Genomic DNA, 68,138 nt, shown 5'->3' with positions numbered 1-68,138 from the left:
CACATAGTGCTTATCTTTTCCCATACTCTATCTTTCTTCCGGTTAACACCTGTATAATCATGACAAACTGAAAGATATACATGACACAGGAGTTCATCTTCTTTGATAAAAAAAATTACGTCTTCGACCATTAGAATTGATTTCAATATCATTTTCTATTAAAGCGTTGGTTTGCCTAACAATTGTCTTTGAGGTGTATACAGAGATAATGGATATGGTGATTTATTGGTCTGAGTAACTAATACAACAAGATGATGTATATAAATCATCATATGGATAAGGTAAATATTTGTGATAATATTTCAATGGTTCAAGATTGAGTAATAATTTGAAATCCTACGGTCGGTGTAAGATGATATCTTCTTGAAATATAGAACAAAAAATGAATAGGTAGATTTGTTGTTTTCATCTAGTATTGTTACAAAAACCCATGAATACCATGCCGATTCCACAAATGCTCAATTAACGCGTCTGAAATGCAATTAGCTGTTTTGTCTTTAAATTTTCTATGTCAAGCAAGGAAATTTTGAAACCGTGTAGACTCATCAGTTGCCAACTCAACACGCAATAGAGGGGCCCGATTGGATTCTCTAATCGGAGCACTTGGATCACGGTCATCTTCGATTATATCGTGTAAAACATGTTTATCCTAAAAATGTGCTAGTCCCTTCACAATCGCCCAACATACTTGAAAAACTCTGAATACTCGTTCAACATCCTTCCGACATGACTCTTGTTTTTGTGCAAACAATACTTTTTTGGACCTTGAGGAACATGTATAGCTTGCACCAATGTAGAACACTTTAGATATATGTCATCAGTCATATAATAACCGGTGTCATACTCTTTATCTAGAATTGTATAGTTAACGGGCGGAAAATTACCTTCTACAAGATTTGAAAATAGGTGAGATGCCTCGAGCACATTGATATCATTGTTAGAGCCTGGTAAAGCAAAATGTGTATGCCAAATCCAAAGATCGTAATTAGCAACTGCCTCGAGAATACTAGTTGGTGATCTGCTACGCCTTGAATACATTCTTGCCCAAGAGGTTGGACAATTTTTCCAACGCCACTGCATGCGATCTAAGCTCTCTAACATTCCTGGGAACCCATGTTCTTCACCTACATACAGAAGCTTTGCAACATCCTCTGGCTTAGGTGTTCTCAAATAGCGAGATCCGAAAACCTCTATAAGAGCTCGACAAAACCTTTTCAAACATCAATTGCAATAGACTCACCAATTTTTAAATACTTATTAAGAGAATCAGCTAGTACACCATATGCAAGCATTCGAAAAACATCTATAATTTTTTACAAGGTAGATAATACGAGTTTACCAAGACCATCGCGGTGTTGCATAAAGCAAATATGGTGATCTTTGACGGCATCTGCAATCCGATAAAACAAGCTTCTGCACATTCGAAATCTTATGCGAAATTTGGCTTCAGGATATTGCGGCACCTCATCTAAGTAATCCATGTAAAATTGTATCCAACTTATTCTCGATTACGATTGATAACTATATGGCCAGGAACCGCTCATTTGTGTCTTGATTCAGTCTCGTCGCCCTCCTCCAACTCTACTAATAGTTGATTATTATTTGCATATATGTGAAACAATAAATCTTGCTCTTGATCAAATGATGCCATGATTCGATAAAAATAAACATCGGTTTCATTTGAAGAAAATGAGGAAGAGGATATATCAGAATTACTCATGAAAATGGATAGAAGATAGAAATTGAAATGTTAGAGGAATGAAAAATGATGTGATGAATATGAGTTTATGTAGAATTTTCAAAAATGTCCGTTAACTACCCGTTGTGAGTGTTGATAAAAAATTATAGCCATTTTTTTATCAGGGTTCAAATAATAGTCGTTGTCATCCCAAAACCTTATAAATATCTTACCATTTATACCTTATGGGAACATATAAACAAAAAGCAAAAAAGACGTCAAGAAATATGTCAAAGTGGTAAGCCATAAATGTCATATGCCTCACTATTACACCCTGGCTAATGCTATAGGCAGGGGCACGCAGGGCATGGTTTCACCTTGCACCTTGTCCATGTGTGGGAAGTTTAAAGCAGGGAGTAGGAGCGTATGAACAAGACAGAGAACAAGTGCAGACCCGTGCGGTGTTATTAGCCTCGCTAGTAGTGACCCTAGCCTTGGTGGCAGGCAGGCAGATGTGCCTCGCTAGCAAGTAGGCATATTAGCCTCAACAGTAACAGCGCAGGCAGACTGAGACTCGAAGGCAACACAGACCCAGGCAAGGATGACCCGAAGGCAACGCAGATCCGTGCATGGATATTAGCCTCGCCAGCAGCAGCAATGGCGGAGGACAGTGCAGGCAGATTAGCCTCACCAGGCAGTTGCAGACTGTGCAGGCAGTTAGCCTCGTCAGTAGGCGGTTGCGGGGATATTAGCCTCGTCAACAGGGGCAGTTTCAGAGCAAGGATAATGACAGTTACCTAGGCAGTTACAAGGGCTTTATGGGAGGTTTCTTGGCTGCTTAGTGTGCGGTTATTTAGGGGCAGTTGGCACATAGTCACAGGGAAAGAGCAATAGTTGGGGTTGTCCACTACACCTATAGTTAAGGCATGTATGACATGTGTCATAGGGAAGTTGGGGATGTCAACTTCCATGCTGGTTAGTAGGTTTAAATAGTTGGTAGGTGAAAGCATGAGACTTTGGGAAAATAAAGACTTGTAAAGATCCATGCTAGATTTGTAGGTTGTACTTTGAATTCCATAAATAAGAAAAGAAGCAATAGTTCCACAAATCCGAGTGTGTGTGTTTGCATGATCTTAACCCCCGCACAATTGGGAAACACTTGTGTGTAGAGCGACTTATGAGTTGGGAGTTAATCACTCATAAGGGTAAACAAACAAAGATATTCAGCTGCGTAGAAGGAAGGCTGACTGGGATTGATCACCCTAGCGCTATCATAGGTAGAAGGCAAGGCGAGAAAAATTAGCTTGCACACGGTTGACATATATTGCACGTGATACCTGTGACAATTTGGTATCAGAGCTGTCGTTAAGGGGCTGATACTTGTGTACGGTGACCGGCAAGGATGTGCACCCACACGGAACTGATGTAGGCGTGTGGAGGGGTTGGCTTAGTGGAAACCGAGAAACAGTAAGGCCCCAAAAGGAGTTGGCTTAGTGGAAACCGAGAAACACTAAGGCTCCTTAGTTTTGGAGCTAGTGGCAACCAACAACACTAGACTCAGCATAGTAAGGTGAAAACGGCGGCACATCAAGACTATTGCATACTGCTCGGAGGCAAAGAAAGCTCGCGGATGGATTGGCTTAGTGGAAACTGAGACACACTAAGGTCCCATAATTTGGTGCAAGACGACATCAACAATTAGTAACAGCAGTTAGTGGAAACCAAGACACACTAAAGGCAGTGAAGCAGCGCACGAGGCCAACAATGGCGTGTGGAAGAGCTTAGTGGAAACCGAGAAACACTAGGACTCAAGAAGACAAGTGGTGGAAACTGAGACACACCACAAATCAGTAAAGAGTTGCAGAATCAGTGTCGGATCGCGATTGTTTGAAATAGGAGCAATGACCGGTAGCACTTTGAAGGATCACATTGCAAGGGTCGAGGACTTCCTCTGCGCGCCACAAGGAGACGAAGCTGTTAGTCTTGCAATACAAGTTGAACATTTGAGGACTGAGATGATACAAATGCAGGAAGCTTTCACACAACATGTAGCAGATTCAGAAGCAAAGTCTAAGGACATGTATTCTGATCTCATAACTTTGTCGGACGCGATAAAGGCTAAATTGGCAGATTTAGATGAGAACATGGCCTTGGTGAAAAGCGTTACAGCCAATGGCGGGCTCAACATTGACGGAGGTATCAAGGAAAAGATCAAAGTACATGAGCCAAAGATGTTCAAGGGAGAAAGAAATGCCAAGGATTTAGAGAATTTCATGTGGGACTTGGAGCAATACTTTAGAAGTGCTCGCATTCCAGAAGAGGAGAAGGCTACAATGGCTTCAATGTATCTAGAAGGAGACGCAAAGCTTTGGTGGCGTACAAGGATGCAAGATGCGGAGCAAAGTGAGGAAGTGCAAACCATTGAGACATGGGATGCAGTGAAAAGGGAACTACGAAGTCAATTCATGCCATGCAACTCGGCATGGATGGCTCGTGAATCTTTAAGGAACTTGAATATGGGTTCTTCATTTCGGGCATATGTCAAGGAGTTTTTCTCGATAATGCTTGATATTAACAACATGGGTGAAGAGGATAAGTTGCTTAGTTTCATGGCCGGATTACAACCTTGGGCAAAGGATGAATTGCAAAGGGAAAATGTGGCAGATCTACAGTTGGCGTTAGTCGCAGCTGAACGCATGCTTGACTTTCAGATAAGCGACATGTTTTCAGACAAAGGGACTGAGAAAAACAAGAAGAAAGAGGGCAGTTACAAACCCCACAATTAGTTCACTCAACAAGGAGGCAGTTCAAAGGCAACTTCTACCCACAACTTCCACCGAAGTGGGGAGAATTTCGATTGTTTCCTATGTCAAGGGCCACATAAAGCCATGGATTTCTCAAAGAAAGCAAACTTATCGGCTTTTCTTGCATTGGAAAAGGGTTCCAATAAATATGGAATTGTTGGAGAACAAGAAGCAAACATAAGTCCATGGTTTTGTTAAATGCATTGTGCATAGAAGAAGGAGCAATTGATCTCATGGAAGACCCCAAGATCAACGAGTACACCTTTATCAAGCATGTAGAAGCAAAGAATGCCAAGAATACACAAGGAGTTGATGCAATGGCTACGAAGGACCGGGTTGCACAACAAGAGACTGATGCAATGGCTGCAAAGGAACAAGTTGCACAATGAAATGAAGCAATGGCTGCAAAGGAACAAGTTGTTCATATAGAAGAGACAATGGCTACAACGGACCAGGTTGTTCTCGAAGAAGGCTTGGAGATGGATGCTGCACCCAAGCACATTGAAATGAAGCTTGAAACCGAAGGCAATACATGGCCTAGGTCGGGAGAAGCTGAAGAAAAGAAAAAGGAGTCACGGAATGACATCCTTGGAGAAAAAATTCAAAACTCGTCGGAGAGGCTAACCGAGGAGGAACAAGAGACATGGGTGAACTTCACCAACACTTTAGCAGGATGAGACAGCAAGGAAGCTGCAGCTAAGGAGTTCGAGGGTGAAGACAAGTCAGTGCCTATGGAGATTGACAACCCCTTGGCAACGAGGGAGTTGCAAACTCTAGTGGGGGTGGTTTGTTACACTCTCGCTAATGCTATAGGCACGGGCACGCAGGGCATGGTTTCACTTTGCACCTTGTCCATGCATGGGAAGCTTAAAGCAGGGAGTAGGAGTATAGGAACAAGAGAGAACAAGTGCAGACCCGTGCGGAGCTATTAGCCTCGCTAGTAGTGAGGCTAGCCTCGATTCCAGGCAGGCAGATTAGCCTCGCTAGCAGGCAGGCATATTAGCATCACCAGTAACAGCGCAGGCAAACTAAGACCTGAAGGCAAGGATGACCCAAAGGCAACGCAGATCCGTGCAGGGATATTAGTCTCGCTAGCAGCAGTAGTGGCGGAGGGCAGTGCCTGCAGATTAGCCTCACCAGGCAGTTGCAGACCGTGCATGCAGTTAGCCTCATCAGCAGACGGTTGCGGAGATATTAGCCTCGTCAACAAGGGCAGTTGCAGAGCAAGGATAATGACAGTTATCTAGGCAGTTACAAGGGGTTTATGGTAGGTTACTTGGCTGCATAGCGGGCGGTTATTCAAGGGCAATTGGCATATGGTGAGAGGGAAGTTATGCAAGGGCAGTTGGTGCACGAATTCAAGGGGCAGTTACTTGGGCAGTTGCATGTCTTAGTAAAGCATGCAAGCATGCCACATCATCTTGGTATTTAATAAACCTAGTAGTGGGGGTTGTCCACTACACCTATAGTTAAGGCATGTATGACATGTGTCCTAGGGAAGTTAGGGATGTCAACTTCCATACTGGTTAGTAGGTTTAAATAGTTGGTAGGTGAAAACATGAGACTTTGGGAAAAGAGCGAGTTATGAGTTGGGAGCTAATCACTCATAAGGGTAAACAAACGAAGATATTCCACTAGCGTAGAAGGAAGGCTGGCTGGGATTGATCACCCTAGCGCCATTATAGGTAGAAGGCAAGGCGAAAAAAATTAGCTTCCGCACAGTTGGCATATATTACACGTGAGACATGTGACACTCACCAAATAAAACTTATGGTGCAGATGCTCTTAGAGAGCGGGTTACTAAGAAGCATATCGAAGGAATACAAAATCTTATGGATGATCCGAAAGAAACGACACCTCTCATCACGTACTTACTCTCTTCCCGGCGTTTCGCTACCGGCATTTTGGACGGCATTGCCGCGAAAGACGACGACCACGTACAAAAGACGTCCTCGTCGAAATCCTCGGAAAACTCCCAGTCTGCATGGCCTAGCGTTTCATTCCCTCAAGAAGCAAAGCAAGTATGGGGATTTCCGTCTGTTGTCCTCTATGGAACCTCCCAGCTCCCTGGGCGTGGTGGATTTTAAGGGCTGGAAGGATGCTGAGCTGGCCAACAGGTTGATGATCGACTAACCGTGTTAATGCTAGGTGAACCGCCACCTAAGATGGATTCTGAGTGGTTCACCAAAATATGGCTCATGAGTTAGGTTATGCGAAGTTGATTAGTTGAGTACCATTGCTTTTCCATTAATACAATCCTTTGGTTTTTACTCATTCACAGTCACACTTATTTTTTCCGATGTTTTAACAGTATGCTTTTCCCTTTGTCATGGTAGTAAAAGGAAAATGATTTAGGGCCTCATTGAGTAGAAATTATGCTCGGAAGAATTTTTCATCTCTCTTTCGCCCGAAGATTAGTTCAGTTAACAAAAATTTGAGGCATGAAGTGCAAATAGAATATTAGATCCATTTTTTTTAGATAGGGTATAATATTATCAAATTAGATTTTAGAATGGTTGGGTTGGTCAGACCAATTAACTACTCCCCGTTTAGAAAAAAAAGGGACAAAATACTTATTGCTCTTTAAATTTTATCCCTAAAAGCAGTTTTTTTTTAAAATGAGATCCCTAATCTCATTTAAAATTAAACTAGTTAGTCCCTAATCTTAGGGTTGTAAATAGGCTCGGGCAGCTCGTGTTCAACTCGTGTTCGGCTCGAGCTTGTAAAGTTAAATGAACCGAGTTTGAGTTCAATATTAAGCCTGATCTTGAAAATGAGCCGAGCTTAAACAATAAGTATTCGGCTCGTAAAACTCGTTTAGCTCGGACTTGTTAAAATCTCGGCTCGTTTATTAATTAAGGTTAACTTATTAACTTTTATAGTATATATAAAATATAATTTTTATATAAGAAATAATATTAAAAATATAATATTAGTTCGAAAGAACTAAAATGTTTCTTTATAGAATAATTAGTTAAAGACTTTAAGTTCAATAACGAGTTTGATTTGTTACTTTTAGTTTATTACAAATAAAATGGATTTTGTGTGATGCTAAGACATTAGATTTAAAATATTTCTTTTAAATTTTCAAATTTTAAAATTTTAATTTCATAAAATTTAAGGCGGCTCAATTCGAGTTTGACCTCATCTTATCAAATGAGCCAGCCCGAGCCCAGCTCGGCTTGAAGAGCTTGAACATGAAGTACAAAAATTAAATTTTAGCCCGGCTTGAGTTCGATTGAATGAAAATGAGCCAAACATGAACAACCTAGTATTCAGTTTGGCTCGGCTCATTTACACCCCTACCTAATCTCTTAATTCTCAATAATAAGATTTCGCTCAAGTGGTAAATGTAAGTACATTAAAATAACTAAAACACCATTATTTTAAATCATGTTTTCTTTTCTCTTTTCTTTTGTTTTTTCTCTTCTTTATCTCTCTCACACACAGTCACAAATGAGCAATGAGTCTTAAAAAACATGTAGCTAGCTCTTTGTCTTCCTTCTTATGTTTTATTATACATTCTCTCACCTCTTGCTCTCCAAATTCCTCTTGTTTCCCCGTTTACTTTTAATGTCGTAGATGTGCTGATTTTTCATGAGTTAAACGATATCGAGAATTGAGTTTCATTTAGAGTGGCGAAGGCGTGGTTGATCTAGTGCGATACTTGTAGATGCATGTTCGTTTATGACGACTCCTGAAATGATAAAAACATAGAAAAAGAAAAAGAAATTGAGAAAAATAGAAAATAAAAAGAAAATCAATTGGGGCCTTTTAGTTATTTTATTAATTTAATTGACTATTATTTATAATCGATGCAGCTAATAAAGTTTAACAAGCGATTTTCAACAAACCTTGCAGAGGGGGCTCTAGAAACTCTGTAATCGCTTGAAATTACGTACATTTCTGTGTTCAGTGATTGAATAATGTACTATACATGAATACATGATTCATGCTAAATAAATTTTCATGAGTTAGTCGTTTAACAATGCTGGTTTCAGTTTTGAGACTATCAACTAACTATACTCCAACATCTCTCAGCATGCATAATTAAGCCAAACCAAATTGGGGACCAAATTCCAACTGCATGGCATCGAATTTATTTCGATTGTAGATGAATAGTTGACAATTGGAATGTGATTTGGTGGCATCATTAATTTGGCATTCATCTGTAGCTCAGCCCAACTTCTACGTACTTGGCAGGACCAATAAGTGCAAGGATAGTCGACTAGTTACTAATACATACTTCCATGCATGTCGAAAATGCAAACAAGTAATTATTCAGTCGCATGATTCGGTGGTTATAATTATGAAGTAAATCTATTAAAAACAATTACTGCATTGTTATCTAGCAATAGGTTTTAGCTGAGTAGGTTGATTATTGATAGATACACTATAACAGTCAGTACTTACTAGGGAAAAAAAAAGAAAACAGAGAGCAGTGATAGCTACCTTAACTTCATCATGTTTCAAATTTATAAAACTTGATACTAAAATATCGATCGAGTGTAAGTGAGGGAACTCAACAAGAAGCAACTTCATATGTGTCCATATTTAGATATCCTTTCACCAGTCATTCTGCTTGTATTGTTTTCTGATCAACCATAGTAGAGGTGGCAAATTAGTCCAAAAACCCGAATTCGGTCTGGGTTCGGCTCGTTAAAAATCGGTCTGGCACGGCCCAAACTTGTTAGCGGCCCGGCTCGGCACGAGTCCGTTATTGTAATGGACCGGGTTGAGATATTTTGACACATGGATCCGGTAAAGCTCGAGCCTGTTTTTAACCCGGCACGGTCCGGGCACGATAAATTCATGAGTTGGCTCGTTAAACACATAATTTTATATTATTTATATAAATGTTTAAACAATTATCATTATTATACTTGAATATTAGATTTTTTAAAATTAAAATAGCTTGATTATTTTATTATTTTAACTATAATATTTCACAAATATTATCAAAGTAGTGAAGAAAACGTCATTTTTTTAATACATAACGTTTTACAAATAAGATTATGAAATGTATTGTAATATTTTATTTATTTTACTATTCTAAATAGTTATATAAAATAAATATTCTAAATACATAATATTTTTTATGACAATGGGCTGGGTCGGCCCGTTTCATGGCCCGACACGGATCCGGTTCGACATGGAGTTGGACCGAGCCGGGTTTAATATTTAAGCAAATAGGCCGGCTGGAGCCGAGAATGATAAATACATAGATTGATCCGAACACGGCACGAACACGGTTTTGACTCGTTTAAAATAGGCCGGACCGGATTTGACAGCTCTAAATCATAATAAGATTATTTATACTCATAATAATCTCTTTTAACAAAATTAATTAATTTAAGTAGCAAGCGAATTGAGAAAACAGGAATATATAATTTACGATCATTGCACTTTCTTTGATTCCAGCTGCATGCACGTTGAAATACTGTAGGGCACAAGGGCAGCTCTCTTAGTGGCCTCCAATTCCACCACCACCTCCACTGCCTCCCCCAGCTCCTCCACCTACTCCACCACCAAAACCACCGCCAAATCCGCCACCTCCGCCAGAGCCTCCTCCCACTCCCCTACCAATGCCACCACCTTTGCCAAATCCCCCTCCTATTCCACCACCGGAGCCGCCTCCACCTCCACTGCCGCCACCAAATCCTCCACCTCCTCCAATACCACCGCCTTTACCGAAACCACCACCACCACCAATTCCACCGCCTTTGCCGATTCCACCACCTACTCCGCCACCCTTACCAAAGCCTCCTCCTGCTCCGCCTCCAATGCCACTACCTTTTCCAAATCCACCACCAACACCATGACCTCCACCTTTGCCAAAACCACCACCTCCTCCGATTCCGCTACCCTTTCCAATTCCACCACCAACACCATGGCCTCCACCCTTGCCAAAGCCGCCTCCACCTCCGATTCCACCACCTTTTCCAAAGCCACCCCCAACACCATGGCCTCCACCCTTGCCAAAACCACCACCTCCTCCGATTCCGCCACCCTTTCCAATTCCACCACCAACACCATGGCCTCCACCCTTGCCAAAGCCGCCTCCACCTCCGATTCCACCACCTTTTCCAAAGCCACCCCCAACACCATGGCCTCCACCCTTGCCAAAACCACCACCTCCTCCGATTCCGCCACCCTTTCCAATTCCACCACCAACACCATGGCCTCCACCCTTGCCAAAGCCGCCTCCACCTCCGATTCCACCACCTTTACCAAATCCACCACCAACACCACGTCCTCCACCCTTGCCAAAACCGCCTCCTCCTCCTATTCCGCCACCTTTTCCAATTCCACCACCTTTACCAAATCCGCCCCCAACACCATGGCCTCCACCCTTGCCAAAACCTCCACCTCCTCCTATTCCACTACCTTTTCCAAATCCACCACCAACACCATGACCTCCACCTTTGCCAAAACCACCACCTCCTCCGATTCCGCCACCCTTTCCAATTCCACCACCAACACCATGGCCTCCACCCTTGCCAAAGCCGCCTCCACCTCCGATTCCACCACCTTTTCCAAAGCCACCCCCAACACCATGGCCTCCACCCTTGCCAAAACCACCACCTCCTCCGATTCCGCCACCCTTTCCAATTCCACCACCAACACCATGGCCTCCACCCTTGCCAAAGCCGCCTCCACCTCCGATTCCACCACCTTTTCCAAAGCCACCCCCAACACCATGGCCTCCACCCTTGCCAAAACCACCACCTCCTCCGATTCCGCCACCCTTTCCAATTCCACCACCAACACCATGGCCTCCACCCTTGCCAAAGCCGCCTCCACCTCCGATTCCACCACCTTTACCAAATCCACCACCAACACCACGTCCTCCACCCTTGCCAAAACCGCCTCCTCCTCCTATTCCGCCACCTTTTCCAATTCCACCACCTTTACCAAATCCGCCCCCAACACCATGGCCTCCACCCTTGCCAAAACCTCCACCTCCTCCTATTCCACCACCTTTTCCACTTCCACCACCAATACCGCCACCTTTGCCAAAACCTCCCCCAGCACCACCACCTTTACCAATTCCACCGCCAATTCCTCCACCTTTGCCAATCCCACCACCAACGCCATGGCCACCACCTCCAACCCCATGACCACCACCTAACCCTCCACCGCCGCTAGACCCACCACCAAAGCCACCACCCCCTCCGGCTCCACCGCCTCCTCCAGCTCCACCACCAAAGCCACCACCACTACCTCCTCCGAAGCCTCCCCCTACCCCACCACCAGAACCACCACCACTACCTCCTCCGAAGCCTCCCCCTGCCCCACCACCAGAACCACCACCAAAGCCTCCTCCAAAACCACCACCACCACCTGCTCCACCTCCAGCTCCGCTGCCAAATCCAGCCCCCAAGTTCTTTTCCTCCTCGTCGTTCCTCACACTCACTACATTCCTTGCAGCAACACTCACTGCAAGAACCTGAATGCAAAGCAAAGCGAACAAAGCAAGATCTATCCTACTACGCACCATGTTTGAACTCTTCAGTCAAGCTAGTTAAGCTCGTTTGTTACCTCTTGAGTTTCATATAAGAGTTCATGCCCCTCTTTTTATAGTAGAGGTTGCATATCAATAAGGGTCTTTTGCTTTCGCATTAAATCGGGTCTCAAATCTCAACAACCAACTGCTCGCCATATTTACACCCACCCCACCATTATATATCTGCAAAATTTCTATTGGCTACATTTCTGGTTTTATCACCGAAATGAAACCCTAAACAGGAAAGGAGTACAGTCAGCTGCTCCAAATGCAATCACTTATTGTACCCACATGGTTAAGCTCGTGGTTCGCTTCACTGCTGCTCAATTCTTATCCCTAATATAAATGAAACTTGTACATCAAACTACTGCAGACTAGATCTAAGTCGACTATTGTTTCTGACCTAATTAAACAAAAAGTCTCAGATCGACCAGAACTGCAGTCCTCGGCTGCTTTACGAACATTCTAGTGCATGGGGAAGACAAGAGTGTCTGTATACATTTACAAATTACCCAATAGTCGATACTCGATACTGATCGATCTTATCAGGATTTTTTTTATCTCATGTAATATAACTTAATTGGGTCACAAGATTTCGAGTAATTAATAAAGATATAAAGATCTATGGTTTTAAACATGTACGTACTTCAAGGTATTACTGTCAAACTATTTTATTTGAACTACCGGCTTGGTTAGTTTTGTATATATGAAACTTGGAAATATTCGGCTAATTTTCGTACGATAATCTTTGCATGAATGAATGAAAGAAAATAAATGACTGATGCCCGATAATCTGTGACCTGCAAAAACTGCAAGGGGTCCATATATAAACAATCAGTACGTTTAAGAGTTTGAGGGACAATATCTTCAAATAGCGGGATATATATTGTATGGTGCATTGTGTGTATACATAATATTGCGACTCCAAGAGTCCATGTAGTGGATATAAATAGCTCTCTCGATGTACACAATATATATGTAGTCACAGTCTTATACAGATATTTTGTTCACACCGTGCATGGAATTCCAGACCAGTGGCTGGGGATGGTCGACCTAAGAAAGAAGAATGTGGACATGCAATTTCAGGCTTTCAACTACAGACCGATGCCGCGTCTGATCCAGTTATGAGTGTTACTTAATGATATGCATGTGCCAGCTGAGGTGGGTATAGAAGAACTTAATGCTAATTGTTGAAAAACTTGTTAGTATGATTAGCTTTAGCTTTTAAATTCATTAAACGAAAAATATAATTGACCATACTTAACTGCTATAGTAGTATATATGAAGGTAGTACCAGTGTCGGATCTAGGATGAAATGGTTACTCGGGCTTCAAAAAATGTCTATTATATAAAGAAGAATGTAATGTATTTTTGAGTCTATATGACCTTACGGTATGATTTTTTAAGTTGATGAAATTTTCATTTAGCCAATAAGCAATGGAAAAAACCGGCATTCAAATCTTATTAGCATGTGACAATGTTTTTTAGTCAAGCGAAACTTCATTTTGTTATCAAAGTACTACAACACCACAAGAAACAAGATAAACTCCATTACATGCCCAAGTTCTAATCGGTAAGACTAAAAAGGACTGAACAAGAACAAAATAAAATGTTTTTAGGGGGGGTTGAACCTAGCACCGCTGAATTAACATAATCAAGCCTAACCAATGAATGCAAGTAGGTATGGTAGGTTAACTATGTTTTACAAATATCCCACCAGGGCTTAAGCCCTTGCAAGACTAGCCTAAATCCGCCACTGGGTAGTACTCATATGGAAAATGTTTTAGTGTCATATTATGGCACCAGATCCGGCGCCGCAATCTCACGTGGTATGTCACGTCATTTTGCTATGTCAGCAATTATAATAATCACAAAATGTCATTTTTAAATAAAAAGACAATCTTATCCTTATTAATCTAACGGCTCTAGATTATTATAAACAAAATTGTAGTTCTTTTTTATATCATTTATTTTTCAAAATGTAATAAAAAGATACAATATATATAAAAAGTATGCTTGAATATATAGATATATATATATATATATATATATATGTGTGTGTGTGTGTGTGCGCGGGCGATATATATATATATATATATATGTTCTCTGTGTGTGTGCGCGTGGGATATATATATATGTGTGTGTGTGTGCGCGTGGGATATATATATATCTGTGTGTGTGTGCGCGTGCGCGCGGGCGATATATATATATATATATATATATATATATATATATATATATATATGTATGTGTGCGTGTGTGCGCGCGCGATATATATATATATATATATACACGTATGTGTGGAGTGCATATATGGTAATTGTATTAATTATTTATAATCATTAATTAATCATAAATGTAAATTAATTAATTAAGAAAGTCATGAATCTTTACCATCGACATATTTGTGTTAAATATGGTATTAATTAAAATATGTATATTCTAGGAAAAATAACATTTGTTACCTTACATATCCCCCTTAATCGATTATACCATAACAAAAGAATATTTCATTTTCAGAAGAAAAAAAACCAAAAAAGGAATATTACCAAAAGTTTTCATCTAAATATAAATGTTGTAATTACCTTACATTGTCTGAAATTTAAAAATAAATATATTTTGGGCATAAATTTGTTTTTTTGTTAATATATTTTGTGCATATATATATATATATCACACGTGCACATACATATTTCAAGCATATTTTCGTAAATTTCAATTTTTAAAATTGTATTTTAGAAGTATTATTGTGATGAAAAAAATGATAAAAAGAACAAGAAAAAATATTTTTATAATAATTTGGAACCGTTAGATTAACAAGAATATGATTGTCTTCTCATTCAAAATGATATTTATATATATTTTGTGGCATGCCACTTAGGATTCCGGCGCCGGATTTGACGCCATATTATGGCGCCCTAACACTCATTTACTCATATATGTGTTTAATTAATTCATACGTCCAATCTCGGGCGGAACTAGGAATAAAGAATGGATAAGGCTGGTTTTAGGCATAATTTTTTTATTATAGAAAATTAAATATATATAGAATTTGTAAAGTATGTTGTAATTAAAGAAAAATAGTGAAAAAAATGGGGAGAGTAGAAATAAATATAGATTTATTGATAGAAAATTAAAGAGTTGCACTACAAGATATTAAACTTGAGGGGACATATATTATGTGTGCTTATTGCTAGCTATGGGGACATATATATGTCTTTATTGACCAAAAAAGACAATTAGTGCAAATGTGTCTTTTGACGGTGTTCATATTGCTAACTTAGACACTTAATTCATGTGTCCTCAAATAAAAGAGTGGGTCCCATAATATCTCTAACACAAACTAAAGTACAAATATCATGCATGTGTATAGATACACTACACCAATTAGGGACACTTATATATGCCCATTCACATAACTATACGTTTTGCTCTTAATCCCTATAATGGGAAATAATTGCAAACTAGTCCCAAAAATATATATATAATATCATAACAGTAAACAATTAATCACACAATCTTTATATATTTGCCATTGAAATATTATATTCACCAATATATCAACAAAATTTGAAATCCAGTATTCCTATGCAATTGAAAAATTACTGCTATAATACGCTCATAATCCAGTACTAATATTGTATTGTAAGCTAAACTAGAAATTAATACAAGTAAATTAGACAAAAATATAATGAAACTATTTGAATAAAGCAGTCATAGATGAAGAAGCCACAAAATAACATAGACATTTACCCTTAAGGAGTAGACATGCGTACTCTTAGTTGGTAAAGTCTTTAATGATCTCAATCTGCTAGCACTTCCGTTTTTGCTGAACCAAGAGCTAATATTTTAAGTTAAATACGTTTTTCTTTTAAGAAGTATCAAATAAAATGAAGAATACCACCAACTCATTTTTCTTCCACCTTTGACAACTTTGTACTTGCAGTTATGTCCCATAATTTAACCGTTCAATTAGCAGACCCAGAAGCAAGGAGTGAACCTTCACCACTATAATTTACAAGTGGAGAATATTTTAGAGATAAAAATACATGTACAGTTTGTTGTACACCAACCAAGATATCGCCACCCATAGCAAATTAAAAAAAAAAAGATTTCTACCTAAAAGCCAATGTCCATAAGCATGATGTATGACCCATCAAAGGTGAAACCCATAGATTATGAGACATTAGAACAAGGCGCCTAAAAGGAAATGTATTTCTCTGAGCAGCAAATGTGCACCAAACAACCAAGTTTCTCAGAAATACACATGGATTCAATGAGTTCAGATATGAAATTTCCGTAAATTTCAGTTCATAGATTCTTACCTTGGGTCTCTATAATCACTTGGCAATATATCATCTTATTGACTGCATATTTTTAGTTCCAATCTCTGTTAAATGAAGGGAGAAAAATCCATTACCCACATCAGAATCAGATTAATGAGCAGTTATTCTGAAACACAGAGCACAAAGGCCTAAGCAAGAAAGAGAGCATAAATCCTCACAAAACTGACCCAATAAGTAAATCAACTACATACCACAACCGGATTTCCCCTGCTTGACTCAGCTATGACATTCATTTGAGAGATAACGTCGGTTCTATCCTCTGCATGCAAAATAACATAAACATTATTAGTACAAAAATGATCAAAAAAGCTACCAAAAACTGAATAATTGTGCTCGGAACTTAGTCAGCTTTTATATGGTCTTTTAGTTACCATGGTTATCTATACCAAAGAGAACTGTGAATATATCTCTCAAGGCTACAAAAACTTATCTATACCAGTCATAAGAGTCATGGTTACTCACTCACCATTACACTCCCACCACCAAGCCATGCATACAATAAATTCTCATCCCTTTCATTGCTATAGTTGTAGAATGTACCAACACAGCAGTAGCTGCACCGGTGCCGAAATGGAAACTCTGTGTGGATGGCTTAGTCAACAAGCAGCGGTGCATGTGTAATCTGTTATAAAGAATAGTGTTATATTGGATATATAATTTAATAGGCTGAATTATAAATAATTATAAATCAGAAACGAAGAACACGAAAAGAAATTCAACCCAAATACCGAACGATTGATGATGGAAGAACTAGTCGAGACGTGTGTGATACCACACTGTCCTTAAGACGTTTACGCCTCCTCTACCGGTGCAAGGATGTTTAGCGCTTGTCTCCCAGAATATAACGACTAAACGATTCTAGGAAGTTGCACTACTAACTTGAACCTTCAACGAACTCGAAAGGTACCTCTTTCTATCACCAGAGAAAAGCTAAGAATTTTGAGAGTTGGGAGAGGATTGTGTTTCGAATGGAATGATTTTACAATGAAATGATGGTGGTTATTTATACTGTGAGGATTTGAAATCAGCAATTAATAAGATGACTGTTATAGAAATCAAAAGATCATAACATATATGAGTTACATATGTTACAAATATTGATTTCAATTCTGTTATAATTCTCCATAACACACAATAACTCAGTTGTTACACAAAGGAAGAATTTGAACAGTCAAGAGAATTTGAAAAGTCAAAACCGAATTTTCGGAAATGCAAAAAGAATCTGCGTTCCGACCCTCAATTCGGTGTTGCATTCGTGTCCGCAGGTCGCACGGGCATACACGAGTTTCTCTTGTGACCTAGGATTTGCAAACCCCCCCTGCGCGTGCGCGAGAGGGTATAAGGGGGCTTACACAGTTTACAATCCATACACAATGGATTCTATATATTCTATATAAAGTCTTTTCAACACTTCTCTTTTCCAATGTGGGAAAATACATTTCCCTCATTCTAAGTAGCCATCTTTGAGTGACAATTTCTTATTCACCCACAAACCAAATTACACAAACAAACATATGATCTTGTAGCCCTCATTATGGAGAACTCAAATCTATTTTCATCTTTGATTAATTATAAGTTTAACTTAATTTAATTAATCAATTAAAATTTGGTTTTAAATGGTTTTTCCAACCATTTTTCAACAATTCCCCACATGAATGAAATTGGCCACCAAAGACTCGATAGAATTTGGTGATAGATTTCTACGGTTGAAACCTGCATAGGATAGGTAGGTTTGACCCTTTGAACCTTCCCTTATAAAAGTATGCTTACTTTACTAACTAAATAGTAGACGCGATGTCTTTGAATTATTCGTCATTTGTGTAAATGATGACATACTTTACACAGGAGTCTCCCTGGTACACTTCGGTTCTCATTTTTGTGCTCATTTTGGCCATGGAACACACGCCTGGTTCTGCAAGTAGTTTGATAAGAGTTATGCCCTCAATAACTCCCCTAGAAGCGGCCCTACTTCTCTCTTGCATAGGTGATCTCTTAATTAAGAGTAACCCGCATTACTCTGCTCGATTTCTCGACGCATAGGAATCATTAAAAGTTTTTAGCTTAACCTCATCCATACGGGTATCACTGTTTTTTATCATAGGAATGGACTTGGGGAACTCCCCACAGTGATCCGAACTAATCTCTACAGTTTGGTTTTCCCTTTTGAACCTAGATCTTGGGATCTCCAGTCAGCTAGGTTGGGTATCCACTGTAGTGATTTATAATTTCCAATGGACTTTAGTCCCATTCCCTTCGATGATTTTTCAACTAACTCTCTGTTTAACCCTTTGGTTAAAGGATCAGCAATATTATCCTTAGACTTTACATAGTCTATAGAGATAACTCCAGTTGAAAGTAGTTTTCTAATGGTATTATGTCTTCGACGAATGTGTCTAGACTTACCATTATACATCTTGCTCTGTGCCCTGCTAATTGCATATTGACTATCACAATGTATACCAATCGCAGGCACAGGTTTTGTCCATCTAGAAATGTTCTCTATGAACTGGCGTAACCATTCTGCTTCCTCCCCACATTTGTCTAGTGCTACAAACTCAGACTCCATTGTGGATCTAGTTATAACTGTTTGTTTTGAGGACTTCCAGGACACGGCTGCACCCCCTAGCGTAAATACATATCCGCTAGTAGACTTTGAGTCTTTCATGTCAGATATCCAGTTCGCATCAGTGAACCCTTCTATAACAGCTGGGTATGATGTGTAGTGCAACCCATAGGTACGAGTATACCATAGGTATTTGAGTACTCTTACAATAGCTTGCCAATGCTTAGCTCCAGGATTACTCGTGTACCTACTTAGCTTATGAACCGCATAAGCTAGATCTGGTCTTGTACAACTTGTTAAGTACATTAGACTCCCAATTATTCTTGAATATTTTAATTGAGAAACACTTTCACCTTTATTCTTGGACAAATGTAAATTCATATCTACAGGAGTTCTGACAATTCCAGAACCTTCCTTGTCAAATTTCCCAAGAATATTGTCCACATAGTGTGTTTGACTTAACACTAGCCCTTCTGATGTTCTCGTAATTTTAATTCCTAAAATGACATCAGCAAGTCCCAAGTCTTTCATGTCAAACTTAGAATTCAACATGTCTTTAGTAGACTCAATCATCTTATCGTTGCTCTCAACGATAAGTATATCATCCACATACAGACATAGAATGATATATCAATTTTCAGTGTCTTTGACATATACACACTTATCACCTTCATTTATTCTAAATCCACTGGTGATCATCGCATTATCAAATTTCTCATGTCATTGTTTTGGTGCTTGTTTTAAGCCATATAATGACTTAACCAATCTGCACACCTTCTTACTCTGAGAAGGAGCAGAAAGACCTTCTGGCCGTTCCATGTAGATTTCTTCTTCTACATCTCCATTTAGGAAAGCCGTCTTTACATCCATTTGGTGTACTTCAAGTTTGCGCAACGCTGCAATTGCAAGTACCATCCGTATGGAGGTTATTCTCGTCACAGGAGAATAAGTGTCAAAATAATCCAAACCCTCCTTTTGCCTATAGCCTTTAATAACAAGTCTAGCCTTGTGCTTGTCTATTGACCCATCAGCTTTTAATTTCTTTTTGAAAATCCACTTGGAAGTCAAAGGCTTACACCCATGTGGCAAATCCACTAATTCCCAAGTGTGATTTTGCATGATGGAGTCAACCTCACTTTTGATTGCTTCTTTCCACATAGGACCATCAGTAGAGCTAACTGCCTCTTTGAAGGTACGGGGATCACCTTCAACCATATTTGACAGGAAGTCAGGTCCATAGGACTTTGCGGTCCTTGCCCTTTTACTCCGTCTAGGTTCAACCTCAGACTCAGATTTGGACTCCGACTCAGATTCTTGATTCTGAGCATCATCAGTTTCGGCTCGGTTGTCTTCACGTGCCCGTTTAGAAGAATTAAATTCCTCTCTAGACTTCTGTGGAAATACATTTTCAAAGAAAGATGCATTTCTCGATTCCATTATCGTATCCTCATGGATTTCAAGAATATTCGAATCGTGGACTAGAAATCGATAAGCCGAACTGTTATGTGCATATCCAATAAAGATGCAATCAACCGTTTTAGGCCCATTCTTCACCTTTTTAGGTTTAGAAATTTCCACTTGTGCCAAACATCCCCAAACTTTTAAGTATTTGTAGGATGGTTTTCTCCATTTCCATAATTCATATGGAGTTTTCTCTTCTTTCTTTTTGGGCACCTTATTTAAAAGGTAATTTGCCATTAGAATCGCGTCTCCCCACATGTTGGGTGGCATCCCAGAACTGAGTAGCATAGCATTCATCATATCCTTTAGAGTACGATTTTTGCGTTCTGCTACACCATTGGATTGTGGTGAGTATGGAGCAGTCTTTTGATGTATAATCTCATTCTGAGCACAAATCTTAGCAAATGACAATTCATACTCACCCCCTCGGTCACTTCTTAGTGCCTTAATTTTCTTGTTGAGTTGGTTCTCAACCTCATTTTTATAGAGAATGAACTTCTCTACGGCCTCACTTTTGCATTTTAGCAAATACACATAGCAATATTTCGTGATATCATCTATGAAGGTAATAAAATATTTATTATTCCCTCTAGATACCGTTGTTTTTAAATCACACACATATGTATGAATCAAATCAAGAGGTTCACTGTTTCTTTCAACACTTTGGAAGATGATCTAGTCAGTTTTGTCTCTACACAAGTTCATACTTGTGCATGTTAATTGACATATTATATTCTTCACTACCATAAATTAGGAAGACTCATATAGGTGTAATAACTAGTTTTTGACAATAAACAATCCACCACCCATGGCTCTATGTCAATTTCAGACAAAACACATTTGTCAACACTGAGTCTTATACTCATAAAACCCTTAAGAACATACATAAATTTATTCGATAATTTCAGTTATGTTCTACAGATCAATCCAAAAACTTGGCTTGGTTATACCATAGCTCTAAGTCATTTAGTCCCGAGTCATAATCACTGACTTTTTCCATGCTATCATCCGATATCATACAACAGAGGTTCATGTCAGAAACCTCCTGAGTGACGGCTTCAATCAGGTTTGCCTCCTTCGTTTTGTTCCTCTTCGGTTTGTTGCAGTCGACAGACTTGTGACCAGTCTTGTCACAGTTGTAACACTTGCCTTCAAACCTTGGCTTCTTGGAGATGCCTCCTTTCGGCCCCAGCTTGGACCCATGATACTTGCCTTTCTTGTTTTTGGAACCTTTACCATGTTCCATCATGTTTGCCTTGGCAGAGATATCATTGATCCATGCTTTCTTTTCGAATCCTCGGTTGTCTTCCTCAATGCGAAGTCTAACCTCTAGATCCTCTATGGTCATTTCCTTTCGCTTATGCTTTAAATAATTCTTGAAGTCCTTCTAAGCAGGTGGTAACTTTTCAATCGCACATGCCACTTGAAAATTTTCACCTAGTTGCATTCCTTCAGCGTGAATCTCATGCATGATTAGCTGAATCTCAGAGAATTGACTCATCACAGTTTTGAATCCACCATTTTATAATCAAGGAAGCGGCCCACGATAAACTTCATGGCGCCGGCATCCTCGGTCTTATATTTTTTCTCCAAGGATTCCCATAGCTCATTTGTCGTTCCCATGCTAATGTACACATTGTACAATGAGTCGGCTAGACCATTCATGATATAATTCCTACATAAGTAGTCGGAATTATTCCATGCATTCACAACAGCAATCTTTGCTTGATCGCCATGGTCATCTTCCTTGAACTCAGGAGCATTCTCTGTCAAAAATCTTGCCAGATTCAGAGTGGTCAGATAAAACATCATCTTTTGTTGCCACCTCTTGAAATGCAAACCGTTAAACTTCTCATGTTTTTCCCCATGGGATACTGAGACCGGTACAACGGGAGCAGTAGGCACAGTTGGCACCAAAGGTCCCTTGCCATTTCCAGAATTTTCTCCGTTAGTCATTTTTAGAAACAAAACACACACACAAGGTGTAAGTTTACTTGAAAAATTGTAGATAAATATCAAATACAAATTATATAAGCAATATCAAAATTAAACGTCTTAAGATTGTTATAAAGAACAGTGTTATATTGCATATATAATTTAATAGGCTGAATTATAAATAATTATAAATCAGAAACGAAGAACAAGAAAATAAATTCAACCAAAATACCGAACGATTGATGATGGAAGAACTAGTCGAGACGTGTGTGATACCACACTGTCCTTAAGACGTTTACGCCTCCTCTACCGGTGCAAGGATGTTTGGCGCTTGTCTCCCAGAATATAACGACTAAATGATTCTAGGAAGTTGCACTACTAACTAGAACCTTCAACGAACTCGAAATGTAGCTCTTTCTATCACCAGAGAAAAGCTAAGAATTTTGAGAGTTGCGAGAGGATTGTGTTTCGAATGGAATGATTTTACAATGAAAGGATTGTGGCTATTTATACTGTAAGGATTTGAAATCAGCAATTAATAAGATGGCTGTTATAGAAATCAAAAGATCATAACATATATGAGTTACATATGTTACAAATATTGATTTCAATTCTGTTATAATTCTCCATAACACACAATAACTCAGTTGTTACACAAAGGAAGAATTTGAACAGTCAAGAGAATTTGAAAAGTCAAAACCGAATTTTCGGAAATGCAAAAAGAATCTGCGTTCCGACCCTCAATTCAGTGTTGCATTCGTGTCCGCAGGTCGCACGGGCATACACGAGTTTCCCTTGTGACCTAGGATTTGCACCCCCCTTACGCGTGCGCGAGAGGGTAAAGGGGGCTTATACACTTTACAATCCATACACAATGGATTCTATATATTCTATATAAAGTCTTTTCAACACTTCTGTTTTCCAATGTGAGACAAATACATTTCTCTCATTCTAAGTAGCCATCTTTGAGTGACAATTTCTTATTCACCCACAAACCGAATTACACAAACAAACATATGATCTTGTAGCCCTCATTATGGAGAACTCAAATATATGTTCATCTTTGATTAATTATAAGTTTAACTTAATTTAATTAATCAATTAAACTTTAGTTTTAAATGGTTTTTCCAACCATTTTCCAACATAATCATCATTGACCGGGAAAGGAATGAATAACCACAGGGTTGCCACACACCCCACCATGTAATTCGTTTAAAACCTGTCAACCTGGCTCCGAGGCCAAATATTTGAGCTGGGGAAAATATTGACCGCACCAGTAAAGTTTACCATCTCAGACTATGTAAAGGGCGGCCTTACGTCGTAGATACTTCGTTTCGGTTTCGTCAATCAACAACTCTCCGGTTGTCAAGAATGTGATAAAGGGGTCCATCCACGATGGTGGGGGAGCTTACTCGATGGCGAAAATATCTGAATAGGGTCGGGAGATGCTTGACTATTCCAAAGTTTCCACATGAACGCCGAGCATCGCCACCTCCAGCTCAGAGGTAGCTAGTCGGGCAAGCGCGTCCGCTCTAGTATTCTTAGTTCGGGCGATCTGTTAAATTTAAAGTGGTTTAGTGACCCATCCGAATGTTGGTATGAGGTGAGCCGAGGCAGATTGGATTAATAGTTTTCATCAACCTGGTTGACCACCAATTCGGAGTCGCCCGGACGTTGGTGGCCTCCAACTCTCGACACAACTACATCTCGGCGATCAACGCCTCATAATCGATTGTATTGTTGGAGGCCTCGAACAAGAACCAGAGAGCATATGATATTCATTTCCCTCTAGGTCAATGATGATTACATCTGCACCGCTGCAGTTCTTGTTGACTAAGTCATCCACATAGAGTTCCCATACCGGCGCCGGAATGAACTCGGCAATGAAAACGGTTGCGACTAGCCCTTTCAGTGTTGGCAGGGGCCTGAACAGAATATCAAATACCCCAAGTTCAACCGCCCACTTTACTAATCGCTCGGACGTCTCCGGCTTCTGAAGTACCTGGCGGAGTGGTTGGTTAGTCAATACGTGGATAGTATGGGCCTAGAAGTATTGTCGAAGTCTTCGGGTGATGGTGATCAGTGCCAAGGCAAGTTTCCCGATCTGGGGTACCTGGTCTCGGGGCCGTTCAGACCTTTACCGATGTAATATACTGGGAGTTCCTTGCTCTCCTCCCCTTGACTAGGGCGGAACTTACCGTTGTCTGAGAAACCGCCAAGTATATGAGTAAAATTTCCCCAGGCATCGGGGTCGACAATGCCGGGACCGATCCTAAATATACCTTTATTCGGAGAAAAGTCGCTTCTTGTTCCGGACCCCATATGATATCGTTCTTATACTGGGTCCAGAGTAATAGGAAAACAATGTGCACCTGTCCGTCAGGCAGGAGATAAAACTGGTGAGGGCCACCACTCGGCTGGTGAGGCACGAGACCACGTTCCTAGCCGATGGCGATTTCATGTCCATTATTGCTTGGACCTTTTCGGGTTGGCCTCAATGCCTCTTTCGCTTACCATGAAACCTAAAAACTTTCCTCTAGCTACGCCCATCACACACTTGGCTGTATTCAACCGCATGCCGTAGTGGATAAGAATGGAGAAGATCTTGGCAAGGTTGACGACATGTCCCTTCAGCATTTTGCTCTTGATGACCATGTCATCCACATACACCTCCATTGTCTCGCCTATTTCTTTCTCAAACATCCGAGTGACCGCCCTCTAATAAGTTGCCCCAGCTTTTTTCAAGGAAAGGCAGATAGCAATACAAACCCTTATCAGTCAGGAAGGCAGTGTTCTCTTGATGGTCCGGGTGCATCTTGATTTGGTTGTAGCCTGAGTAGGCATCTAGGAAACTTAAGAGCCCAAAGCCGCCATCACGTCCTCCAGCTGGTCTATCCGAGTGAGTGGAAATCTATCGATCGGGCAAACCTGATTCAAGTTGGTGTAATCGACACACATCCGCCATGAGCTATTTGGCTTCTTAACCATCACCACATTAGAGACCCACCTGCGGTAGTCGACCTCACGAATGAATTTGATGTCTTGGAGTCACCTGACCTTGGCCTGGATTGCTTGATATTTCTCTTGATCAAAGGCCTGACGTTTCTAGCGCACCGGCCTTGACCCTTCTAAGACATTTAACTTATGGGAGATGAAGTCGGTGGAAATTCTGGGCATGTCCGCATTTGACCAGGTGAAGACGTGCTTATATTCCCAGAGGTACATCACCAGTTGGTTCCAAAGATTTGGTCCTAAACCCGTTCCGATACGAATCCTCTGGTCCAGATGCGCGTCCGACAAGCTTATCCATTCAGTCTCTTCGACTGTTGTTGGATGCTCCTGCAGGGGGTGCTTGGCAGCCTTATTCTTCTATACTTTCGAGAGCGCTCGCTCCACTATGGCCTCATCACGCGGGTCATCAATGGTCTCTAATGGAATTACCGGTAACATCTCATATGGTCCTTGTCCCGGTGAGATGAGGTCGAGATGGTTCTGAAGCGTATCGATCTCATCTCCTTTAATTGTCAGGATTCTGCCTGGGGTTGGCACCTTTAGCATAAGCATGTGCCCGACGATTATCCACTAGAGGCCCAACAGCACATCCCGACCCAGGATGACATTGTAGGAGGATGGACAGTCTACTATGAGAAACTGAGTGGTGATCCTCGTTTACTTCAACCCCGAACCAAGCGACATAGTCACACGGTTAGAGCAAAGGGACTGCACAACCTCTCCGGAAAAGCTGACCAACTGGTCATGATTATTGTAGAGTTTTGCCCAGTCTCGCTTGAGCTTGCGATAACAGTTGACGAACATAACACTAATCCACTAATGTCAACAACAAATCGATCTGGGAGGTCCGGATGGGTGCCTCCCCCATGGAGAATTGGATCATGTCCCAGGTACCCGTTGTAGCTTTAACACCTTGGCTAAGCTCGTAGAGCTTCCAAATTCTGCTGTCTTTTTGCCGATTTGTAGGGCGGAGGCCGTATCACCCCGCCGCGCAGGGTTGTTATTTTCCATGGATTTGTATGGCGTTGGCATTTGTCGCCAGAGACTTGTATCGATCTAGCCAACCGGTTCAGACCAGTTCCTCGATGACGGATTTTTGTGGCGCTCATTTATGTTGGCGTAAGACATGGTGAGCCTTGTGAAGACCTTTATCTAGGGAACCCACTGCTGTTCATACCCTGCTGCATCGCGACCTCGGGCGGGATACGGGTCAGCTCGATCTTGTCTCCCCTGGCAGTCTCAGTGTCTATCGCCTCTACTCCTATCCCAGGTGTCTTGCATGTTAGCTCCCTGGGGTTTGTCTAACATGTCCCACACGGACTAGCGACCACCATCCCAGGCATTGATTTGCGTGGATGAACCTGCTCCATTGGGATTTCCATAAGTGCGATACTCGGACTCCGTTCCCCGTGTCGCCATCTCTATCAACTATTCATAAGTTTTGGGATGATTCTCATTGATCTTGTTGAGGAAATCTCCCGGCCTGAGTGATTACTGGAACGCCGCCACGACAAGAACGTAATCCAGGTTATAGCACCGTGCCGTGGCGGTCTGCCACCGGGAAACAAAATCCCAGAGTTTCTCATCATTCATATACTTCATCTGAAACATAGAGCTGGTGTCGTGGTGAGCGTTGGCCTCCAAGATGAAACGGTTGAGAAATTTGCCCGTAGTTTACCACCGAGTTTGAGGGGAGATTGATGTCTCATCGGTAAGCGTTTCCTGAAGGCGTGGCACGACTGAGCGTTTATACACCGTGTGCTAGCTAAAGCAGACTGGAAGTTTTCCAATTGGGTCTACAATTCAAAACGCCCATTGTACTTAGTAACCTTTAGTGGTTTGTCCCCTGACGGTCGTCGCTCCGTTTGCACCACCTGGGTGAATAGGCTGGCTCGACTGCCATATCCCTCGTGCAACGGGCGAGGCGTGCCCTTTGCCTCAATCCGATCGACCATGTTGGTCAGCCGTTCCAAAGTATCACTCATACACAGTATGAGTTGAGTTTAAAGATATTGTGTGGGCGGACCCACCAGGACCTCTGGGTCGTTTTGGTCCATACCTGGATCCACCGCTTCCAGGTCTATGTATTGTGGTGCCAGGGGGCCTTTCCAACATAGCATTGATCAGAGGTTCGGTGACTAGCAATGTCTTGGGATGTGGCCCCGTACGTTGTGGGGTCGCAGGTGTTTCTGTCGCGACCAGTGTCCGTGTATCCGGGGTGTGCAACCGTTGTCGCACCGCTTCTAGGGCTTTATCTGCATTTATGCGACCTTCAAGAGCAGTTCAGAAGAGTTGTTGTTCTTTCTCTATTGCAGCTGAGTATGCCAGGGCGGCACACGTGGCAAGACACTCCAACTCCATCTCGGCTTGGAACCTCTTGTAATCTTGGAGTGCCAATTCTAGTGCGGCTTGGGGGTCCGTGAAGGGTACCCGAGACGACCCCTAGCCATGGTCTGAGAGTCAAGGAATGACCCCTGGCCCCGTGCCACGGGTCAGGGAACAATTTTAGGGAAAGCGTTGTGTCCGCCTCCCAGGGAAGGGACTGGCGAGGCGATAATGGATTTTCTTGCTCATTCGGAATCACCATTGAGTAATGCCGGAAAATTCTTGCTGACGAGGACCCACCTTCTAGCACCAAATGTTATGGGAGTCAAATGTCGGAGATCAATATTCTCGTAGCCTTGTATTCCTATGTGTCAGCTCAATGAGACCTGCACACAACACAAGTCAAATCACTGGCGGTGCGCCGGCCTTTGACCATCCGAAGCTTCAGTTAGTATCCGGTACGGAATAAGATCGAGAGTTAAGGACTTAGGAATATGTTACCTCTTTTAGGTGATTTAGGCAGCCTATTTATAGGTACATTGGGAAATGTGTCTAACTCTTCCTTCGGTGTGAGAATGTGCGCCAGTACATAGCGCCTATCATTTAAGCGAGCTACCGTGAGTGGCGTTAATGGTGATACCCAAGCAAGCAGAGGGGCTACCGGATCGGCTTGCCTACTTACTGGGTCTTCCAGGTCTCTGGCCACCGGTCCAGTAGCCGGAGTAGGGAGGGGATTAAGTTGGAGATCACCTCGTTCAAGGGGTGGTGTTAACAATATCCATATACCGTAATTCTATACATGATATCAGAAAAAAGGAGAGTTAGATTTAGAGATTTTTCAGATAGGCAAAGTTCTTATAACGATGATTGTGAAGAAACCAATTAGAGATCGATTGAATTGATCAATTAAACAGGAGGTGATGTTGCTGAGGGGGGATTGGTGTCAGAGGAGAGAACACTCATGAAAAAACGTATGTTGAAGATGTTGTTCCTTCATTCGAAAAGAAAGGAAAAATTTTAGTGTTTGAAAAGATAAAAACCAAGAAAGAAAATAAAAAAGAATTTTGATAATAATAAATTAAGTTTTGATGATAAAACTTGCCACATATTACAGGTTTTAAGTGGTTCCCCAAAATATGGGCTATCTAGCATTGCTCATATGAGTAGGTTGTCAATCATGCTGCAACTTAAGGTAGGTACTAGGTGGTTTCCCAAAATATGAGCTATCTAGCATTGCTCATATGAATAGGTTGTCAACTATAATCAAATTTGAGAAAAACACCAAGTTAATTTTTTTTAACTCAGATATAAGCCTGAGATCGGTTCCAAAATACTGATTATTTCTCAAAACCAGAACCGGAATCGAAAAAAAAATGGTTTGTATTTGGCACCATTTGCTTCCAGAACCGGAATCAAATCGAATCGCAAATATCGGGTTAGTTTCCAGGTTGTTACGGTTCCAAAAGTTTACTGTGATATATATTTATCTCCAAACCTTAAATAATAACCATATAAAATATCAACTTCAAAATGCAAATACATAACGTCAACAACCTCTTTAGTAAAATTACCCAATGATCAACAATTAACATACTCAATTATTTTCAAAAAAAAATTGAGAGAGAGAGAGAGAGAGATATTGCAAACCTAGAATAATTTGGATTATACGGAGTAAAAAAATAATAGAGGTAGTCATGGCGTAAGGCAAAGCGTACGGGGCTTTTCATTTGTGTAGGCCTTAATTTGGCTGTTGACCTTCAGCTCTCAGTGTTCACTTTTGAGTTGGATTTGCAATCGCTCATTCATGCTATCTCTGGGTCATCTTCATATCAATGATTGGTTTTAGTTTATATAGTGATTAGTAGAACTAAGAAGTAAAGAAAAGAAAGTGATGTAGCGACGAAAAATGTTTATTTTAGGGGTTTTTCTTATATAGTTGTAAAGACTCGGTTCTAACGGTTCTAAAATCATTTTCAAAAATAGGAACCGGAATCGAATCGAATCAGTTGTTTCGGTGCGGTTCCTCTAGGGTTAGTTTTTTTTTTTGAATCGAATCGAATCGACCATTTCGGTGCAGTTCTGACGGTTCGAAACAGTTCTCGGGTCTAAATTCTTAGACTTACTCAGATATCTGCATATTAAATACCTCAATAGATGTACATCAAAAGGCCTAGAGGATCAATGGGTATGAAAGCGCTAGAGGGTAAGAAGATATGCAAAGAAGAGCTGAACCTAACAAGAAAAAAAAACAAATTAAAGGGCAAAACCTTAGTTAACTACAAATCCTCTTCATGTTATATAATCATATATAACTTGTGTCTCCTGAACTGCAATGACAAATAAACAAAGAAGTCTTACAAAGTAGCTTGCATTATTCTGAAATCATTCCATTGAGAGTCATGAGAGTTGGCTTGTGTAATTTCTCCCTTTAAGGTTTAATTGTGGTAACTACCTCCCTTTTTTTATCATATGTAAAATCAAAACTCACTCCAAGTAGTAATCGAGTTAAAGAAGTTAATTAGATCTCTCAAATACTGACGACTATCCTTTAAAGTTGTTAAGGCAATTTTGATTTTCTTTTCACTCCACTTGTTACATCAACAACAGTTGTGCAACTATTTAAAATATAACACCGAACTTTTGTCAGGTCTTGGAAAACTCAATGCGGTAGAATAGTAGTGTTGAAACACTCTCCAAACATCCAAAAATTGAACTTGTAAGTAATGTTCTTGTGATTTTGGTCGATTAAGAATAATTTTTTGGGTTAAATGAGCAACCCCTTGAGCCTTAAGTATTCCATAGAAGTGTATCCTTCTCATGTATTCGCGGCGAGCATTCATCATACTTTGGTTGGGGATGAGCATAGTTGGCCATTGGTCTTCTTTCAATTCCCAACAATTAAAGCTTTCAAACTTGTCTCATTATAGTGAATTTCGTTATTTTCCCAACAACAACATAACACTTTACACTCATGAGTAGAGGAATTAAACACAAAATTCATGTTGTTAGTATACTCGGGTCCATCAGGGAGGTATAGCACTTGTTGGGCTGTAGTGTTTCTGATACAAAAAAACCCTATAATTACTCAGACTTCCCTCCAAAATCAACCCTCCATCAGTAGATATAATGTAATAGTCTATTCCACATAATTGATGATATTATTTACTTTGGGTCCACTAACATGCATAGTTTTATTATTGAGTTAGCACATCAAAACACGTCCTCACTATGGGAAACTGACCCTGCTCATATAAGCACAACTTCCATTCTCCCGCGGGTAATGTGACCTACCTGTCTGCTAGCTTCCTAGCCAGGCGTTACAATCTGCCCCCGTTAGGGAGCCGATGTCCTCGTCGCACACTTCCAGTCACAGATAGGCTCTAATATCATATGTAACAGCCCAAGTCACATAACTGAGGATATTATTAACTTTGGACCTACTAGCCCGCACAGTTTTGTTCTTGAGGTAGCACCCTAAAACGCGTCCTCACTATGAGAAGTTGACCCTACTCATATAAATACAGCTTCCACTCTCCGGCGGGCGATGTGGAATCCATGACCCATCTGCCTGCTAGCTTCTTAACCAGGCATCACATATAAACTCAAAGTTATGATGATACAAGTGATCCGTGAGATTACTTTGATTCAAATGTTATACAATGAACTCGTCATCTTGAATCAATGAACATCGTCGCTTGCACACACACTTGTATCGAGCAACAACTCGACTGGCAACCAGCTCAAAATCTCAATGATGGTAATCATGGTATCCCAAGGAAGTTTTGGGAGTTTTATGGCTCTCGACCTAGATCTTTGTTTCTTTTGTTCAATGTTGAGTTAGGAGTTAGGACTCGATCAGATGTGTTTTTCTCAGTCTCAAAATTTGCAAACGAACATCCACTTTATCGCCCAAATGATTCAAGTCATGTCTGATCCAACAATTCACGACATATATATTTATAGAATTTAACAAACCCTAATATGACTTTTATATAAGTTCTTGTATGTGCTTTCAATATGTTTTCTATAAATGGAGAAATTTTTAGATTGCTGACAGACAGGGCGAGTCCTAGGAATTTTGATGCCCAGTGTGGTAAACAATTTGGTGCCCATATACGACGTGCAATTAATATATAGATATTAAGTTATGAGACTTTTTATCAAATAAAATATAAAGTTATCTAATTAGGGTTGCGATGCAGTATACGTGTAATCCGCATCAAGATATCTACTTACATTTTCCAATTGCCTCGTACATCTAAAACTACCATAAAATGTTAGAATCAAATCACTTATAGAGATTATATAAGGATAAAATAAACATAAAATGTTTGAGAGATGAAAAATGATTAGAATGAATTGTCTATTTCTTTTGTAATTAGAATGATTAGAATGATGAAAAATAGATTGGCTAAATAACCATTAAAACCTAAGTTAAAAAGAAATTGTTGAATTTTAAAATTTTAAAGAATTGTCTCTTCAGTAAGATTTTTTGACATACACATCAAGAATGAAAATTACAAGATATTGATTTTTACTATAATACATAATTGTGGATTGAAGTGAAAGAGATCGTGTGTAATTATGGCCTTATGGGACCTAGCACTTGGATATTAATACACTACGTCTCTACTCGACTACTCCCCATTTTTTCCGATTACATATACATTTCTCTATATATATACATTTAACCATTGCAACCTCTTACCTGTGTGCCCCAATCTTAGTGATGCCCCGTGCGATCGCCCTGGGATAGGGCCGGGCACATATTCAAACTCCAACATCAACAGACTATATTATTGGATAATATTCTCAATGGCGGATCCACGTGTAGGCGAGTCTAGCCAGTCGACTAGGCTAAGTTTAGAGTTTAAAGGCGTGGAGTATGGAGTATTCTAGAGAAAAACGGTTTGAAATGGCAGATTTTGGTGAAGAAGACAGTTGCAGCGGCAAACACGTCTGTTTCTTTTTTGTTTCAACCCAAAATGACTACTCTATAATTATTAAACAGAAGCAGAACGACGTCGATTTGCAAACATAACAACAACAACAAAAATATATGCATGTGACCCGCGCATGACTACTTTCTTTGTTTTAAGTTTTAACTCTGTATCTTGAGTTCTTGACTAATGACTACCTTCTGCGTCTCTCCATCCCTGACCCCTTTAAAAAACACCAAACACCAATAATTAAATAAATCTCCCCTATGGACAGAAGTTTACTTCAATTAAGTAGTGCTTGATTCGATTCTCTTATTAATATCAATTTTATCATTCTTATGTTTAAACTTCTGATTTCATTTTTTTTTCTTTTTTTCATTGGTTATTTAAATGTTCCATTATGATGCAAATTTGTTGCCTGTGATAATGAGATTGAATGTTATAATTTAGTGTTACCAAAATGTGAAATCGCACCGTAGAGATATACCTCTCGTTGTTAATTGAAAAATTCTACTATATTTTTATTTTTTGAATTAGAATGGATTATATTTTCCGATAACAAATAAATTTTCTTGCCTTACTTAGCAAAATTTTCTAGATCTACCACTGAATATTCTCGAAGTCGATCGTCATCGAGATCAGTTTTTGGTTCAGACTTTACAAACCAATCTGCATGATATTGTGCAGCTAGCCAACTGTGTCATCTTTGTTCAGAAGGAAAGTCAACTGACAGTGTAGGTAGATTTTGAGATTTTCCTTCCTGGTATGTGGAGCCATGATCAGTTTACAGTTTTGTAGAAGTAATCCTCTAGTAGGCTATTATAATATCATAATTAGGCAGCTAAACTTCTATTTCCACTTTCGTATTCCCTTCCCGTCCCGTTGTTAAATTTTAACATTTGACACTTGTTGCCTACTAAGCTTCACAACCTCTTACCTCTCCTAATAGAGTTTGATGAGAATTCTAACTAAATTTGAACTCACATGTAATCAATGTTCTAAATATCCCGATATATGTTCGATATATCGATGATATATCCCCAATATTAAGAAAACGATACGATAAGTTGTTCATCAGTCTATTATATCGGTCAACCCGAAAAAATCAAGTCAAATGACGAAATATTGGGTCAAACCGAGTTTGACCCGATATATCGGTGTTTTTTTAAAAATTATTTTAAGAAAATGAAAGTTTCGTCGATAGCATTCGATGACAAGAGAGTTTATGATAAATGATCACCTCTATTTTTATTAATTAATACTATTTATGTATTTTATTGTCAAAACAATTAAATATTTTTATGAAGTTTATTTAGTACATTTACTTCTATAAGTTTTAATTTCTCAAGTTTATTTGGTATATTTTGATGTATATGTTTATAAATATATTAAATTTAATTAAAAATGAGTAAAAACGATAAATCTGATATATCTCGATATATCTTTATTTACAAAACCGATACGATGCCGATAACCGCTATTTAAACCATTGCCTATAATTTGTGATGATAAAAAAAACAACAAATTTGAGAAAATACAAGACGTCGGAAGAATTTCAGAACACAGACCGGAAATTGGTGACTCAAGCAGCCGTGCACTAGTAAGCAAGTTTATATGAATATGATTCACTAAATTCATAAACAAATTAAACAAGATGTGATTTTTGATTAGTTCTACAACAAAGCCCAATCGATACAATGATCATGATGTACCAAACGACAACAGAATTGAAAACCAATTAAATTACACTCTGAGAGAGGAAGAGGAAGTTATAGCTGGGTTTAAACCATATATATATATATATATATATATATATATATATATATATATATATTGTGTGTCGTTTTGTGCTTCAAATTAAAACACATTGTTTCCTTGCAAGTTACAAGTTACAACTATATCCTATGACTTCTCTTCATTTTTGGTCGATTATATCCTATGACCACTGTTTATTTTGGCTCGATTATATCTTATGACTTCATACACATAGATATATACACATGATCAATGATAGGGGTGAAATTCAGCCCAAACGGTTCGGTTTTAGGCTCAAACCTTAAACTGAACTGAAAATAAAATTCAGTCCAGTTCAGTTCGGTTCTCGGTTTACGGAGAGACCAAACTGAAAACTGAACTGAACAGTTCGGTTTAGTTTTTTTTTTCAATTTTTTTCGGTTTTTTTTTTTACAAAAAAAAAATCTGTAAAAGTCCAAGTTATACAAGGATATGAGCTCCCAAGTTGTATCAATACAGAATTCATAAAATTTACTTAAGTATATCCAAATCAAACTATATTTATTGTGGTCCAAGTTGGAATTGATAAAGTTAATATTCATAGTCCAGATTCTAGAACTCCAAATTAATAAGCTCACAATATAGACATAAAAAATTTCTCTTGAGCTGTTTTCATTGCCACATGCCCTCATATTCCTCAAGCCCTTGGAGTGGTGTTATGTTGCCACCATTCTCAAAAGAAGATGTTGCTCTTGTAAGACTGCAACAATGACCATACTTGTTAAAATATTTTAGAGCTCGTGAACAGTAACTACAATTCTATAAATGCACAACCAGAAGAACATTGACATAAGATCAATATATCGTACAAGATATGCTGAATAAACACAAGTAAAAGAAACATGGCTTTTATAATCAATTTGTCAAGTGAGTATCAGGTTTTTATCCAAACAACTTTCATATAATTGCTCAAATATTAAATCAAATCAGCTGATGTAAAACGCAAGTGCAGTTAGTTGCAGAAAACACCATTATTGATACTTAATTACTTGATCAGTAATGACCATACCCACTGATCAAACTCCAAAGCCCAGACCACACTATCATTTGCACAGTAATAAGTATCATTCTCAATTACAACTAATGGCCTAATTCACAATGGCATCTCCAAATTTCAATTTGTTTCAACTCAATTCAAATTGATTGCAATTCAAAAATCCAACCACACTCGAATTCAGCATATCTCGTGAACATTAACTATAATGAGAAAGTCCATAACCCTACTAGTAGTTATAGAAAAACAGGCTATCAAATTGACTCAAGTCTTTGAGAGAAAGAGAACAAGCTTCTGTTTCATCATCAATAAGACCAATTTATAAATAACTACAAATTAAGCTTCTGTACATATATGGTTAATAAGGAATGTCATGTATCACTTTTTTCTTTGTTTCAAAAGAGTCTTGGATTTTTCAATTGAGGATTCCACAACACAAAATACATCCAAAACTCAACTTGGGTAACTCCCAAATCCATAAAATATGAAAATTTACCAAAGCTAGCCCCTTTGGACAGTGTGGAGCTCCGGCTGCTTCTGCCATAGTGATTAAGATGAAAACAATCAGGAAATTTTTGAGGCTCTCAACTATAAGTAGTATCTTTTTATTGATCAAACAGATAAGTAGTTGATTAAGATGAAAACAATCAGGAAAATTTATTATAAATCCAAAAGCCAGGCAAACATGATTAAAGTTATAAACGTGGACGCAAATGCTAAATATACATAGTACTACATTTCATTAATTAAAGCAGTTAGAATTTTGTTCCTAGGAAATAAGTTCATAAACCAGCTGGTAAACAAGCAGTCTAAAGTTCCCAACTTATGCAAATATCACCGATAACAACAAGTAGACGATGAGTTTCTATTAGACAGTTAATATAAGAGAGATTAAGTACCTTTCTAAGTCATGATCATACAACACAGAGTTATCACCACTGGTTCGATACAAAGGCAAACCCAGTCTCCCAATCAATGGAGCCAAGAGATTCTCGATACTTACTCCATGAAACCTAAAACATACAACCACAATATTAACCACAAAACTCTCACCGACAATTTCCAAATTCATATTCCTCAACTATCAGCTTACCATGATGCACCCAAGTCAACCGGAAACCCAAACAAGTAATCAGTGTGAACTCGACCACCAAGCCGATCCCGAGACTCCAATTACACAATCTGATTTCTTCTGGGATTTCTGATGTGTGTGCCTCTTTTTGGCTTTCTTACCTAATTAGAAAACTTGCAAAAACTATCATAAGTTTCAAATCAATAAATTACAAACAACAATCCATATATATTATAACACATTGAACTGAACATAAAAGCTCATCAGCAAATAGACCAAGACAGGTATGAGTTGATTGGGCAGAAGAAATGGGATTAGGGTTTTACCTGGAGGAGAGATATGATGAGGGATAGTGGAGCTCTATGGCGCCAGGGATAGTGGAGATCGGCAGCGTCGAGGAGTGGACCTCGTCGGCATCAGGGAGTAGATCTCGCTCGGGCGGCTCGGCGTCGAGTTTGGTTGACTGGGTTGAGGTCTGAGGCCAGTGAGGCGTCGAGGAGTCCAAGTCTCGAGAAGAAGAGGAGTCAGAGACTTGGAGGAGAGTCAAAAGAGTAGGAGACGAGGACTGTGAGGTGCGCTGGTGCGGGAGAGTGGTAGAGATTCGGGATTTCGGGAAACGGTGGAATAGGAACTGAGGAGTGAGGAGTCGACTCGAGGGTTTTCGTTTTGGGTAATAGGGATTAGGGGAAAATGGAAACGACGTCGTTCCATTCTTTATAGGGATTAGTGGTAGAGATTCGAGATTTCCGTTCGGTTCGGCCTAAACGGTTTGGGTCGACGTCGTTCCACTAATTATAGGGATTAGTGGTAGAGATTCGGGATTTCGGTTCGGCCTAAACGGTTCGGGTTGACCCGCGAATTGAAATCGAATTGAATTTTTTTTCAGTTTTTCGATTTTTTTTTTCAGTTCGATTTTCTCTTCGGTTCAATTTTTTTTCAATTTCAGCTCGATTTTTCGAGTCAGTTCTCGGTTTTTCAGTCCGGAGTGCCACCCCTAATCAATGATACAATATATATATTTTACAGAAATGACATAATATCTAGTTGTAATTAAATATGACATGATTTATATCCAAACTCCAGTGTCCCATCACTCCCATGCAGCCATGCTATTCTTTGTCCACAATCCACGTTAGCCCGGTAGGAGTTCCATGTGGGACCCACCATACACAGTCAGCCCTTATCCAAGACTAAAAAACCGCTTTCCATAAAACAACCAGTCAAACCCATTAGTCCCCCCTCCCAAACCCGACCCGGCCCAAGTCCATGCTCACCCTCGATTGGACTATAACCGTGGGGCAGAATCCATGTGTCAAATCCGCATGCGCCGCGTGTCCAGCTCGTGGATTTTTGCCTCCATTTTCGGGCAACTAGCCGTCGATTTCACGCCGGTGGGATTCTCTACTCGTATTTTTTGCCCTATAAATACCCAACTCAAAATGCCACCAAATCTACATATCAAAATACAAAACAGAAAAAATATCCTAATCCCGCAAAAATGGAATTGACCGAGCTGATACCCGGTTTGCCCGAAGAAATCGCGTACGAGTGTCTGACTCGGCTGCACTACTCGGCCCACGGAGTCGCCTCCCGAGTCTGCCGCCGCTGGGAGCACCTCATCAAAAGCAGAGACTTCTACAACTACAGAAAGCAATCCGGCCTCACCCACAAGGCCGCTTCTCTAATCCAAGCGCTTCCGGTCCGACCCGGGTCGAAGCAGGCCGGGCCCGTCGTCTACGGAATCTCCGTTTTCGACCCGGAGAGCGGGGAATGGGCCCGGGTCGACCCGGTTCCGAAGTACCCGGAGGGGCTGCCGCTGTTCTGTCAGGTGACAAGCTCGGAGGGGAAGCTGGTGGTGATGGGCGGGTGGGACCCGGCGAGTTACCACCCGGTGAGGGACGTGTTCGTCTACGAGTTCACGACGCAGCGGTGGAGCAGAGGGAGGGAGATGCCGGAGGTCCGGTCGTTCTTTGCCGCCGGGGAGATGGACGGCCGGTTGTACGTCTCCGGCGGGCACGACGAGAGCAAGAACGCGCTGAGGTCGGCGAGGGTTTATGACGTCAGGGCTGACGAGTTGAGTGGGATGAGTGAGGAGCGAGACGAGTGTGAGGGGATTGTAAACGGGTCGTTGTTTTGGGTGGTGAGCGGGTACGGTACGGAGAGTCAGGGGGAGTTTGTGGGGAGCGCGGAGGTTTATGAGATCGGGTCGGGTCGGTGGAGGCGGGTCGAGGACGCGTGGAGGGCGGGGGAGTGTCCGAGGTCGAGCGTGGGGATTGGGAAGGATGGGAGGTTGTTTAGTTGGGGGGAGAGGGATTCGGCGGTGAGATGTGGGCCGTGCGGGGTGGAATTGGGTAAGTGGGCCTTTGTGTCCGGGTCGGGTTACCAAGGTGAACCGCATGGGTTTTTTTTGCGGGAAGGGGAAAATGGGAAGCTGAGGAAGGTGGATGTGTGTGAGGACTTCTCTGGGTTCGTTCAGTCCGGTTGTTTTGTGGAGATATGAGTGTTGGCTTCGCCTTTTAGAAGCACTTTCCTTGTTGCAATAGGAAGAGCTGTGTAAAAGCATTGAAGTATTTTAACATCATGTAAAATATGTTACCAATCTGATTCCATTTTTGGCAAGCATAAAGTATATACACCAGTGTAAGAAGTACAAGTGTACAACCATGCTTCTGTTAATTCATACAGTGTGAGTGTGAGTGAGAGTAAATAGACTATATGTCTGAACGATTGGGGGGAGACAAGCCAGACCTTCGAATACAATGTACTGAACGCTTGTGTTTCTGTAGTAGGAACAGAACAGGGAGTCGTGTTAGATTTCTGAAGCCAGTATCGCAGTTCGCTTCACTTTCAGGGCAAATAGCAAGTCACAAAATTTAGTAATTGATGAACAAAAAATATTCATTCCAAAATATTCAAACAGAATGTTGATCATAAAACAAGCCTGAACAAAATAGTACTAGAACACAACGACAGCAGCTGGTACAAACAATACATCTCACAGGACACATGGTACCCATTTTATTCATACCACAAATTCTAACGTAAGATTCTAGCTCCTGATCAGGTAATCAATCTATTGAGTACCCTAGCGAGAGTAGTCCAAACTCTGACTGCGGCTCCTGCCCTAGCGAGAGTAGTCCAAACTCTGACTGCGGCTCCTGCTATAAGTCCGACTTCGGCTACGGCTACGGCTCCTTGAATAATAGGGAGACCTTGAGTATGATTGCTCCCGGTACCTCCTATCTCTTGGAGAGATCGATCTGTAACAAAATATTTAAAGAAAAACCATCATCAATTCCACTATCTTTAGATACAATTTTCCACCAGTCCCGATGGACAATAGGTAAGTTTAAAAACATATAAATTACCACATACCTTGAGTACCTCCTTCTCCTGGAGGAGGGTGAATAATAATCTGGACTTCGAGAGTAAGTTCGAGAATAGCGTGGTGAACGAGAATAACCGCTCCTCCTACTGTCATATGACCGACCCCTGATGACAGACAATTTCAAGCCATTAGACAAATTTAAGTAATATTCCTCAACTAATAAGTAACTTTTTTTTACTAGTCCTCGATAGTTTCATTTCCCAAGTTATATAGACGATGTGATCATTTGATGCACTGTTCAACTAGTTCAAGTAAAAGTCATCAAAGGTGGATATCCAAATCAAACTTTCATCAAATATATCTTACCGTGCTCTCATCTCTGAAGGTTTCTTTCTATTCTCCTCAGCAAACACAACGGTCAATTCCCGGCCAAAAAGAAAGTGCCCATCCATATGATACTTGGCATCTGCTGCATCAGCAGGGTCTACAAACTGAACAAATCCAAAGCCACGTGGATCCCTGCACCATTATAAAATTTAAATTATAACAGTCATCACACAATATCTATTCACTACTTAACCAACTGATAAAAGATCCAAACTCCACCAGGTTTACACTGATAACTCAAAGCAAATATAATTTACCAAGAGTTATCAAACATCAAGTCAAAACATCTTGTGGCCGCTAACCTTGTTGGAGTTCTGCAAGACTTCCAACTTCTTCTCAATGTATACAAACCAAGTTTCTTCAAATCTTCATGTACCAATAAGACAATCTTGACAGCTTTTATTTACTTCATTGGTCTCTTCAACACAATAGTCTTACTACTTCAATCTTCTCTTGAACACAGTTCTCCTATTACTTTCATTCTTCTCTTCAACACTTTCAATAAAACAACCAAATTTCCACAACGCGATTGTAACTAAGGAGGTAAAGAAGACAAAAGGAACTTGAATCTCAGCAATAAATCTCACCATCTCACAAACATACAAATAAATATGCACCACCATACTACCAACTCCTAATAACATAAGCATATTGTGTTTCCAGACATCCTAATTTCCGAAAATGAAAAGCATGCTCACCCAGTATAATAATCCCTTGGCAAGTAAATGTCCTTGAGCGGACCAAATTGCCCAAACGGTCCACGTAAATCCTCTGGCCTGCAAATCACACACAACTTATTAGCCCCACAATCAACACAATATCCTTGACCAAAATCCAATTACAAATATCTAAATTCAGCACAAAGATCATTACTGTAATCAAATAAAGTTGCAAAATTTATACACATATAAGTTTATATTTCACACCATATAAGTTTCTATATCAATCGAAAACCCGAACAGAAAAAACCAACAAACGAAAATTCGAATCCTACTGATCTAACACCTCAATTGCACAAATCTAATTCAAGAAATTCCCAACTGATGCAACCAACCCCTATTACACAAGCTTAGATCAATAATTGACGCAACAATCTTAAAACAATACAGAAAATTATTAAATGATGACACACCGGCAATCATGGCGAAGATTGCGGACCAAGAGACTGGTGTCAAGGTCCCTCCCGCGGCCTCCTCCGTAGCGGCCTTTAGGGCTGGGGCTACGACGTCGCCTGCTGCTGTAACCCCTGGGCTGTGGTGAAGGGCTGTAACTGTAGCTTCCCCCCCTCATTTTTCTCTAACCTTTTACAACAAACCCCGACAAAACTGAATCAAAAAATCGTTAAGAAATTGGTGTTTGGAGTCAAATTTAAAAAGGAAGGTACCGTACTTGTGGAGATTGGGCCGTCAGGCGATCGGAGACAAGAGCTTTGCGATTGAACGGTTGTGGCTTCGGCTATCACAGAGATTGGCCTTTTAAATATAGTGACGTTCGAGAAGGTTCTTGCTGTGGGGTTTGTGTTACTCTACTCTATATGTTGTTTATATTGATGAGGATTCAGTTTGGTGAATTTGCCATTCGTTGTAGTTATGTATAACAGAAGGTCCCTGCCGTTCTCATAGATTTATTTTCAAAATTATGAAACCGTCGTTCACAACATGCGAGTACGTTAGATACTATGATGCACATACATGCTACACGGAGACAGACATGTGACGACACGCTACACGGACACATACACGTGACGACACGCGTAAATACAGTTTGATACGTGAATTAGTTTTCAGACACGCCTTGGACAACGAATTGATTTTCAGACACGCGTGTATCGGCATAGGGCGGGCAATCAAAGAGAAAACAGTGGGGGTTATTATTGCATCTTCTCTGATAGAATCGCGATGCAACCTATGCCAAATTGTGTTTTATTTGACGTGTCCACGTATTGTATTGTGTCCGTACTTCTCACTTAGACGTGGTATTGGAGAAATTGATATTGACACCTCAAGTGATGATGCTGATGTGCTTAAGATCACATTTATGCATTACAAGCAAACGAGACACACTTTTGAGATTCGTCTATGGTGCAGCGCTGCATATCATACATACCGAATCAGACGGTGGATAGAGGGTGTCTTGAAATGTACATGAGATATGTGAAGTGTATGGACGGTGGATTAAGGGCGCTGCACGCATGCAGCGCTGCACCATAGAATTTTCCCACACTTTTGCACCAGGTAATACGTTCTCAAGAAAGTAGGAGAACCATAATGCTTATGTGATTCTTCTTCTTCTGAAAATCTCTCTCCAACTATGGTTTGTACTTTGTACTCAGACTAGAGTTCAAGAATCAAGACAACCCCTTCCCACCGTTTTATAAACACCCAAAAAAAGAAGTGAAAAACGACATCGTTTTGGTCCAATATTAATCAAAACCTTGGCCTAGTCGCCCTAAACCCTTTTCTTCAGGTTCCGCAAAAACCTCTCTAAAACCCAGTCGCACTTCCCCCAGTCGCTCCCCGCCACCACCACCACTATGGCTCCTTCTTCCAAGAAGCCCCAGAAGAATCCCAGAGACCCTCCCAAGTTCAACAAGTCCTCCAAAAAGCCATTCAAACCAACCAAAGACCACAACAACACCAACGCCGCGGCGGCTTTGCAGCTCGACGACGACGTCCCTGACTTCCCCCGAGGTATCACCACTCCCCTCAATCTCACTCCTTTCTCTTCTTCTTTTCAGTTCCAAAACTTTTTCTAATTCGGATGTGTTTTTTATTTGTTGGTTTAAATTGAATAGGTGGAGGGAGCTCTCTGAATCGAAAAGAGCGAGATGAAATTAGGGCAGAGGTTGACGCCGAGTTCGAGGCGGAGGAGAGGGACCTCAACAAGAAAAAGAAAAGGGCTCCCAAGGAGAGCCAGGAGGACGAATTGGGCTCGCTTTTCGGGGATGGTATCTCTGGGAAGCTGCCTAGATATGCTAACAAGATCACTATCAAGGTTTCCTTCTCCCAAAATATTATAATTATTCTTCTGTTTAACATTTAGCTTGCGTCGACGAAATGTGTGTTACTTTGGGTACATTGTGCTGTATGGAATCGAGATTGTTGGTGCGCTTATTTATTGCTTTGTATATGGTCAGAATATAACTCCGGGGATCAAGGTCTGGGGAGTTGTTGCTGAAGTGAACGAAAAGGACCTTGTCATCAGTCTTCCAGGGGGCCTGCGTGGATTGGTTCGAGCTTCCGATGCTTTTGATCCTATTTTGGATGACGAAACTGAGGTAAATAGAGGATTGGTGTACTTATTTTGTATGAGAATGTTCGTGTTTAGGGTTTGGAAGACTACATTTTCAGTGGTCTAAGTAGTGCCATTTTAATGTTGACCAGGCATTAGTAGATAGTGTTCTCCCTAGTATGTTCCGGATTGGGCAGCTGGTATCTTGCATTGTGTTACAGTTGGACGAGGATAAGAAAGAGAAAGGGAAACAGAAGATCTGGCTTTCTCTGCGCCTCTCTTTGTTGCATAAGGGCTTCACTTTGGATTCTGTTCAAGAAGGAATGGTATGTGACTAAACTAAAATGGAGATGACTGACCACTTTGGTTTTAACTTTTTTAATTTTTTCAATGGTATGTAACCAAATGTGAAAATCTGCCAAGGATATGAAAACAAAAAATAACAATCTTTATAGAAAAAAAATAATTAACAAGCTATTGTCAAAATTTTGCGTTTTAATACTGATCCACCGTTTTGAGATCTATGTTGGGTCCAGATTATGATTGCTATGGGCTATGGCATTTCTGTATGTGAGTTGTTTTCTAAACATTTTCTTGGCCACTTTTTTTTTTTTCAGGTCCTTACAGCCTATATTAAAAGCGTTGAAGACCATGGTTACATTCTGCATTTTGGCTCATCTTCGTTCACAGGTTTTCTGCAAAAAATTAGCCAAGCTGGTAAGTTAACTGCAGTTTGATGTACTTTGTAGTGCCTTAGCTGTCTTTAGATCGGTCCTGACAACTATAGATTGAACTTGTTTAATGAAAGGTAGATAGGTGTTATACTTGGAATGATTAAATAAACAATGAGAGTAGGGCTTGGAGAAGAAGTAAAGGAATAGTAACATTTGTAATTGTTGGTAAAATTAAAATGTTTCCCATGAATAGGTGTAATAGAGGACATGATTCGTATAGCTGACACTTTTTATTACTCCCCCCCCCTTCTCCTTTCCTTGGAAGAGCGGATTAGGCAGAGGAGTCAATTTTTGGTTTGAGGCATTCTATTCATGAGTATAGGATCATGAATTTTTTTGGTTGCATGGCTAATGGAAATTGAGATGTACTAGTCCACTGTAGAATGGGTGATTGTATCTGTAATCTGTTGATGTGCTTCAGTATTTTTCTATTTCATTGTAAATACTCTTTTCATGATTATTTGGTTATCCTATGTATTTTGGCGTAATCTCTTTGTCCCTTACAGACGGCAAGGAGGTTCAAATGAGCAGTGGTCAACTCCTTCAAGCTGCTGTTAAAAGAGTTGACAAAATCCGCAAGGTTGTTCACATGAGTTCTGACTCAGAGATAGTGTCTAAGTCTGTGGTATGTCCCCTATGCTATTATTCATAAATTTGTATGTTTGACTTGTTTGTTCATTTTTTATTTTTCCTTTTTATACTTTTATATGGAAGTTCTAATAAAATCAACAGCAGTTTTAAAATCCATTATAATGTTTGTCGTTTCTCATTGAAGTCTTGCTTATTTAATAAATTTTTTTATGAACATTTACAGACCAAAGATCTCAAGGGCATTTCAATTGATCTACTTGTTCCGGGGATGATGGTCAATGCTCGTGTGTTATCCACCCTTGAAAATGGGGTCATGTTATCGTTTCTTACGTATTTTACTGGAACTGTAAGTTGCTATCCCTACAACATCTTCAATAATGGCAAGACAACTGGACAACAATGTGTTTTTGAAGTTGATTTCTACTCAATATCTATATTCTCCATTTCATTTTGCAGGTTGATATATTTCATCTACAAAATAGTTATCCTACTACAAACTGGAAGGAAGATTACAATCAAAATAAGAAGGTAAGTGCTAAGCCTTTAAATTATGTCCCAGTAGTCATCATGCTCTTATGGTTTTGGTTGCAAATGGAAACATAATTTAAACTAAATTATGTATTGGTGCCATTTTCTAACCTTGGTGTGTTGAGTTAATTTTGCGGTTAAGTTTTATGCCTCTAATTATTTTCCACTGTTATGTTTAGCTCAATGCTCGAATATTATTTGTCGATCCTTCATCGAGGGCTGTTGGTTTGACACTGAATCCACATCTTGTTCGCAACAAGGCTCCTCCAGCAGTAAGTTATTTCAAATTCATAAAAACTGTTCAATGATGGAATGCGTGTGAAAATAATTTTTGGAATCATTAGTTTGTCTATCCTGGTTCGAATTTTTCTGTTACTTATTCTGCAACCATAGTCTGGGTGCTCACATGTTGTACTAAATACCAGTCATGCCTGGTTCGTATTTAATATACGCTGGGAAGGGCAGATATCATGGGTCATTTTTCTTGTTAAGTAGATGCTGATCAAATTATTTTCCTTTTCCTATTTTTTTTTTGCTTCAGTTTTTAGCGCTTTTTGTTTGGGTCACTATCAACATTGAACAGTCCTGCAAATAGTATTTTCCAGAAAACACTATTAGGTTATTCTTCTGATGGTAGGAGAGGAAGAGAATAATACAGTTTTAATAATGAGCTTTCATACACTCATTTCTCTCTCTCTCTCTCCCCTCTTTTTGAGATTATTACTTTGTAGTTCCTTTCATGTTTTAGTAACTTAGTCATGTGCAGCATGTCAAAATTGGAGATATATGTGACGATGCAAAGGTAGTGAGAGTTGATAGAGGATTGGGCCTTCTGCTTGAAATACCATCAACTCAAATTTCAACTCCGGCCTACGTTAGTGTATGTTCATTTCATGGCTCTTTTTTAAGGTTCAATCTGATTACACAGGCATCACCCTATAGTCTATATATATTGATTTTTTATTTCTCTTCCTAAATTATGATAATCAGATATCTGATGTGGCCGAAGAAGTTCGGAAGCTTGAAAAGAAGTTCAAGGAAGGTACTCATGTTCGTGTCAGAATTCTTGGGTTTAGGTACTTGGAAGGGCTTGCGACAGGGATATTGAAGGTAATGCTTCCCAAGCTTTGTTTTTAGTAGCTGACTTGCATGTTGTCTATTTTCTCATATGCATGGTTGTCACTTGTTGAGAAATGAGTCCCACTTTGATGGAAATCAACTAAATGACATCTGTTGCTGACTGAATATGCTAATGGCTCTCCTTTTGTTGCATTTCGTACCATGGGTGTTGATTTAGTTCCTTGGAGCATAGGCCATCTAGAAAAATTAAGAACTAATCTCTTTGCTCTCTATTGACGATAGTTCTGAATCAACAATTTTTATTGGTGAATACCCTGTACGCTGTCCTTTTATTTTTTATTGTTCATTTTTTAGCAAGATAAAGAAGAGTTAGGTTACTCTTTAGCATATTTCCTTCACCATTGGTGATTTCCTTCCTTTGATTGTTGAAAATTTTATGTTTTTTATCCTCTAAATTATCAGTCTCTAAATTGTTTTCTTTCAAGCAGGCAAGTGCGTTTGAAGGGTCAGTTTTTACTCACTCTGATGTCAAGCCTGGGATGGTCGTGAGAGGCAAAATAATAGCTGTTGACAGCTTTGGGGCTATTGTGCAATTCCCTGGTGGTGTGAAAGCTCTTTGTCCTCTTACTCATATGTCTGAATTTGAAATTGCAAAGCCTAAGAAAAAATTTAAGGTAGATCATATTCCTTATAAACTTTAATAATTGTTTTGTGGCTTCTCCTTGGTAAAGTAATTTTGTAACTTTTTAGTTTCATTTCGTATGCCGCTATTGCAGATTGGTGCTGAACTTATCTTCCGTGTGCTTGGTTGCAAGTCCAAAAGAATAACTGTTACTCACAAGAAAACACTTGTATGTTATGTCTTGTCTTTCAAGTTTTTTTCTCCTTATATTTTGTGTATGTATATATTTTATTATTTGGCTTGGTATTGCATAAACACATGCTTCCTTATAGACCACTTCTAAATAAAACGTTCTGGAGTTACCTTTCAATGGATAACCCTATTTGTTAATACCGTGTCAGACTGTCAGAAGAGTTATTATTTGCTGGCTATAATTCAATAGTATTAGGTTAAATAGATCAGAACAGAAAGACTGCTCTGTGTTCAATACCTCATGCAGTTTAATAGTTAGACTGCATAAGGTATGTTCGTATGTCTCTATCAGTGGGGATATCAATTACAGAACACTAATTGGGTCATATCTTCTGTTTAAAAATAAGAACACGAATACTTATATGTACACATCTCAACTAAATGCCGCAACCCATGATTTCTGGCAAAAAAAGATATGCCTTGGGGACCACACCTTGATTTTGTGTGGTGTTGGGTGTTTTTGTGTGTGTGTGTGAATATATAGATCTTTATTTCTTCGTTCAGAATTAGCCTCTCTTGTCTGTTGTTTGATGCACCATTTGCTGGATCACAGGTCAAGTCGAAACTAGGGATTCTTAGTTCATATGCTGATGCTGCTGATGGATTGATAACACATGGGTGGATAAGAAAGATTGAAGAACGTGGATGCTTTGTCCATTTCTACAATGGAGTCCAAGGATTTGCCCCAAGGCGAGGCCTTTACTACTTGAAATTTATTATTATTATATTATTATTACTATTAATTTTTCTTCTTTACTTTTTACTGAATGTCTCCACAAGATGATACATGCCATATTCGGTATATGACTACTTGCAATATCTTCTTCTCTATTCTTTGTTGTTATCTTTTTCATAAATGTTTGAAGACATTTTCCATATTTTGTATATGTCACCATTGAATATACAAACATGTTTACTAAAGAAGTAAATAGTTACTTTAAGATGTTGTTTCTTTTTTCATGTCTTCTGAGTTTGAGTGGTCTTTAGAGTTTGCTTTCTTATTGACTAGTGATTTTATGAAAACAGATCTGAACTTGGATTGGAGCCAGGATCTGACCCAAATGCAATGTATCATGTTGGACAAGTTGTCAAGTGTAGAATTATAGGCGCTAATGCTACATCCAGACGAATCAAACTTAGCTTGATAATACGGCCTCCAAGGTTCAACCTTCTTGCCCAATGACTTTTTATCTCTGTAGTATCAACAGGTCATGTGATATGACCACAAATGTACTGATGTATGTAATCTTGAGTTGATGTGAAAACTAGGTTGGACTAATTTTTACGTTATCAAGATTCATAATAAAATGGAAAGGAAGGTATCAACATTATTATCCAAGTTATTTAAGTGCTCACTTTTCAGGGTTTCTGAGGATGATATGGTGAAGTTGGGAAGCCTTGTTTCAGGAGTCGTTGACCGGGTAACCCCCAATGCTGTCGTGGTTTATGTGAATGCAAAAGGTTACTCAATGGGTACAATATTTACAGATCACTTGGCAGATCATCATGGTACTTATTCTTTCCTTAGAGATCTTGATTATCGATTTATTGTGTTCTTTGGTATGATGTATTCATATTGTTTAGTATTATTATTATGCAGGGCTGGCTGCTTTGATGAAGTCAGTATTGAAGCCTGGTTATGAATTTGATCAATTATTGGTGTTAGGTGCGGAAAGTTCTCCTTGGTGACTTATCTTTATATCAATTGTCAGTTTCTCTTAATTAACCTTGCAGTGGAAAAGCATTTAAAAATGTCAATAATGTTTCATTCATTTATGTTTTCCTGTAAAAATATTAATCCTAGATTTTTTCTTCCATATATGTAGACACTGAAGGCAACAATTTGATCCTATCTGCAAAACCTTCTCTGATAAATTCAGCTCCCAAGCTTCCTTCAGAAGTCAGTCAAGTTCATCCTAATACGGTGTTACATGTAAGCAATTAGAGTCTCATGTAAAGTTAGTTCTTTCATGGGAACTAGAGTTCTCAGCCAAATTTTATTTGTGCAACTGTTGGTTTTCTTTATGATTTACAAGTGCAAATGGTTGTTGTGATCTGATTGGTGTGGGTGATATTTGTTTGATTAGGGCTACATTTGTAACTTAATCGACACTGGTTGCTTTGTTCGCTTCCTTGGGCGTGTGACTGGTTTCTCCCCTAGGCACAAGGTACTTCGTTTGTCCCTATTTAGTTACTTACGTTACCGCAGTTCAGTATCATCAATTCATATCTATCCACTATTTGATTTTGCTAGGCAATGGATGACCATAAAGGGGATCTTTCGGAAGCATTTTACATTGGCCAGTCTGTTCGGAGTACTATACTTGATGTTAGTGAACTTTTTAATACTAGAGTATGTGATCTAAAACTTGTCAAACTTATTAGTAACCACATTTCTGAACTCTTCATTTTCTGTCAGGTAAATACTGAGACAGGTAGAATAACACTATCATTGAAGCAGTCTTCGTGCTCTTCAACAGATGCCTCCTTTATCCAGGAATACTTTATGACAGAGGAGAAGGTAAACTATATCCTGGACACAAGTGGTCTTTCTTTTATTGAGATATTTGATCAATTATATCTATTAGCTTTCTATACTATCTCTAGTACTTTATTGTTTCATATTTAAAATCATGTATGGTATTTGTACAAACCTGACCTTCAGAATGATTCTTGTGGAGTTGTGGTCTAGGTTGCTAAGCTACAATCGTCGGATTCAAAAGAGTTCAAACCAAATTGGTCAGAAGGATTTTCCATTGGCAGTGTTGTTGAAGGGAAGGTCCAGGAGGCAAAGGACATTGGAGTTGTTGTCAGCTTTGAGAGATATAGTGATGTCTTCGGTTTCATCACACACTATCAATGTCAGTTTTTTTGTTGATGGCTTGGTTTATTACATGATTTTTTCCTATTCTTCAGACCGTAATGTATTTCCTTTTTTTTCTTTTTCTTTTTATGCAATCCTTTCAGTAGCTGGTACCACCATAGAAACAGGCTCCATTGTGCGAACAGTTGTACTTGATGTTGCCAAAGCAGAGCACCTTGTTGACCTATCGCTCAAACCAGAATTCAGTACTAAGTTAAAACAAGAAAGTTCTAAGAGCCAAACAAATATCAAGGTCAAATGCATTCCCAGTTATCTCCAACTTTTTACTTTCGTTAAGCTTTTGAATCTAAATGTACTCAGCAGTGATTATGTTAATAGTGGAAAAACAATGTGAACAAATGTTTGCCGTTCCTCCATTGCGTGACCCATAATACAGTGTACATTACCTCAGCTTTCTCTTTTGCTTTCCAACTCGTAACTTGTTTTTATCAACTTTATGGCATTGATTTCAGAAACGGAGAAGAGAAGTGTCAGATGATCCGGTGGTACATGAGACCGTAAATGCTGTTGTTGAGATTGTGAAGGACAATTACCTGGCAAGTTCTCACGTTGACATAACTTGTATATGATAACGTGTCAAAATTGGTTTGTAGATATCATGACCTTCTTTTTGTCTTTTTTTTTTTGTAATGCATGTTGCAGGTTCTTTCCATTCCAAAATATAACTATGCTGTAGGATATGCATCAGTCTCTGACTACAACACTCAAAAGTTCCCTCAGAAACAGTTTCTGAATGGACAAAGGTGATCATTCTCGTGGTGCTCATTCATAGTTCTCTGTGAAACTCCTGTTTTTCCCTTATTTCTATGATATTTGGCCTTGTTCCCTTGGATAAATTTTTGATTCAATGGTATACTAGAATCTTACCCCATTTCTCTCTCTCCCCATCTCCCTCTCTCTGTGAAAGACATTTGAGGACACACATTTTGCATTACATATTGTATAAATGCTAGTTATAGTACTTTTTAGAATTTGTCAGTAACCCGAGGTTATATCACTGAATATGCAGTGTCAATGCTACGGTAATGGCACTTCCAGGCCCTGCGACAGCTGGGAGATTGCTGTTGTTACTTAATTCTTTGAGTGAGTCAGCTGATACTTCCGGTTCTAAGAGGGCCAAAAAGAAATCCAGCTACAAAGTGGGATCTGTGGTCCAAGCAGAGGTTTTTATTTTTATTTTTCATTTTTCTTTCTTTTTTTGGTTTTATTTGCAACTTAAGAATAATTGTCAGCTATGAGATTTTCCTTTTATTCCTTGTTCTGTTTTGTATTGCAACCCACAACTGTCAAAAAATGTGTATATTGAACCGGTAGAATATTCATTTCTTGTGCTTAATACATGTTTTCACCATCCAGATTACTGAAATAAAGCCTCTTGAACTACGATTGAAGTTTGGAATCGGTTTTCATGGACGGGTCCATATAACAGAGGTAATATATATGAACGATTTGATTTAAGCCTTCTTAAATTTGACTTTTTATGACTCTTTGTATGTAATTTACTTTTTATTTTGAGTTGTTGGGCAAACTGGTCATTTTCGCTTGGTCTCCTTTTGGGCAGGTAAATGATGATGCTTTGGAAGATCCATTTAATTTCTTCAGAATTGGGCAAACAGTCACTGCGTTGATTGTTGCAAAGACTAATTTTGATAACAACAAAAAGAGTTTCCAGTGGGATCTGTCATTGAAGCCTAGTTTGTTAGCAGGTAAAGTAATATCGTGTATTTCTTTCCCTGAATTGGTTCTGCTATTTCTTTCCTCATCATACATTTTACTTCTACTACTTTGAGTAAGCCTCATCTTAAGTATCTGTAATGTTGTATATCATCTATTCATATATAAAAGTTGGATTTCTCTTTCATCTTCATAGAAATTTTATCTGTGTGTAAGCATTCTTATTTCTATGAATTTGGCTAAAGGAGTAACAGTAAGCACAGTGCAGTGTGAGCCTTGTAACTCCTCCGCAAAGTGAAGAAAAAAAATATATTTCTTAACCTATTATTTGTTGCTAGGGTCCATTGAACTTTATCCTCCATCTTTATTTTCCGTGTAATGCTTGTCCGTGATAAACCCTTTCTTATTTTTGCTTTAAACTAGTCTAATAAATTCTTGTTTGCGATACTGTTACATCCTTTGTGGTAGGAATTAATTACATAGTTTCTCAATGAGTCTTTATATGGATGGTAGTTTTATGTATTAATACTTTGGGATTATGGAAGTTACTGCTGGAGAGTAAACAGGGTCTGGGTGGATCTATTGAATATGTGTAAAGAATCAAGTAAAGGTTATTGTTTATAATAATAGAGTGGAAAGGTTGTAAAGGGAAAATATGGTGAAAATGGTCGGCACTTGACACAGCTTCTTAATTTTTTGTATACATGTGAGTTCGCAGATCTTGATAAGGATAATGGGTTAATAAAAACAATTCCCATCATGTCATCATAGCAAAAAAGGAATGATCTTAAAGTTTAAGACAGTGTAGCTAATATGCTTGGCAAATCTACACTCCACCTTACCAAAAGTTATGTGGTTCTGTTATCAGTACTTGCTTAAAGTACCTTTTTTACTTCAATCACTGTGTTCATGCTGACTATGTTATTTACCTGCTCTTATTGCTTAATTTATGGTTGGACCAAGTTATTGTTTAATTTATATTACCTACTTGAACCTCAATTACTATGTTGTCTCATAAGGTCTAGAATGTGTTCATTTCAGGTTCCTGTGAAATAGAGGGAAAAGTTTTGAATGAAGATCTTGCTTTCTCAATAGGAAACCGTGTCACTGGCTATGTGTCCAAGGTGGATGCTGAATGGGTCTGGTTAACAATATCTCGAAATGTAAGGGCTCAGCTTTTCATTCTTGACAGCTCTTGTGAGCCTAGTGAACTCCAAGACTTTCAAAAACGCTTTAATGTGGGAAATGCTGTTTCTGCTCATGTTATGAGTGTCAGCAAGGATAAAAAGCTATTACGGCTGGTTTCTTATCCTTTTGATCCTGTCTCCAAAAAAGCCGGTGATCAGGAGGTGTCAAAGACGGATGCAAAGGTTAGCATGTTGAGTGCAACTGCTCATATTCGAGAGGGATGTGTGGTAGGTGGGAGAATTATTAAAATACTTCCAGGAATTGGTGGATTGACTGTGCAAATTGGCCCACATATGTATGGTAGGGTTCATTATAGCGAACTTTCTGACTCATGGGTGTCTAACCCCTTGTCTGGATATGAGGAAGGTCAATTTGTCAAATGTAAGGTCCTTGAACGTAGTCTCTCTGGACAGGGGACTGTTCATTTTGACTTGTCATTACGGTCTTCTTTAGTCGGCACGCTATGCCAAGATTTCAGTGGATCTGACAGCGACAAGTAAGTCATGCAATTCCAGATATTCTAGTCCTAATGCAAGTTGATATGTTTATGTCATGTGTATTTGTTAGTATGGAGATTGCTCTGGCCTTAATGTGGGTTGCCGTTTACTTCTTTCTTCTATTAACTTAGAAACATGCATTGCCATGCCTTGGATTCTGCTATTATATTATACTGCTCAATGGAGTAACATAATCTTTCTGTTCAGGCATACTCCTACTGAGCATCTGGAAAAGATTGATGATTTGAAACCTAATATGGTCATACAGGTTGTTGAAGTTTTCTTATCCATTCCTAAGCTTTGCTTGCAATTTTATCTAACTTGTCATATATGCGGAGTCTTATGTGGAATTTCTGGATTTGATAGGGTTATGTAAAAAATGTTTCGTCAAAAGGATGTTTTATTTTGCTATCACGGAAGCTTGATGCCAAAATTCTTGTCTCCAATCTATCTGATGGATATATTGATGATCCTGAAAAGGAATTCCCAGTTGGAAAACTTGTTACCGGCAGGTTAGTAATTTTATTTACTTTTTAAGTACTTATTGTTAAAGAAATTTAATCCACTGGTAAACTCTTAATAAGAATCTTAAATGCAGGGTGTCTTCTGTGGAGCCTTTATCAAAGAGAGTTGAAGTTACTTTGAAGTCATTGAGTGCAAGCAGTTCGTCACAATCTGCAAGAAATACTTTAGATAGCTTGCATGTCGGAGATATTATCTCGGGCAGAATAAAACGACTTGAGTCGTATGGAATATTTATCACAATTGACAATACAAACGTGGTAAAGGATGAGTAGCATCAAACAAAGTTAATTTTCATTTTTAACATCTAATTATAGTTTTTTTTATATGACACACTTTAAACCTCGGATTACTCAATTTGTGGTAACCGTTTTGATAGGATTGTGTAATAACATCTTCCTGTTTGCTCTTTTCCGTTATTAGGTTGGATTGTGCCATGTCTCGGAGCTTTCAGAAGATAAAAAGGACAATTTTGAAACTAAATACAGTACAGGAGAGAGAGTGACAGCAAAAGTATTGAAGGTACTTTTCTTGTCTGTTAAGTATGGTTGTAAGTATACCTTTTAGTTTCTTAATTTTTCAGAAACATTTTGAGAGAAATTACTAACTACTATAAGCTGTATTACTGAAGCATTGTATCTTTTTGCAATTTTTGGCATTTAACTATCAAATCTCTGTTATCTGTATTTTTAGGGTCCAGTTCAAGGGACACTATTATTTACACACGTTTTGCCAACATTAGATCTGGCTAGGTTCAAGATTTAAATAAACTTTTTACATTGAAATATCTGATAATCAAAACAAAAATTAAAAAGAGGCATTGATCATCTTCTTTAGGCAAAGGGAAAGAAACAGAAGTCATCACAGAAATGAATGCACCACCTTCATAGGAGAATATGATTACTTAATTAAGATAGCCAACGAATAGGTTTTCTTCACCTTTGATATCTTTCTGTACTCAAAAGTTATGTATGAGAATTTAGTTTCTAGTACACAAATCCCAGTACATGAGATTCACAAAAGAACAATGCCATCGGGCATTGATATTCATGTCAAGTCGGATTCTTCTGTAATTGAGAGTATTTAGTATAATAATTCACCTCACTCACACCTTCATATATAACTGCAAATGATTTTCCTTTAAGACTTGATCATCTAAACCCAGCAACTAAATATAACATACAAGATACATTCGAGGTTTAGCTTCACCATCCCAGAATGAAGCCTTGCTAAGTTTTCCCAGATTAAAAGTATTGGACCATCAAATATAAACCCTAGTTATTTATTTACTGCACCAGCTGCTACATCATTTGACTCGACCCTTATTTTCAAAATCGTATTAAACCGTTGCTGCTAGCTTGGGCATTGACGGTTTTTATTGGAATAACAATACGTTTGCTTTGTTCTCTTTGTAATTTAGATTTTTTACTTTTACTTGACTTTTACTATTGAAATGACCCGAATTTTTCTTTGCTTATTTTTGTTTGAAAAAACAAAATTAATTCCATGTCATTTGCCATATCATGTGGGGAATCAATCAAGAACTTTAAACCTATTAGATCTAATGGCTGGCAAAAAGTGTAACTTGTTTAAAAATGTGTCCCATGAAGCGGACCCATTATTTGATCTTCTTGTTTGTAAGTATCTTTTTCACAATCTTTGGGACCTTTATGTACTTAATGTGTTTTACCCCGGTTTGATTAGGTCAGTAGTTGGTGTTTTTGCTTTTTTTGCATATTCCTTGAATGTACACGTACAACGTGAAAACTGCATGTAGGAGTTCAAATGTGTCTTCTTTCCTGTGGTTGTTTACCTGTATGTATTTATGATTTTATGATAAGTTAATTCAACTTGGTTAGGTGGACAAGGAGAGGCACCGAGTTTCTCTTGGAATGAAGGATTTGTATATTATGGACAATAGTGATCCAACACCTCCAAAACAAGAACTTGATGAATCTATTAGACATGCTGATTTGGTGGATGATACCAAGCCAGTAATGTGTTCTGTAGGCAGTTTTCTTGAGGACCAAAACGTGGACATCGATCACGAAATTGCAGAGTTTCAGTCTCTTGTGCAAGCCGAATCAAGAGCTTCTGTTCCTCCACTAGAAGTCACTCTTGATGATGTAGGCCAAGGCGATGATTTTGTTAGCAAGGATGAAGAGCTTCTGGAAGTGGACACTGTAGACGACAAGAAAAAGAAGCTCCCGAAGAAAAAAGCTAGGGATGAGAGGTGATTGTACACGTGTTTGTTTGGTTTTTGTTTTGTTGTTCAGCATTATTACTCCCCACGTTCACTTCTGTTTTTAACATGATATTTTTTATTTGCAGAGAACGTGAGATAAGGGCTGCTGAAGAAAGATTATTAGAGAAAGATATACCTAGGAATGATGAGGAATTTGAGAAACTAGTTAGAAGCTCTCCTAATAACAGTTATGTTTGGATAAAATATATGGAATTTGTGCTCTCTATGGCTGATGTTGAGAAAGCGCGCTCTATTGCTAAAAGGTATTTTTCTAGCAAAAACACATGTGGTCCATTTCCTAATGAAAACTGTTACATTTGTATCGTATAATATTATAAAAAGCCTTCTGTGAGTCATAAAGTGGAATTCTGCTTGTCCCTATTTTATACGGACCTCCACAATACATCCAAGGCTATTGAAAAAAATCTCGGTTATTTTTTATTGTGTTTAAAGATTCTAGGGTTTCCAGTCTGTTTGTGAATCCATGCATATTGATAGGGATACCTTACTTGCATAAGTTGGGTTTAATTTGCATGTTGCTCGTTTCTCTGTGAAGGGCTTTGGAGACAATAAACTTTCGAGAAGAGAACGAGAAGCTCAATGTTTGGGTGGCTTATTTTAACTTGGAAAGCAAATATGGAAGTCCTCCAGAGGTATTAGAAATATTAAAGGCTCCTTGTTTCTCTGCAGTTGATTTTTCTAATGTTGACATAAAGCTGTTGATTCTCTTCATCTTGCAGGTGGCTGTAATGAAAGTTTTTCAAAAAGCGTTGCAGTATCATGATCCGAAAAAGGTTCATCTAGCGCTCTTGGGAGTGTTTGAGAGGTCTGAGCTACACAAGTTGGCTGATGAGCTTGCTGATAACATGATCAAGAGGTTTAAGAAGTCTTGCAAGGTACATTACGATGCCCTACATTCTTTCTGCTCCTATTAGTTGTTTCATAACTATAAACACTATACTGTGAAATTAAGGTATGGCTTAGGCGGGTACAGAGGCTCTTGTTGCAGCAGCAGGATGGGGTTCAGGATCTTGTTTCTCGTGCTGAAAAGATCCTTCCTAAGCATAAGCAGATCAAATTCTTGTCACAGACGGCCATTCTTGAGTTCAAATGTGGGAATCCAGAGAGAGGGCGATCCTTGTTTGAAAATATTTTGAGGCAAAACCCAAAGAGAACAGACTTGTGGAGTGTTTATCTTGATCAAGTAAAGTCTTTGTTGTCATTTGTGAAAGTGTTACATTTTTTATTATCATATTTGAAACAATATTAACTTGTGTTTTTACGGCGGCAGGAAATTCGACTTGGTGATACTGACTTGATTCACGCACTGTTTGAGAGGGCCACTAGTTTGAGCCTCCCAGCTAAAAAGATGAAAGTGTGTACAGTTAATTTCTTAACCAAAAATGTTTGTTTTTTTATTTTCTGTTGAAGCTAATTTTTGACTTCATTCATGGATATGCAGTTCTTGTTCAAAAAATATTTGGACTACGAGGAGCGTCACGGTAATGAAGAGAGAGCTAATTACGTGAAACAGAAGGCCATGAGTTATGTTGAGAATACAGTAGCTTGAGATCACTTGTTCTTCGCATAAGCACAGAACATTCATTGAGATTGGTAAACTCCAGTTAGCTGCTAGTGTTGTTGAAGAGTCCCAATGGCCAAGTTATCGCCACCATGATCACCATGATTGATTAAATCTTCAAGGCTTTTCAGGATGTAAATGTACCTGGTAATGAAACTGATTATAGATACAGCTGCACTGCTGAAGAGTTTTTTGAGGCGGGATACCTGAAGGGTCATTGGATTGAAGGGCCGCCTGAATGTAACACAATACACAATGGAGTAGCCCCAATTCATTTTATTTTTTTTTGTCTTGGAAGAGAAGAGTTGGACATTATCCGAGTGCTGGTGAAATTCCGCTCTTTTTGTAACCTTAAGTGTTGTTAGATGATGCATTACTGTTATCAATTTTGTAGTTGAAGGTTGATGTATCATAAGCTCTAGTGCATTGTCTGAGAAGCATGATCAACTGTTACAAAGCTTTGTCACCTACCATCTCAATCCAGTAGCTGCCACTAAGGTGCAACTTAAATTTCAACCTAACAGTACCTGAGTTAACTGCGACTTGTTTTGCAATTTAAATTGGAAATGGTATATGGGAATGGCAAATGATCTTACAATGGAACTTCATTGAAAAGTGAAAACAGATACTCCGAGTCTTATAATACATCTATATATAATCATGCACCTACTTAATGTTAAGTACTCGTTCGAGAACTTTAAATTGCAAAAGGCAAGCAGTCAATTTGAGGGAAATGTCCTTGTGTGTCTAGGATTGTAACTTCTGCTGGAGCACTAAGCCTTCTGCTCATGTAAAATGCAACTGATTCAGTAACTACTATGTCTCTCTTTGATTGACCGTTACTTTTGGCAAAACGTTTCTGAAGTCACTTAGAAAAACAGATCCAGCAGCACTTAGTGCAATCGCGGGTTTCATTCTACGAAAACTGCGTTCTAATTCCACTATTGCTGTTGTGTCTTTTGCACATATTGCTTGTGGATCAAAATTTGTTATCCAGCTTGAAACATTTGTGTTGATTTGATTGAAGATTGCATTGAGCTCTGATTTGGTATACCCTCCGGTGTATCCGGTGGTGTTTAGGTACCTACACCAAGATGAAAATTACTAGCAATGGTTGTAAGTTAATCCTTGCTCTCCGATAAGATCTCCTCCTCATTATGATGTTAATACCTACACATTTAGATCAATTCGTTCAACTGGATTGGAGTTGGGGCTTTGAGATCAATCGAAAGAGGGCTTACGACCATCGATGAGCTCACATCACTATGCTACTTGTCACCGCCGCTGACCGGAAGCATCACGGTCCTTGCGGCGACGTCGTACATGGCCGGTCCTTTTGGTATTGAGATTTGAGAGAGAGTGAGATGACCAAATAGAGTAATGAATGGGTCAGTATCTAGATGTTTTTCTGTGCATTTTCTTTCATATAAATAATGTCGGTCAGTCAATATTGTGCTTAATGTCCACCGAGTACAGTCGAATGCGATTAGTCCCCTGTTTTCTTCCTCCCAGTTTCCCAGCTAAGAGGGGAAAGACCAAGTCAAACTGGTCCAGACAAATATCATGAAGGCGATTTCGTTTTTGTCCCACACAGCATGTCTGTGTCTGAATAATCGCCGATAGATAGGTGAAGACTTCAGAATTAAGCTTCCTGGCAATCACCAAGAGATGGGACAAGATATTGTGGTCGCATTTTCCAATTCCATGGAAAAATGGCAGCGTAACTATTCAAAGGGATGGCAAGCGTTTCCATGGGAATCCTTTTATAAAACCAGATTACCAGTCCACAACCATTACAAGTTCCCAGTAATCACAAATTCCCACAGCACATTTGTGTCTGCTTTAAACATGCCAACCCTGTTCTTCCATTTCTTCCTGTTCTTAATCACCACCAGTGTTACTAACCTCATCCCCGCAGTTCACAGCAATTGCATTGAATCCCAGAAACAATCATTGCTCGAACTCGAAGCAAGTCTTGATTATGGAGATGAGTCTACCAAGCTTACCACATGGAACGCCAGCACTGACTGCTGTTCTTGGCGCGGTGTAACTTGCGACACCATTGGGCATGTTGTGGGACTTGACCTCAGCAGCGAGTCTATCCGGAGCAAAGGCATTGACAATTCACGCAGTCTCTTCCAACTTCAACATCTTCAGAGCCTCAATTTGGTAGACCACAGCTTCAATAGCTCTTCAATTCCATCTGCAATCGGAAGGCTTATAGATTTGAGGTATCTGAATTTAACCTCTGCTTCTTTTTCCGGGCGAATTCCCGTGGAAATTTTACGCTTAACAGGGCTGAAGGTTCTTGATCTGTCTAAAAATTTCGACTTGTCAGTTGAGAACCCGAATTTAAGCATGATATTTCAGAACCTCACAGGGCTTAGAGAATTACATCTTGGCTATTCATTAAACTTATCAACACAGGGGAGTGACTGGTGCGAAGGCATATCATCTTCACTGCCAAATCTGAGGGTGTTGAGCTTGTCTGGCTGTGGTCTTTCAGGCCCTATATGTGAGTCCTAGCAAAGCTTCAATCTCTTACAGAGATCGATTTGTCAAGCTAACCCCTTCTCTGCTCCGGTTCCAAGAGTCTTGGCCAGTCTTTCCAACTTGACTTACTTGAGTCTCTCTTATTCTGAGTTGCTTGGAACATTTCCAAAAGAGATCTTTCAGATACCTTCCCTACAAACCATTGACCTTTCTGAAAATGTTGATCTTCATGGATTATTTCCAGAGTTTCCAAACAGTGGGTCTTCTCTTCGATCCTTTATTGTAAGTGGGACAAAATTTTCAGGTGACTTACCCAATTCTATTAGAAATCTTAAAATGCTGTCAACCATAGATCTCTCAAACTGCAGTTTCACCGGATCCCTCCCTAAGTCAATTGAAAACCTCACACAGTTGGTTGACCTGGACATCTCATGGAATAGGTTCAATAGTCCTATCAGTTCTATTCATTGGGAAACCCTTGCTAATCTGGAAAGGCTTGACTTGAGCAACAATCAACTCTATGGGACTATTCCTTCATCTCTTGTTTCCCTTTCTAAGCTGGAAAGCCTAATACTCTCCGACAATCAGTTTTCTGGTCAGCTCCCTGAATTTTCCAATACCTCTTCTAACTTACTTGATAACCTTGACTTGGGAAACAACAATTTTGAAGGAGAAATCCCAAGTACTATTTTTAATCTTCAAGGGCTTCAGAATCTCAATCTTTCTGCAAACAACTTTAGTGGTTTTCCATTTAATGGTCATCATCAGCAGCCTAGAAATCTTTCAAGGGTTGATCTTTCTCACAATAGCTTGTTGTTTGATAACCATAGTTCCAATTCTGCTTTCTTGCAGATTAACACTTTAATATTGGCTTCTAACAAGTTGAGAGCATTCCCTGATTTTTTTAAAAGGCCAATTCACTCTTAGGAGTTTGGACCTTTCAAGAAATCAGATTCAAGGCGAGATACCTAATTGGATTTTGAGTCTCAAATCTCTTAGATCCCTTGATCTTTCTTGCAACTCCTTGGTGACTCTAGAAGCTCCTCGTCCTAATTCTACTTCTGCTTTACTCTCTCTCTAAACCTTCATTCCAATAAGTTAAAAGGTATACCTTCCTCGTACTCATTCCTTAACCTCGACTCCTTGGTATTAGCTTCTAACAAGTTGAAATCATTTCCAGACTTCTTGAGAAGTCAATCACATATAAACACCTTGGACCTCTCTGACAACCAAATTCAAGGACAGATACCCAATTGGATTTGGGGCTCCACTTTTTCCCTAACACGAAATCTTTCATGTAACTCCTTGAAAACTATAGAAGCTCCTGATCCACCTAATTTTACTTATTTTGTGTTATCACTTGATCTTCATTCAAACCAGCTTCAGGGACAGATACCCATGTTCTTAAATGGTCATTACATGGATTACTCAAGAAACAATTTCAACTCTAGTATACCAAATGAAATTGGAGATTTCATATATGCTAGGTCTTACCTTTCGCTCTCAAGCAATAACTTACATGGGCCCATTCCAAAATCAATATGCAATGCAAGTGGCTTAATTCTTGATTTGTCTAATAATTCTTTGAGTGGAAACATCCCTCAATGCTTAGCTGAAGACGTTCCACTTCAATCAAGGGTTGAGAGCACAGACGAGCTTACTCAAGCAGTTGAGCATTCAGTCATTGAGTTGAGCAGAAACAAGCTTACTGGATCCATCCCAAATAATTTTCAGAAAGCTTGTGGTTTAGAAACTCTTGACCTCAGCAAAAATCAGATACAAGGACAGTTTCCGAAATCACTCGTCAACTGCTCAAAGTTAGAGGTGCTAAACCTTGGAAATAATTACATAACAGATAATTTTCCTTGTGTTTTGAGGAGCGTATCCACCTTGCGTGTCCTTGTTTTACGATCCAACAAGTTTTATGGAAGCATTGGATGTCCCAACGTCAATGACACTTGGTATGTGCTTCAAGTAATTGATTTGGCTCATAACAGCTTTAGTGGTGATATGGCTGGAAGAATGTTTCTTGCATGGCGAGCTATGATCACTAGACACGATTCTCCATTTAATCTTGAATATGCTTTTAAGTCGAGATACTATGGACCTTTGATCCCATCATTTACTGGTCTATACAATCTTGAATCAATGCTTATCAGTCTTGATGCTCGTTATAAAGATACTATAACAACTATCATCAAAGGGCTAGAGTTTCATCTGGTAAAGATTCCAAGCATATTCACCTTGGTTGATTTCTCCTACAACAAATTCAACGGATTAATACCAGAGGAAATCGGAGAGTTGAAATCACTATATGCCCTCAACTTATCAGGTAATGCTCTCACAGGAAGAATCCCATCATCATTTGGTCGGATGCAACAACTGGAGTCCTTAGATCTCTCAAACAACCAATTTAGCGGCAAAATTCCACAACAGATGGTAAATCTCACATTCCTTGCTGTCTTGGATCTCTCAAATAATAAATTGGTTGGGAGAATCCCCACCGGTACTCAGTTTTCAACATTCCCAAATACCTCATTCGAAGGTAACAAAGCATTATGGGGGCCTCCTTTAATAGTAGATGCATTATTGTCGCCACCAACTTCTAATGGAAGCTCAAGTGATCATCTGAATTCTGGAGATGAGATTGATTGGGATATTATAAGTGTTGAAATTGGATTTACATGTGGGTTTGGAATTGCCATTGCGTCACTTCTGTTCTGCGAAAGATGGAGGAAATGGTATTACGAAGCTATGCGTAGTCTTCTTTTCAAGATATTCCCTTGGTTGGAGCACAAATTTGGTATTCATAGAAGACATTGATATGTGAAAATGCAGCTGATCAATTCATAATGCTTGAGGCTCACATGGGCGTCTTTTTCGACTGTTATCATCACCTCTTAATGTAATCATATGGTCTAGTTCTTGTTGCGTGCTGCTTTGTTTTTGTGTTTGTTTTTTATTTTATTTTTATCTACGTAGTTAAATGGTTGTGATTATAATAAGATATTTTTATTGGAACCACGTTTGTTTGGGTATATAACCAAGTTATATGAGAAGCCTTGGCCCTAGGTCATGACTCATTGTCATGCATGGATACATGCTAGCTATTGCGGTCCATCTCATAAGATATTCATCATCTTCAATCTATCTTATTATAACCGAATGAGTGTTGTTGTTGCTTGATCGGCAAGTCACCACTAATTCTGTATTCATTGCCGTGATTAGTATTAGTCATTTATTGCCACTAATGTGCTCATGACTCTAAGACTGCATTTACTGTCGTCTTGATTTATCCCCGTACTTGTATTGACACAATGTCCCCAAGCTGGTTTTTACGGGCAAGCAGCCTAGTAACTGCTGAAGACAAACAAGATTTAGGGTGGCTCTGTTCTTCATCTAGTGCTTGCCCTTGCCCTCTGTGGTAGTAGTCCATAAATCATGTGGTACTGTATCTATTGATTGATTCAGACAGATATCAAGTCTTGATGCTCTAAAAGCTTAAACATCTTAATTGCATGAGTGAGAGAGAAAATAACATTAGGCTGCTTAAAACCAAGTACTGTATACAGTTGAGAAAATAAATCATGTGGTACTGTAGACATATCTCAGACACAAAAAACTTCCAGCTTTGAAACCAATCCTTCTCAAAACATAGAAATTCATCGACACTTAAAACCACTTACCAGTGTGACTCATCTCCTTTCTTCTTTCATCCAATTTATCAGCTGGCATGCTTGCAGAGGGAAAAGACTCCAAGTTAAGCTGGTCATTGGAGAAATCTCATGGTTGCTATTTCCACACATTTGTGATTGACGAGCTTGTCAATCTCAACCGAGAAAGATATGTCTAAATGTCAAATCGTCTGTAGGAGCTATTATAACCAAAAGAAACAAAGTTCGTTGACTCATTCACCCCAAATACCACCATAAAATGTCAAATTTTAAAATATTTAATGGGCCAAAATGTAAAGATATTGACATGACATTAATCAACAAGAATAAAATTAAATAAATGCGTATGAATATTTGAATGGAGAGGAGACTAGAACAGTCAAAACTGACAACTAAGTCTTACAATCTAGCGTCTATTATTGGTTTACGTAATAATGGAATACAGAGGAGAAGACTGGAAAGTGCAGGAAAGCACAGATTTTAATCATTATATGGAGGAATGTTCCAACCTAATTATATGGTAGGTGATTAACATCCCAAAATCTTCCCTTTACCACATTATAGACAAGGCAGGTACACATGTTGGCAGGCGCTTGGTACTCTTAATAAAAACCAGTTAAAATAGCATTTTTTAACATTGAAGGAAACAGATGAAGTTATCAGTAAGATATCACACTCGTATTATGACAGGGGTTATAAAAAAGGATTTTGTGTATTCAGTAAAAGTTCTTTTAAATAAAATAAAAAGTGTAAAATCACGCACGCACACGTGTAAAATTGACACGCCTGGTAGGTAATTAACATTGTTATTGTTACCAAAATTTGTTAAATGTTGAAATAAAAGGGAGATATGTGTATGATATCACACATGTGCATATTGATAGGGGTGAAGACTTCCATCTAGAATTGAACCAAAGAAAAAATAAATGTATGCTAGCTACAGAGAGGGGTTGGAGAAAAAGAGAGAGATGGTTCACCTTTCAGCCTCACCACAAGGCATTATGGCCGAGCTAGAAGACAAACTTGTTCCAACCAAAAGAACCTGTTCGTTTCCGATCCTCATTAATTCCATCGATTTTCCTATTTCACCGAATTCAAGTTTGAAAGATGATAGCACCGAACCACTAAGAGGATCTACGCAACATATATCAGATGAACATGTATCATCACTCGAATTAGTTCTCATCACAATCAACAGCCTGCTTTCACCATGATAAAAGACCCTTCTTGGAGTGCCTCCAAGTTGCAACTTCTGCACATTTGGCCTCTTACTGTGCACTATCTCTACCTAGAAGCATAGCTGATCCAGGAGCATCTCGACTAATTATCATTAAACTACTTAATTAGTTTTCAACCGTACAAAGTAATTAAACTACTTAATTAGTTTATGGTTGAAAGTAAATTGGTTTCTACACCGGTGATATTGTACGATAGAAAACGTTTTAGTTAAATTAAGCCTTCTAATTAAGGCAATCAATCATGTATTTAAACACATTATTCATAATCAATTAGATACACACTTTCAGACGAATTCTTGTCTTGTAAACCTTCCCTTTGTCTAGCACAAAAGTCACTCTCCATAAATGCATTAAGTTCTTTTATAATTCTTGATTAAGATTTCCCCAAGAAACCTTTGATCAAGTGGTATCAGAGCAACAAGATTATGTTGTTGCCTAAGGTTTATGGTCTCAACTCGCAAACAAATCGAGGTTTCAGGTGAAGAACTTGGAGGACCATTAATTTCAGAAAAAAGCTAAAATTTACTCACTGTAATATATGCTGGGTATGTCTTTCTCGTGGTAATAAACTTAGGACTTAGAGGTACTAGCTGGCTCAGTTGGTGAGGTCATTTGAAAATGTCCGAGGGTGCTCTCCACTCCTGGGGAGATTTTGTTAGACCTTAGGATGTAGGCTCAAGGGGCAAACATTATTGGAAATCTTGGGATTAAAAAATCTTTGCATGCTGTGTATGTTTTGATTAAGTGGTTTTGCAATAAGACTTTTTTTCAAACATTATCTCAAAGTTGGATGTATTGATACTAATCTGTGTTGTCTAAGTGGTATCAGAGCAACAAGATTATGTTGTTGCCTGTGGTTTATGGTCTCAACTCGCAAACAAATCGAGGTTTCAGGTGAAGAACTTGGAGGACCATTAATTTCAGAAAAAGCTCTTCGAGAAAAGAAGAAGAAGAAGAAAGCAATGACAGGGCAAGAAGTAACTGATGCTAAAATTGCGTTGTTGACGCAACAAATGGAGAATACGATAGCAATAATGACAAAGTTGGTTGAGGATTTTGCACGGAAATCCCAAGAACAGATTCCAGAAGATTCTAAACGGAAGACATGCAAAGATTTTTTAATCCCAAGATTTCCAATAATGTTTGCCCCTTGAATCTACATCCTAAGGTCTAACAAAATCTCCCCAGGAGTGGAGAGCGCCCTCGGACATTGTCAAATGACCTCACCAACTGAGCCAGCTAGTACCTCTAAGTCCTAAGTTTATTACCACAAGAAGGACATACCCAGCATATATTACAGTGAGTAAATTTTAGCTTTTTTCTGAAATTAATGGTCCTCCAAGTTCTTCACCTGAAACCTCGATTTGTTTGCGAGTTGAGACCATAAACCACAGGCAACAACATAATCTTGTTGCTCTGATACCACTTGATCAAAGGTTTCTAGGGGAACTCTTAATCAAGAATTATAAAAGAACTTAATGCATTTATGGAGAGTAACTTTTGTGCTAGACAAAGGGAAGATTTACAAGACAAGAATTTGTCTCAAAGTGTGTATCTAATTGATTATGAATAATGTGTTTAAATACATGATTGATTGCCTTAATTAGAAGGCTTAATTTAACTAAAACGTTTTCTATCGTACAATATGACCGGTGAATAAACCCTTTTACTTTCAACCATAAACTAATTAAGCAGTTTAATTACTTTGTACGGTTGAAAACTAATTAAGTAGTTTAATGATAATTAGTCGAGATGCTCATGGATCATGGCTCCCCATTTTGAAGAAGCGGAAGCTCCTGCGTATGCTAAAACTGCAGATTAGAAAATTCAAGAATGCCCTTTTCCTTAGTGTACCATTTTGACTTGCTTGGCTATTGACATTTCCTGCCAATACAGTAGGATTCTGTCTTACCACGACGTATAGTAGTGATTTTCTTCTCCAGAATGCAGTCTGTCTTCAATGGGTCTTCTCTCTCAAACCACAAATCATCTAGTGAGAGAAGTTGAGAATCTTGAACATCTTCATCATTATCTATTAATGAGGGTTCAAATGGTTTGAAGTACGCAGCATTAATTACTGAATACATTTGCATTTATGATGGCAGCTCGAGTCGAAAAGCATTTTCTCCAATCTTTTCCAAGATCTTGAATGGCCCATATCGAATTGGCTTTAACTTCTTTCCAACACCATGTAATCTTTCTTTACTAAGTTTTAACCAAACCATATCTCCTACTTTGAAGTCATGTGGCAACCTATGTTTGTCATGTCGAGCTTTGTATCGTTGTTGTGACTTCTGTAGCTGCTCCTCAACTTCTTTATGAATCTTTGTAATACGCTCCAAGAGTCGTTGTGCTTTTAACCTATCACCCTCATCTTCGCCACTTTGCTTATCACCAAACGAGAAAGCCATATCAAATGGACTCGAAGGTAGGTAGCCCAAACAAACTTCAAAAGGAGACTTTAAAGTAGAACTATGAATTGCCCTGTTAAAGACAAATTCTAAATGTGACGAACTCGCATCCCAAGTACGGGGGTGCTTAGAGTTATATCCTCTTAACAGATGCACCATGGTCCGATTGACCACTTTTGTTTGACCATCTGTTTGAGGATGAAAAGCGGTATTATGTTTCAGCTTGGTGTCCATCAATCCCCATAAGGACTTCCAAAAGTGACTAAGAAATCTGCTATCTCGATCTGAAATGATAGAATTAGGTAATCCGAAATGTTTCCAAACATTTTGAAAAAACAATGTCGCTGCTTCTTCTCCCGAGATTGTCTTCCTACAGGGAATTAAGATCACCATTTTACTGAATCTGTCCACTACAACAAATAAGTAATCGAACCCAGTGGTGGTCTTAGGTAAACCACCCAAGAAGTCCATTGAGATACTGTCCCAAGGCCTATTTGGTACTGGAAGTGGTGTATACAATCCCAATTTCCGCGAAGGTTTTGATGT

The 68,138-nt window shown here is 39.1% G+C and overlaps 6 protein-coding genes and 1 long non-coding RNA gene across 9 annotated transcripts; 4 read left to right on the top strand and 3 right to left on the bottom strand.

The window, feature by feature from the left end:
* Nucleotides 1–9,827: 9,827 nt before the first annotated feature.
* Nucleotides 9,828–11,983, bottom strand: LOC126800059 (glycine-rich cell wall structural protein). The gene is made up of 5 exons (XM_050527342.1): nt 11,836–11,983; nt 11,389–11,805; nt 10,759–10,992; nt 10,612–10,692; nt 9,828–10,275 (listed from the first exon to the last, which is right to left on the bottom strand). The coding sequence occupies exons 1-5, from the start codon at nt 11,981–11,983 to the stop codon at nt 9,947–9,949; spliced, it is 1,209 nt and encodes a 402-aa protein (XP_050383299.1). The 3' UTR covers nt 9,828–9,946.
* Nucleotides 11,984–34,805: 22,822 nt separating this feature from the next.
* LOC126799957 (uncharacterized) lies at nt 34,806–37,092 on the bottom strand. Of its 2 annotated transcripts, XR_007672670.1 has the most exons (5): nt 36,758–37,092; nt 36,453–36,592; nt 36,259–36,372; nt 35,856–35,896; nt 34,806–35,065 (listed from the first exon to the last, which is right to left on the bottom strand). It is a non-coding gene; the product is annotated as an uncharacterized LOC126799957 (long non-coding RNA). The 2 variants fall into 2 exon arrangements; XR_007672671.1 differs by lacking the exon at nt 35,856–35,896.
* Nucleotides 37,093–37,874: 782 nt separating this feature from the next.
* LOC126797626 (F-box/kelch-repeat protein At1g15670-like) lies at nt 37,875–39,050 on the top strand. The gene has a single exon (XM_050524295.1). It carries the CDS (start codon nt 37,930–37,932, stop codon nt 38,929–38,931), a length of 1,002 nt encoding a protein of 333 aa, XP_050380252.1. The 5' UTR covers nt 37,875–37,929; the 3' UTR covers nt 38,932–39,050.
* Nucleotides 39,051–39,288: 238 nt separating this feature from the next.
* Nucleotides 39,289–41,653, bottom strand: LOC126797627 (serine/arginine-rich SC35-like splicing factor SCL33). Of its 2 annotated transcripts, XM_050524297.1 has the most exons (7): nt 41,536–41,653; nt 41,279–41,447; nt 40,845–40,922; nt 40,126–40,278; nt 39,807–39,923; nt 39,594–39,691; nt 39,289–39,554 (listed from the first exon to the last, which is right to left on the bottom strand). In XM_050524297.1, exons 2-7 carry the CDS (start codon nt 41,434–41,436, stop codon nt 39,517–39,519), a joined length of 642 nt encoding a protein of 213 aa, XP_050380254.1. In that variant the 5' UTR covers nt 41,437–41,447; nt 41,536–41,653; the 3' UTR covers nt 39,289–39,516. The 2 variants fall into 2 exon arrangements, with proteins under 2 accessions (XP_050380254.1, XP_050380253.1); XM_050524296.1 differs by having other exon boundaries at nt 39,289–39,691.
* A 973-nt stretch (nt 41,654–42,626) lies between these two features.
* Nucleotides 42,627–58,241, top strand: LOC126798145 (rRNA biogenesis protein RRP5). Its single transcript, XM_050524996.1, has 40 exons — nt 42,627–42,836; nt 42,941–43,140; nt 43,283–43,423; nt 43,530–43,703; nt 43,995–44,094; nt 44,618–44,736; nt 44,926–45,048; nt 45,159–45,230; nt 45,410–45,502; nt 45,997–46,110; nt 46,221–46,340; nt 46,799–46,984; nt 47,087–47,161; nt 47,738–47,874; nt 48,211–48,345; nt 48,548–48,693; nt 48,785–48,850; nt 49,011–49,117; nt 49,272–49,352; nt 49,439–49,513; nt 49,604–49,705; nt 49,877–50,045; nt 50,152–50,300; nt 50,521–50,604; nt 50,711–50,811; nt 51,078–51,231; nt 51,425–51,499; nt 51,630–51,774; nt 52,784–53,426; nt 53,635–53,695; nt 53,794–53,939; nt 54,026–54,209; nt 54,373–54,471; nt 55,809–56,182; nt 56,281–56,457; nt 56,751–56,847; nt 56,935–57,090; nt 57,168–57,398; nt 57,486–57,569; nt 57,657–58,241. Exons 1-40 carry the CDS (start codon nt 42,680–42,682, stop codon nt 57,762–57,764), a joined length of 5,760 nt encoding a protein of 1,919 aa, XP_050380953.1. The 5' UTR covers nt 42,627–42,679; the 3' UTR covers nt 57,765–58,241.
* Nucleotides 58,242–59,444: 1,203 nt separating this feature from the next.
* On the top strand, nt 59,445–61,196 carry LOC126796917 (receptor-like protein 37). The gene is made up of 2 exons (XM_050523631.1): nt 59,445–60,291; nt 60,574–61,196. The coding sequence occupies exons 1-2, from the start codon at nt 59,445–59,447 to the stop codon at nt 61,194–61,196; spliced, it is 1,470 nt and encodes a 489-aa protein (XP_050379588.1).
* Nucleotides 61,197–61,688: 492 nt separating this feature from the next.
* Nucleotides 61,689–63,092, top strand: LOC126796916 (receptor-like protein 33). The gene has a single exon (XM_050523630.1). The coding sequence runs from the start codon at nt 61,689–61,691 to the stop codon at nt 63,090–63,092; it is 1,404 nt and encodes a 467-aa protein (XP_050379587.1).
* The last annotated feature ends 5,046 nt before the right edge of the window (nt 63,093–68,138 follow it).

Source organism: Argentina anserina, chromosome 6 (genome assembly GCF_933775445.1).
Source record: "Argentina anserina chromosome 6, drPotAnse1.1, whole genome shotgun sequence".
NCBI classification, from domain to species: domain Eukaryota; kingdom Viridiplantae; phylum Streptophyta; class Magnoliopsida; order Rosales; family Rosaceae; genus Argentina; species Argentina anserina.
Note: the sequence above shows the minus strand (reverse complement) of the source record. Positions and strands in the feature narration are given on the sequence as shown.

What these genes read in the sequence shown, in the direction of transcription:
- LOC126800059 (XM_050527342.1), bottom strand. Translation starts at nt 11,983, where the DNA reads ATGGTGCGTAGTAGGATAGATCTTGCTTTGTTCGCTTTGCTTTGCATT. An exon ending in GGGCGGATTTGGTAAAGGTG is followed by an intron (nt 10,993 to 11,388) that starts GTGGAATTGGAA and finishes TCGGAGGTGGAG; the next exon opens with GCGGCTTTGGCAAGGGTGGA. An exon ending in CGGAATCGGAGGAGGTGGTG is followed by an intron (nt 10,276 to 10,611) that starts GTTTTGGCAAGG and finishes GATTTGGAAAAG; the next exon opens with GTAGTGGCATTGGAGGCGGA.
- LOC126797627 (XM_050524296.1), bottom strand. Translation starts at nt 41,436, where the DNA reads ATGAGGGGGGGAAGCTACAGTTACAGCCCTTCACCACAGCCCAGGGGT. An exon ending in AATCTTCGCCATGATTGCCG is followed by an intron (nt 40,923 to 41,278) that starts GTGTGTCATCAT and finishes TGTGATTTGCAG; the next exon opens with GCCAGAGGATTTACGTGGAC. An exon ending in AGGAGAAGGAGGTACTCAAG is followed by an intron (nt 39,692 to 39,806) that starts GTATGTGGTAAT and finishes ATTTTGTTACAG; the next exon opens with ATCGATCTCTCCAAGAGATA.
- LOC126798145 (XM_050524996.1), top strand. Translation starts at nt 42,680, where the DNA reads ATGGCTCCTTCTTCCAAGAAGCCCCAGAAGAATCCCAGAGACCCTCCC. An exon ending in TTGCGACAGGGATATTGAAG is followed by an intron (nt 46,341 to 46,798) that starts GTAATGCTTCCC and finishes TCTTTCAAGCAG; the next exon opens with GCAAGTGCGTTTGAAGGGTC. An exon ending in GATCTGTGGTCCAAGCAGAG is followed by an intron (nt 51,232 to 51,424) that starts GTTTTTATTTTT and finishes TTCACCATCCAG; the next exon opens with ATTACTGAAATAAAGCCTCT.
- LOC126797626 (XM_050524295.1), top strand. Translation starts at nt 37,930, where the DNA reads ATGGAATTGACCGAGCTGATACCCGGTTTGCCCGAAGAAATCGCGTAC.
- LOC126796917 (XM_050523631.1), top strand. Translation starts at nt 59,445, where the DNA reads ATGGGACAAGATATTGTGGTCGCATTTTCCAATTCCATGGAAAAATGG. An exon ending in TGGTCTTTCAGGCCCTATAT is followed by an intron (nt 60,292 to 60,573) that starts GTGAGTCCTAGC and finishes CAAAATTTTCAG; the next exon opens with GTGACTTACCCAATTCTATT.
- LOC126796916 (XM_050523630.1), top strand. Translation starts at nt 61,689, where the DNA reads ATGGATTACTCAAGAAACAATTTCAACTCTAGTATACCAAATGAAATT.